The sequence below is a fragment of the Cibotium barometz genome, chromosome 65 (genome assembly GCF_041138505.1).
Source record: "Cibotium barometz isolate CiBa-2024 chromosome 65, ASM4113850v1, whole genome shotgun sequence".
Lineage (NCBI taxonomy): Eukaryota > Viridiplantae > Streptophyta > Polypodiopsida > Cyatheales > Cibotiaceae > Cibotium > Cibotium barometz.
In genome coordinates this window covers 15610356-15682444 of record NC_141110.1, presented here as the reverse complement: position 1 = coordinate 15682444, position 72089 = coordinate 15610356, and positions in this window count along the sequence as shown.

The following is a 72089-nucleotide window of genomic DNA, read 5'->3' as shown; positions in this document are numbered from 1 at the left end:
GCTACACGAAGGGCTGGTGGAGGCCGCCTACCCTGGTCCTGGAGACGGCCTCGGCCAGCACCACCACCCGGACGATGGCTGGTGTAATCGACCTCCTCCCCTAAGACAAACTCCGCATATAACTGCTTTGCGAAGTATATGGGAATCTGGCGGTTGTTCGGCATCCTCCCATATACGGCAACATATCGACTATAGATATGTGCCGCCATACGAGGATGCGAACACTGCGAAATAGTGAGGGGCTTGCCCGCCCCGGGCCTCATCCCACGACTATCGAGGAAAAGATCTAGGAAAGCCCCATCCCTAATAGGAGCAAGATCACAGACCTGACGATATGTCAGGCCATGTGACACAGGAGCAGCGCGATGGTGGGCTATCCACTCATCTACATAAACAATATCGTGAAGGCTACGAAGGGACGCAAGCATCGCCTCCAAGTCTGCCACGATATGTAATGTAGACGGAGTGTCTCTAGCACTCCTACGGATAGCCGCTAACTCGCGGCGGTCTATCTCCGCGATGAGGTCCGCAATAGATGAGTGGCCCTCCTCGTGGCCCTCCTCGTGGCCCTCCATGCTAAAACCTAAGCCAAATGTGAAGGGTCCAATGTGAAGGGTCTAATGTGAAGGCTCTAATGCTTAGTGCTAAGTAGCACTAATGAAGCTAAAAACAAAGCTAATGGGCTCACTAATACTAATCCAAATCAAGAGGGCAAGAGAGTGAAAACGACTTGTGAAAATGAGGCAAAAAAAAAAGTTTTCCGGTTTTATAACCTCGATCGAGGTTTGGTAACATCATGCAATTTAGGGTTTGCAAGATTAACGCTCTGGATATTAGGGTTAGTGCAACATACGGCCAAGATACACACCTAATTCTAGGGTTGGGAAAGGATCGACGGCTGAGATTTGATATTACTATCTCGTTCGAGGTAAATGGACGGCCACGATTTAAAGGCATTACCACGACAAGGTATCTCGACGGTCAAGATTCGTTATATACCTCGATCGAGATATTTAAACGACCGAGATCACATCTTCCAGCGTACGTGAATGGACGGTATAGATTGCGTTTCCGTATCTCGATCGAGATAATTGGACGGTGGATATTGCATCTACGTATCTCGATCGAGATATTCGGACGGTGAAGATTGAATCTCTGTATCTCGATCGAGATATTTGGACGGCTGAGATTTGAACTCAGTATCTCGATCGAGATATGGGGACGGTGGAGATTGTATCCGATTACCTCGAACAATGAATGGTCGCGATTGGATGTAAATTTCTCGTTCGAGATACGTGGACGATGGAGATGTGCTAGTCAAATATGCCTACGGGGATACAGCGTGGCCCTGATGTGGATCCGAGTGGCATAGATATCTCGATCGAGATATTGTGGTGGCGGTGACATGTATTGGTGACATGGATGACGCCTAGAAACCCGGACCTGCTAGCGTGGCATTAGTTGGCATCTCGATCGAGATATGTCGATTTAGGCTCGGGAGGCACGTGTCGTCTTTTGATTCGCGGCACTATCACGATCGAGGTACGCCACCCGAGATGCATGGATGTCCCAATTTTAGAGAGAGTGAACGAAAGTGAGTACCCTCATCTTGCAACCACCCAGATCAATATTCACTAATTACCTTACAAATTGCTTGATTCTTTGTTCACGGTAGAGGCCCCCAACCAATCAATTGGTTAAGTATGTTGATGGAGCCACCAATGGGGATTGAAGAAAGAGGGAAGCTCCAAAAACTAGTGAATTATTAAATGAATTCACAGTTCTTGGCTTAGGTGGAGTAGAGTAACGATGCATAAACACTATATATTTTTCAACAAGGGGGAGGCTTCTATTTATAGGAAAAATTGAGCTCCTAACCAAACAAACTGATTCTAGAATTTTCTAAATCAGTTTGGTCAATATTTGACCATTTTTAGGTCAGTTAAGCTAACTTTTTGGAACTAGACTTGAATGAGGAGAGAGGAGAGATGAAATATCTCAATTTTTATGAGTTTAAAACTCATTCAAGCATGTGAAATATGCACCTTCTTTAAAGAACTCCCCTTCCTTAAATAAGTATCATAATGGAATCATTTTAATATTGCTCATAGTTTTTTTACTAATAAACCTTGTACATTTTCAACTCGTCATCTTATGTGAAATATGCACCTCCTTTAAAGAACTCCCCTTCCTTACATATGTATCATAATGGAATCATTTTAATATTGCTCATAGTTTTTTACTAATAAACCTTGTACATTTTCAACTCTTCATCTTATGTGAAATATGCACCTCCTTTAAAGAACTCCCCTTCCTTACATATGTGTCATAATGGAATCATTTTAATATTGCTCATAGTTTTTTACTAATAAACCTTGTACATTTTCAACTCTTCATCTTATGTGAGCATTTACTCATTTTTGGGTATCTTCTTTTACAAATTGGATTTATCTCCTCTCTACACATGGATTGATGCTATTGGCCCATAGGAACCTTAATTGGACCATAATCCAAAAATTTCTGAAAATCTAGACCCTTAGGCTAAGGTCCTTTATACACATTTCCAATTAATTTCAATTGCACATTGGAAAATTCTTTTTGAATTTCTGTTTCAGGGGAATTCATCTTAATTATAAGAGATATTTTTCTATCCAAAAATATTCAAAATCTGAATATTCTCTCTGTAGGTTAAAATAGTTAGAAACAAGGTCTTTATATTTCTGAAGAGGGATTGATTACAGGGAAAGATACTAGACATCAAAAAGGGGGTGGGAGAGGAATCTTACACTTTGATTGTTCCAATTCTGGGAGGGAGTTTGGAGACTGCTTTGCATGGAGGCTGTAGGCTGAGTTGGCACTCTTTTGGGGTTACCCTGATTTTGATGCGGGGGACCCTGATTGGACTGATACAAAGAAGTCTGTCTTTGAATTCTGGGACCCTTGCTTCCTTGGCCCACAGAAGGAGATGGGTAATCCTTGAGCTGGTGACCGAACCCCTGATATTGGAAGCATCTGTTCTGGCTTCAAAGCTCTTCCCTTTGCATTCTTGTGAGAGAGCTGGAGTTCCTGAGAATGTACTTCGGGGGAAAGGTCTTCCTTCATTCTTGAAGCTTCCCGTCTCCACATTCTGGTTAGGACCTTGGTGTCTCTTTTGTTGAGATATCGAGCTCGTCTAGTGAGGCGATGGCCACTGATGACCTGCCTGGGGGATAGGCCCCACACTTACACCACTGGCATGGTTGGTGAGATCATGGGAGATATGCAGCCAGTGGGATGACAGGCTGTGTGACAGCCATTCTAGAGACTGGCATAGTTATAGCGCCAGCTCATTTAGTCGGGTTCACACTATAGAGAACCCGTGTATGTATTTGGTTGAGTACCTTTCATATTGTGTGTACTCTTATTCTTGTATATGGTGTGTTGAGTGTTGAGTAGAGAAGAAGAAGATTTTCAGCCTCTCACCTTGTGTGTTCTCTATTAGGGTTTTGTGAGTGTGTGTGTGTGCTTGCAAGAGCTCAAGCTCTCTTCCCCCCTGCATCTTTTCATGGTATCAGAGCCTGGTTCGTGCTAAGGGCTGAGCTGCAAGCAAGAGAACCACAGGAAGCGGTACGAGGGTAAGAGCTTCAACTACTCTTCCCTATTGTGTTGGTGACTACACCCTTGTCGGGAGCTCTACGGGAGGCACCGGCAAACGATCTCCGATTGAGGAGCTTTCTTCGCGGGAGTGAAGCTATAGGGCAACTATACAGTCCTTCGGACTAAAATTTCCGGGCCAAAAACGCGTTTCGGGCGCGTCTGGACCTCCGTTTTTCAGAAAGCAGGCGATTTCGAGCACTGCGGGGAAGTCATCGATTCACTGCAGAACTCTGTTTTAAGAACTGCAGGAAGACAGATTGACTGTGCAGACACTGTGGGTGCTGCAAAGAGGTCTACAGTTGCCATTGGGTGTATGTATGTGCATTGAAGTCACTGGTTGTGACATTTGAGAGTACTGCAGTACCGCTGTGCAGAAAATACAGCATTTGTGCAGAAAAACCAGAGTGCAGTTTCTGGTAAAGTTGTGTGTTTGGCAAGATGTCTAATGATGGCATAACACAGATTGTGGCTGAGAAGCTGGATAAGAATAACTTCCATGCTTGGAGGTTCAGGTTGACGAATTTCCTGATGGGAAAAGGCTATTGGGACTACATAGAAGGTGAGCATGAAGAGGCACCGGAGATACCGGATATAAATCCGACTGCTGCAGATGTGAAAGAGTTTAAAGACTGGAATCAAGGAGCCAGGAAAGTAATGTATTGGCTTTCCATTAGTATACAGGACACCATGATTGGGCACATTCAGGATTCCAAGTCCCCCAAGGAGGCGTGGGACACCTTGGTAAAGCTTTATGAAACAAACACCAAGGCACGTAAAATACAGTTGAAGAATGAACTTCATACTGTGGAGAAAAAGAGCATGTCTGTGAATGACTATGCGCTGAAGATAAAGGGTATTGTGGAATCCCTTGCATCTATTGGTATGTCAGTAGATGATGATGACAAGGTGGAAGTCTGTCTACGTGGTCTCGGGCCACAATACAAGGCGTTTAAGACGTCTATTCAGACTCGGGAAAACATTCCCAACTTTACAGATTTGGTGTCTATGCTGATTATCGAAGAGAAGAACTTGGGTGAAGACCAACAGTCTTCACAAAGCAAAAACAGTTCAGAGCAACAGGCTTTCTACACGAGTTCAGGAAGAGGACGAGGTAGAGGAGGCCGAGGACGCGGTCAAGGAGGTGGCCGAACAGGTAATCAGAATTATGGCCAGCAGCAGCAGCAACAACAACAGTCCCAGAATCAACAACAACAACAACACGCAGGTGGAAGAGGCAAATTCAGAGGCAGGGGGAGTCAAAGAGGCCGTGGAAATTGGCAAAGGCAATATAATGATCCACGTGAATGCTATTATTGTGGTAAGCCTGGACATGTGCAGTCAGAATGTTATAAGAAGCAGGCTGACATGCAAAATGGGAAAGTGCAGCAAAACAACTATGCATCCTCAAGCAGAAATAATGAGGATAATGAAAGGTTGTTTGTTATGCAGCATGTTGTGAATGCCATGTCTGAAAATGTTGATGCAGCACAAAAAGATAATGTATGGTATGTGGATTCAGGCGCTTCGAACCACATGACGAGTCATGGGGAGTGGTTCAAGGAGATGAAAAACCCGGAAAGGCCAGGTTTTGTGGAAACAGGGGATGACACTGCTCATCCAATTGCCCACGTTGGAGATGTGCCATTGTCTATGCAGGATGGCAAAGTGAAGTACCTTGCAGATGTACTTCATGTACCGAACATAACAAAGAATCTGGTTTCAGTTGGCCAGATGATTGAGCAGGGTTTGCAGGTTCGGTTTAACCCTGATGGGTGTTATGTTGAAGATTTTAAAGACAAGTGCAGGTTGGTTGCAAAAGGCAACAGAGTGGGCAGAATGTTTACACTGAATGTAGACATGCCTGAAATGAGTGCTGCAATGTTTGCAAATGGTTCAGGAGTTGTTGCAGACACAGACATATGGCATAAAAGAATTGGACATGTAAATGTTCAGAGATTGAAGTCTATGCAGACAAAAGGAATTATGACAGGGCTGCCAAAATTTAAAGTGGAAGGTATGCAGAAAATCTGTGAAGCATGCCAATTTGGGAAGCAAACAAAGCATGTGTTTCCACGTAACAGATATGTGAGCAGAAATGCACTAGATGTTGTGCATTCAGATGTATGGAGTCCTACGAAGACCGTGTCTATGGGAGGCTGCAGGTACTATGTCACTTTCATTGATGACCACACAAGGAAAGTGTGGGTATATTTCATGAAGGAGAAGAGTGAGGTTTTCACTCACTTTCAGAATTTCAGAGTTTTGGTTGAAAAGCAAACAGGAAAATATGTAAAGTGCCTAAGGTCAGATGGAGGGGGAGAGTACTTCTCCAATGAGTTCTCTGAATTCTTGAAGAAGAATGGTATTCGGAGACAGTTCACATGCAGATATACTCCGCAGCAAAATGGAGTTGCTGAGCGGAAAAACAGGCACATTGCTGAGATTGCGCGAGCATTGATGGAAGAGAAGAATATGCCGCATTGCTATTGGGCTGAGGCTGTTTCTACAGCAGTATACATCATGAACAGGACTCCAACTGTAGCCATACATGATGTAACTCTAGAGGAGAGGTTTACTGGCAGAAAACCAGATTTGTCTCATCTGAAAGTCTTTGGATGCATTGCATATGTGCATGTGCCAGATGAGCTGAGAACCAAGCTGGATCCGAAAGCTGAAAAATGTGTGTTTATTGGATATTCCCTTGAGCAAAAGGGATACAGGTGTTATAACCCTACTACACGTGAGTTGAGGGTAAGTAGGGATGTTGTCTTTGATGAGATGAGCAGTTGGTATGCTGCTGAAAAAGAAGTTGTTGGGGCTGATTTGAGTGGAAGTGTGGTTGCACAGAATGCAGGTCAGCAATCACAGTCTTTGAGTGGACCAGGAGAGTCCTCATCTAGTGGGTCTGTTGATAGACCATGGAGTGGCAGGCTACGTCATAATACCAGCCCTGCAAATGTGATTACTACATCACGTAAAGGAAAAGAGAAAGTGGTTGAGCCCCTTGGTATGCCTGACATTTCTGCAGGGCATTCTCATGTTGATGGAGAGTCTAGTGGCTCAGATATGAGCCTTGATGAGGAGCTTGGGATCCCAGCTATGAGAACACCTGGTGTAAAGAAGGCTATGGAAGCCATGAATGAAAAGCTGCGAAGATCTGGGAGAGTGAAAAATCCTGTGCAGAGATTTACCTATGATGGTTATGTGGCACATCACTATGCATATATGGCAAAGGTTGTGCAGGTTGTTGAGCCCACATGCATTGATGAGGCTGTTGGAAATGTGTGTTGGGAGAAAGCTATGGATGAGGAGATGGATGCACTATATGGAAATGAAACTTGGGATTTAGTGCAATTGCCAGAAGGCAAGAAAGCCATTGGATGCAAGTGGGTGTACAAAGTTAAACATAACAGTGATGGAAGCATAAACAGGTACAAGGCTAGATTGGTAGCCAAAGGATATGCGCAGACATATGGGATTGATTATGAGGAAACTTTCAGCCCAGTTGCCAAGATGGCAACGGTGAGAGTTGTGATAGCAGTGGCTGCGTCAAAGCAATGGTCTTTACATCAGATGGATGTAAAGAATGCATTCTTGCATGGGGATTTGCAAGAAGAGGTGTATATGTTGCAGCCACCTGGTTATGAGGATGTGGGTCACCCCGAGCATGTTTGCAAGTTGAAGAAAGCCTTGTATGGCTTAAAACAAGCACCAAGAGCATGGTCTGACAAGATTTTTGAATATCTTGTCACTATTGGCTTTCATGTAGCCAATGCAGATTTCTCGCTGTATGTGAGACATGGTGATAGAGGAGTTGTGCTTGTTGTCATCTATGTAGATGACTTGATCATTACGGGGGACCATGATGCAGAGATCTTTGATGTAAAGATCTTGCTTAGACAGAAGTTCGAGATGAAGGATCTGGGGGAGCTCAGATATTTCTTGGGCATTGAGGTGATTAGGTCACCACATGGTATTGGATTACTGCAGAGACACTATGGCTTGGACATGTTGTCCAAGTATGGTATGACAGGCTGTAAGCCTATTTCTGTGCCATTGGATCAGAATGGCAAGTTGAGTGCAGATTCAGGAGAGATCTTGGAGGATCCTACTATGTACAGGAGCATAGTAGGAAGTTTGATCTACATGACGATCACCAGACCAGATTTGAGCTATGCTGTTGGGTTGGTGAGTCAGTTTATGCAGGTTCCACGGAAACCGCATTTGGATGCAGTGAGACGCATACTGAGGTATGTGAGGTCTACTTTGCATTGTGGACTATATTATGAGACTGGGACAGAGATATGTGTACATAGGTACACAGATGCTGATTGGGCTGGTAGTATCTCAGATAGGAGATCTACTAGTGGCTTCATGTTTTCTTTGGGGAGTGCTGCTGTGACTTGGAGCAGCAAGAAGCAGCCTACGGTTGCTCTATCGAGTACAGAGGCCGAGTACAGAGGAGCTGCTATGGCAGCATGTGAGGTAGCTTGGTTGAGAAAGCTACTTGGAGATTTGGATCTATCAATGGATAGACAAGTTGTCATCTTCTGTGACAACATTAGCAGTATACAGTTGGCCAGGAACCCAGTCTTTCATGCTCGTACGAAGCACATAGAGGTCCACTACCACTTTGTCAGAGAGAAGGTCTTGGCAGGAGACCTTGACCTTGTTTATGTCAGCACAGAGGATCAGGTAGCTGACATCTTCACCAAAGCATTGGGTACAGAGAAGCTCCGCAGATTCAGGGCTTCGCTTGGTGTACATGAGATGGAGTTGAGCTCGAGGGGGAGTGTTGAGATATCGAGCTCGTCTAGTGAGGCGGTGGCCACTGATGACCCGCCTGGGGGATAGGCCCCACACTTACACCACTGGCATGGTTGGTGAGATCATGGGAGATATGCGGCCAGTGGGATGACAGGTTGTGTGACAGCCATTCTAGAGACTGGCATAGTTATAGCGCCAGCTCATTTAGTCGGGTTCACACTATAGAGAACCCGTGTATGTATTTGGTTGAGTACCTTTCATATTGTGTGTACTCTTATTCTTGTATATGGTGTGTTGAGTGTTGAGTAGAGAAGAAGAAGATTTTCAGCCTCTCACCTTGTGTGTTCTCTATTAGGGTTTTGTGAGTGTGTGTGTGTGCTTGCAAGAGCTCAAGCTCTCTTCCCCCCTGCATCTTTTCATCTTTGGAGGCGGAAGGTTGGAAAAACTTCCCAGTGTCTAAAATCTCGTGAGGATTAGGGAGCTGGCTTTGGTGGGACTTTCACGAGATGAAGGCTTTGGCAAAGTTCTTCACCATCCTGACAGATTCTTCCATGGATACTGGCTTGGCATTTTTGACCAGTGTATTTAAGGGTTTGTTCATTCCCCAAATGAACCTGGCCATAAGTTGCTCTTCATCTAGAGGTGGTGAATACTTAAGTAGAAGAGCGAATGCCTAGTGATATTCTTCGATGGTTTTGCTCCCCTGATTTAGTTCTAAAAATTCATTCATTTTGGTTTCTAAAAACCTGGGGGGACAAAATCTCTTCCTTAAATAGTTTTTAAGGTCGTTCTAGGACTGAGTATTTCTGTCTAGATGGTTGGTGTCACAATGGTTCCTCCATGCCACCGTGGCTGTTTCCACTATTTTCAGCCTAGCAAGAGCCATTTTGCTTTGCTCATTGGAGCCTGTGACGTCAAAATATTCTTCCATAGCTTATACCCGTTTCTCCACAGCCTCGCCCAGGTTCTCCCCTTCTCCTTTGAAGGGTCCTGGGGGCTAAGTTCTGTGAAGAGCCTTACGAACGTCGGGGTCAAGCTCTTCATCTTCAGAGAGAGGGTCTGGTTGTTGGCCACGGTTTCCTCGTCTCATGATTCTGCCAAAAAATGATATATTGTTAAATTTTTATTTTGATATCGTCCACAAGATCCTGATCCAACTTGGGGCCTTGCCTGCGGATGTCCGGATGAGAGGCTAGCCCGGCGGTTCCTCCGAAATCAAACCGAAAAAAATTCCCCTCGCCTGGAAGGCACGGGCGATTCCACCATGGAAAAATCTTCTAACGGGGGAGTTACTCTAACGAGTCAAAGTCTTAACTTTGACTCTAACGAGTCAAAGTCTTAATGAGTTAAACTGATCTGACCAAACCTGAAGTCACATGGTCAGATCAAGAAGAGACTTGCACTTGGTCCATGGAATCACCTCTTTTTTCCTCATTTACAAGGCACAAGGCACAACCACTGATCCCCTCCCACAGAACAAGGTCTTCTCAGGATTTAATTCAATTAACATAACTAATCGTATCTAGTTGTTTCACACAAATCCTCCGATCCAGACCCCATCCGGCCCATGGGTTTAGCTAACCATCCGACCACTGTATGGGTTGTTGAGATATCAAGCTCGTCTAGTGAGGAAGTGGACACTGATGGGGGATAGGCCCCACACTTACACCACTGGCATGGTTGGTGAGATCTTGGGTGATATGCGGCCAGTGGGATGACAGGCTGTGTGACAGCCATTCTAGAGACTGGCATAGTTATAGCGCCATCTCATTTAGTTGGGTTCACACTATAGAGAATCCTTGTATGTATTTGGTTGAGTACCTTTCATATTGTGTGTACTCTTATCTTTTTATATGGTGTGTTGAGTGTTGAGTGAAGAAGAATATTTTCAGCCTCTCACCTTGTGTGTTCTCTACTAGGGTTTTGTGTGTGTGTGTGTGTGTGTGTGCTTGCAAGAGCTCAAGCTCTCTTCCCCCTGCATCTTTTCATTGTATCAGAGCCTGGTTTATGCTAAGGGTTGTACTGCAAGCAAGAGAACCACAGGAAGTGGTACGAGGGTAAGAGCTTCAACTACTCTTTCCTATTTGTGTTGGTGACTACACCCTTGTCGGGAGCTCTACGGGAGGCACCAGCAAACGATCTCTGATTGAGGAGCTTTCTTTGCGGGAGTAAAGCTATAGGGCAACTATATAGTCTTATCGAACAGAATTTTCTGGGCTGAAAACGCGTTTCGAGCGCGTCTGGACCTCCGTTTTATCAGAAAGCACGCGATTTGGAGCACTGCGGGTAAGTCATCGATTCTCTGCATAAATCTGTTTTAAGAACTGTAGGAAGACAGATTGGCTGTGCAGACACTGTGGGTGCTGCAAAGAGGTCAACAGTTGCCATTGGTGGGTGTATGTATGCACATTGAGGTCACTGGTGGTTGTGACATTTCAGAGTACTACAGTACCGGTGCAGAAATATAGCAGTTTGTGCAGGACAAACCAGAGTGCTATTTTTGGTAAAATTGTGTGTCTGGCAAGATGTCAAATGATGGCATAGCATAGATTGTGGCTGAGAAGCTTGATAAGAATAACTTCCATGCTTGGAGGTTCAGGTTGATGAATTTCCTGATGGGAAAGGGCTATTGGGACTACATAGAAGGTGAGCATGAAGAGGCACCAGAGATACCGGACATACATCCGCCGACTGCTGCAGATGTGAAAGAGTTTAAAGACTGGAACCAAGGAGCCAGGAAAGTTATGTATTGGCTCTCCATTAGTATACAGGACACCATGATTGGGCACATTCAGGATGCCAAGTCCCCCAAGGAGGCATGGGGGAGGCATGGGACACCTTGGTAAAACTCTATGAAACAAATACCAAGGCACGTAAGATACAGTTGAAGAATGAACTTCATACTGTGGAGAAAAAGAGCATGTTTGTGAATGATTATGCATTGAAGATAAAGGGTATTGTGGAATCCCTTGCACCTATTGGTGTGTCAGTAGATGATGATGATAAGGTGGAAGTCTGTCTACGTGGTCTTGGGCCACAATACAAGGCATTCAAGATGTCTATTCAGACTCGGGAAAACATTCCCAACTTTACAGATTTGGTGTCTATGCTGATTATAGAAGAGAAGAGCTTGGGTGAAGACCAACAGTCTTCACAAAACAAAAACTGTTCCCTTCTACACAAGTTCAGGTAGAGGACGAGGTAGAGGAGGTCGTGGATGCGGTCAAGGAGGTGGCCGAATAGGTAATCAGAATTATGGCCAGCAACAACAACAACAAGAGTCCCAGAATACACAACAACAACATCAACAACACACAGGTGGAAGAGGCAAATTCAGAGGCAGGGGGAGTCAAAGAGGACGTGGAAATTGGCAAAGGCAATATAATGATGCACGTGAATGCTTTTATTGTGGTAAGCCTGGACATGTGTAGGCAAAATGTTATAAGAAGCAGGCTGACATGCAAAATGGGAAAGTGCAGCAGAACAACTATGCATCCTCAAGCAGAAACAATGAGGATAATAAAAGGTTGTTTGTTATGCAGCATGTCGTGAATGCCATGTCTGAAAATGTTGAAGCAGCACAAAAAGATGATGTATGGTATGTGGATTCAGGTGCTTCGAACCACATGACAAGTCATGGGGAGTGGTTCAAGGAGATGAAAAACCTTGAAAGACCAGGTTTTGTGGAAACAAGGGATGACACTGCTCATCCAATTGCCCATGTTGGAGATGTGCCATTGTTTATGTAGGATGGCAAAGTGGAGTACCTTGCAGATGTACTTCACGTTCCGAACATAACAAAGAATCTGGTCTCAGTTGGCCAGATGATTGCGCAAGGTTTGCAGGTTTGGTTTAACCCTGATGGTTGTTATGTTGAAGACTTTAAAGACAAGTGCAGGTTGGTTGCAAAAGGCAACAGAGTGGGTAGAATGTTTACGTTGAATGTAGACATGCCTGAAATGAGTGTTGCGATGTTTGCAAATGGTTCAGGAATTGTTGCAAACACAGACATTTGGCATAAAAGAATTGGACATGTGAATGTGCAGAGAATAAAGTCTATGCAGACTAAAGGAATTGTGACAGGGTTGCCAAAATTTAAAGTGGAAGGTATGTAGGGAATATGTGAAGCATGCCAATTTGGAAAGCAAACAAAGCATGTATTTCCACGTAACAGATATGTGAGTAGAAATGCACTAGATGTTGTGCATTCAGATGTATGGGGTCCTACGAAGACCATGTCTATGGGAGGCTGCAGGTATTATGTGACATTCATTGATGACCACACAAGGAAAGTGTGGGTATATTTCATGAAGGAGAAGAGTGAGGTGTTCACTCACTTTCAGAATTTCAGAGTTTTGGTTGAAAAGAAAACAGGGAAATATGTAAAGTGCCTAAGGTCAGATGGAGGGGGAGAGTACTTTCTCCAATGAGTTCTCTGAATTTTTGAAGAAGAATGGTATTCGGAGATAGTTTACATGCAGATACACTTCGCAGCAAAATGGAGTTGCTGAGCGGAAAAACAGGTACATTGCTGAGATTGCACGAGCATTGATGGAAAGAGAAGAATATGCCGCGTAGCTATTGGGCTGAGGCTGTTTCTACAGTAGTATTGTAAGATTCTTCCCCCAACCCCTTTTTGATGTCTAGCGTATTCCCCTGTAATCAATTCCTTTTCTGAAATATAAGAGATCTTGTTTGTGGCTGTTTTAACCTAGAGAGAGAAAATATTCTAGAGAGAGAATATTCAGATTTTGAATATTTTTGGATAGAAAATTATCTCACCTTATTAAAATAAGTTTCCCTAAAACAGAAATTCAAAAAGAATTTTCCAATGTGCGATTGGAATTAATTGGAAATAGGTATAAAGATCCTTAGTCTAAGGGTCTAGATTTTCAGAAATCTTTGGATTATGGTCCAATTAAGGTTCCTATGGGCCAATAGCATCAATCCATGTGTAGGGAGGAGATAAATCCAATTTGTAAAAGAAGATACCCAAAAATGAGTAAATGCTCACATAAGATGAAGAGTTGAAAATGTACAAGGTTTATTAGAAAAAAAACTATGAGCAATAAAATTTTGACACATATGTAAGGAAGGGGAGTTCTTTAAAGGCGGTACATATTTCACATGCTTGAATGAGTTTTAAACTAAAAAATAATGTGATATTTTTATCTCTCATCTCTCTTGAACCAAACTAAATCAAATGGGAACCAAATCGAATCAAAAAGTAACCAAACTAGGTCCAAATCTAGTCCAAATTCAACCAAACTGACTTGGAAAATTCTAGAATCAGTTTGTTTGGTTAGGAGCTCAATTTTTCCTATAAATAGAAGCCTCCCCTTGTTGAAAAAAATATAGTGTCTTATGCATTGTTACTCTACTCTACCTAAGCCAAGAACTGTGAATTCTTTAATAATTCACTAGTTTTTGATACTTCTCTCTTTCTTCAATCCCCATTGGTGGCTCCATCAACATACTAAACCAATTGATTGGTTGGGGACCTCTACCGTGAATAAATAATCAAGCAAATTATAAGATAAGTATAGTGAATTTTGATCTTTTCTATAATTTCTCAATGATTCTCTCTTCTCAACCCCTCTCAAGCTTGAGAAGCTTAATTGGTATGGTTTTTGAAATGCTATTGAAGTTAATTAATTAATGATAGTAAAGAATTACATAAATTTTCATTTATGTTTAATTCTAATGGTTTTTCTCTCTCTCACTTATGAAATTGTCATACTCATGACCATTCGCAATCCAAATGAAGCTTTTCATAAAGCTTTTTCTTAATCCAAGATTAATCTATGCTTGAGAATAAATTAATAGTTTTTTTATCTATGCTTTTAGTTTATGATTATTTTTTATTTAATCCAGGGTTAATGATCCAATTAGGGATCATTCTAATCATTCCCTTAAAGATAACCTATCTTTTAAAATAATTGAGATTTATTAGTTATAGTAGCGGAGCTATGACAAAATTTTATAAGAATATACACATAAAATAATTTCATTCAAAGCATGAAAAGAGGATTTCCTACCATATTCTAGAAACTATCATCCTAGATTAAATAAAAGAATTTTATTATGCATGGAGATGTAGATGTTTGCATGTAGATGTAGATGTATGGATGTGAGTGTGAATGTGGAGGTGGATGTATGCATGGAGATGTGGATGTATGCATGTAGAAGTAGATGTATAGATGAGGATGTAAATGGAGATGTGGATGGATGCATGTAGATAAAGATGTATAGATGTGGATGTGAATGGAGATGTGGATGTATGCATGTAGATGTAGATGTATAGATGTGGATGTGGATGTGGAGGTGGATGTATGCATGTAGATGTAGATGTATAGATGTAGATGTGAATGGAGATGTGGATGTATGCATGTAGATGTAGATGTATAGATGTGGGTGGATGTGGATATGGAGGTGGATGTATGCATGTAGATGTAGATGTGGGTGTGGATGTGGAGGTGGATGTATGCATGTAGATGTAGATGTATAGATGTGGATGTGAATGTGGAGGTGGATGTATGCATGTAGATGTAGATGTATGGAGGTGAATGTGAATGTGGATGTGGATGTATGCATAGAGATGTGGATGTATGCATGTAGATGTGAATGTACGCATATAGATGTGGATGTATGGATGTGAATGTGCATGTAGATGTGGATGTGAAAATAGATGTATGGATGTAGATGTGGATGTATGGATGTGGATGTGGATATATGTATGGATGTGAATATATGATATGTGATGTGAAGGAATCTGAAGTGATGAGATGAAAAATGATGTGATGGGATGAGTATACATATAAATGGAATATGGAATAGGTAATGTGGATTGATGAGGGATAATGTGGAAAAATGAAAGTTAAAATAGAAATTGTATTGTAAACTGTTTATAAATGCTGTTTGTAAATGATTATTTTATGTCAAGAATGCTGGGGGAGCATTTTGACCATCTTGTGATTAAGGTCGTGGAGACCTAACTGATAAAGTTGCAACTGCTGACGGAGAGTCAATGAAGGACGTCTCGCGTAGCAAGGTCGGCCGAGGTCTTGACCAGCCTCGGTGCGATTAAAATGGTGAGCTTCCGGTACGGTGGATGAGGGGCCAAGGAAGCGGCCTATGAGTGAAGCGCTAGGTCACCTGCGAAGGATCCTAGAGGGTGCTGACCATACGGTGCTCGGGCTTTGGGTCACCTAGGATACCCACGCGTGCGTCGAGGAAGATATTGGAACAAGAGTAGGAGTTGTTTTCTGAAATCGGGCATGGATCTGGTTGATTGACCTTGCTGGTCTTCAATGGATGAGTCCATGGCTCTTTATATGGATCTGTTGGTTGATCTTGCTGATCTTCAACGAGAGTCCAATCTTGATAAGTGATTATATTACCGAGTATTATGGGCTAGGAACTAGGAAACGGCCCCTGTGAGTGGACAGGTGGTGAGCGTCCTAGTTGCCAATGATGCCATAGACACTCTGATGAAGGAATGATAGAAAATTAAGAATCAACTGGATAAATTGGAAGATGGTGATCAGTGATACTATGGTTTTATTAAAGGATTGTTTTAAACTGGTTGAATCTGTGAAAAGGCAATTTCATATTGGGTGTGTGAGTGGTGTGACTAATTTTATTTTTGCATGAACATCCGGCTAGGGGGCCTTGGAACTCTTTTCCTTGGTACCTGGGACAAAACCTAACCAAATTCTTAACTGGATCCCATCACTACAGTGGTTGGGCGATTGGCTAACCCATGGGATCGGATGGGGTTAGGCTGGACTGATGGATCCGTAAATCGAGACTCAACTTTTGTTTTTACGATAGATAAAATAAATCTCGGACAGTAACTGTTCTATGGATAGGAATCAACGGCTGTGTCTCTTGAATGAGGAAAAAAGCGTTGATCCCAATGATCCAAGTGCAAGTTTCTTCCTTACTCTGACCAAGTATCTTATGGATGTAATTGGATTAGCTCGATCAGAAATGATTTTGACTACGTTAGAGTAAAAAGTTATCCTGGTGGAATCGCCCGTGCTTTTCGGTAAAGGAAGTTTTTCCGGGTTCGGTTTTGGAACAACCGACGGATTAGTCTCTTATCCAGATATCCGTGGGTGAGGCCCCGAATGTGGGACCCCTGTCCCACGCGAGAAGTGCTACTTTCGCTGTTAGTATCCTGAATCCGTTGCTCGGTGGGAACAGGGATCTTACAAGTATACATCATGAACAGGACTCTAACTGCAGCCATACATGATGTAACTCCAGAGGAGAGGTTTACTGGCAGAAAACCTGATTTGTCTCATCTAAAAGTCTTTGGATGCATTGCATATGTGCATGTGCTAGATGAGCTGAGAACGAAGCTGGATCCAAAAGCTGAAAAATGTGTGCTTATTGGATATTCTCTTGAGCAAAAGGGATACAGGTGTTATAACCTGCTACACGTGAGTTGAGGGCAAGCAGGGATGTTGTCTTTGATGAGATGAGCAGCTGGTATGCTACTGAAAAAGAAGCTGTTGGGGCTGATGTGAGTGGAAGTGTGGTTGCACAGAATGTAGGTCAGCAATCACAGTCTTTGAGTGGACCAGGAGAGTCCTCATCTAGTGGACTAGGAGAGTCCTCATCTAGTGGGTTTGTTGATAGACCATGGAGTGGCAGGCTGCGTCATAATACCAGTCCTGCAAATGTGATTAGTACATCACGTAAAGGAAAAGAGATAGTGGTTGAGCCCCTTGGTATGCCTGACATTTCTGTAGGGCATTCTCATGTTGATAGAGAATCTAGTGGCTCAGATATGAGCCTTGATGAGGAGCTTGGGATCCCAACTATGAGAACACCTGGTGTAAAGAAGGCTATGGAAGCCATGAATGGAAAGCTGCGAAGATCTGAGAGAGTGAAAAACCATGTACAGAGGTTTACCTATGATAGTTATGTGGCACATCATTATGCATATATGGCAAAGGTTGTGCAGGTTGTAGAGCCCACATGCATTAATGAGGCTGTTGGAAATGTGTGTTGGGAGAAAGCTATGGATGAGGAGATGGATGCACTATATGGAAATGAGACTTGGGATTTAGTGCAATTGCCTGAAGGAAAGAAAGCCATTGGATGCAAGTGGGTGTACAAAGTAAAACATAACAGTGATGGAAGCATAAAGAGGTATAAGGCTAGGTTGGTAGCCAAAGGGTATGCGCAGACATATGGCATTGATTATGAGGAAACTTTCAGCCCAGTTGCCAAGATGGCAACAGTGAGAGTTGTGATAGTAGTGGCTGCGTCAAAGCAATGGTCTTTACATCAGATGGATGTAAAGAATGCATTCTTGCATGGGGATTTGCAAGAAGAGGTGTATATGTTGCAGCCACCTGGTTATGAGGATGTGAGTCACCCCGAGCATGTTTGCAGGTTGAAGAAAGCCTTGTATGGCTTAAAACAAGCACCAAGAGCATGGTCTGACAAGATTTCTGAATATCTTGTCACTATTGGCTTTCATGTAGCCACCAATGCAGACTTCTTGCTATATGTGAGACATGGTGATAGAGGGGTTGTGCTTGTTGTCATCTATGTAGATGACTTGATCATTACGGGGGACCATGATGCACAGATCTTTGATGTAAAGATCTTGCTTAGATAGAAGTTCGAGATGAAGGATCTAGGGGAGCTCAGATATTTCTTGGGCATTGAGGTGATTAGATCACCACATGGTATTGGATTATTGCAGAGACAGTATGGCTTGGACATGTTGTCCAAGTATGGTATGACAGGTTGTAAGCCTATTTTCGTGCCATTGGATCAGAATGGCAAGTTGAGTGCAGATTTAGGAGAGATCTTGGAGGATCCTACTATGTATAGGCGCATAGTAGAGGAAGCTTGATCTACATGATGATCACCAGACCATATTTGAGCTATGTTGTTGGGTTGGTGAGTCAATTTATGCAGGTTCCACGGAAACTGCATTTGGATGCATTGAGACGCATACTGAGGTATGTGAGGTCTACTTTGCATTGTGGACTATTTTATGAGACTGGGACAGAGATATGTGTACGTGGGTACACATATGCTGATTGGGCTGGTAGTATCTCAGATAAAAGATCTACTAGTGGCTTCATGTTTACTTTGGGGAGTGCTGCTGTGACTTGGAGCAGCAAGAAGCAACCTACGGTTGCTCTATCCAGTACAGAGGTCGAGTACAAAGGAGCTGCTATGGGCAGCATGTGAGGTAGCTTGGTTGAGAAAGCTACTTGCAGATTTGGGTCTATCAGTGGATAGACAAGTTGTCATTTTTTGTGACAACATTAGTAGTATACAGTTGGCCAGGAACCCAGTTTTTCATGCTCGCACGAAGCATATAGAGATCCACTACCATTTTGTCAGAGAGAAGGTCTTGGCAGCAGGAGACCTTGACCTTGTTTATGTCAGCACACAGGATCAGGTAGCTGACATCTTCACCAAAGCATTGGGTACAGAGAAGCTTCGCAGATTCAGAGCTTCACTTGGTGTACATGAGATGGAGTTGAGCTCGAGGGGGAGTGTTGAGATATCGAGCACGTCTAGTGAGGCAGTGGACACTGATGACCCGCCTGGGGGATAGGCCCCACACTTACACCACTGGCATGGTTGGTGAGATCTTGGGTGATATGCAGCCAGTGGGATGACAGGCTGTGTGACAGCCATTCTAGAGATTGGCATAGTTATAGCGCCAGCTCATTTAGTTGGGTTCACACTATAGAAAACCCTTGTATGTATTTGGTTGAGTACCTTTTATATTGTGTGCTCTTATCTTTGTATATGGTGTGTTGAGTGTTGAGTGAAGAAGAAGAAGATTTTCAGCCTCTCACCTTGTGTGTTCTCTATTAGGGTTTTGTGAGTGTGTGTGTGCTTGCAAGAGCTCAAGCTCTCTTCCCCCCTGCATCTTTTCATGGGTGGGATTCCTTTAAAAAGATTTGATTGAGTTTTTGCTCGGGTACCGAGGAAAAGAGTTCCCAGCCCCCCTAGACCCGGCGATTCATGCAAAAATTAAGGTACGCATACCCATACACACCCAATATGTAAGATTCTCCCCCAGCCTTCGAGGTATACAGGAGTAAAAATCTCCCTTTCTGATCTTATAATTATTCTCTCTCTAAAATAAAAGAAAGATTCTGTTTAAAAAAGGAAGAACCTTTTCCTTGAATACTTCTCAAGAGTCCCACCTGTTTTAAGATTCAGAACAATGAGTTCAGAAGTGAGAATCGATGTTTTGGATATCAAGGTTTTGGTCTTCATTCGAGTACGGCCCAAAAGAAGTTCTTTATCTCTTGGGAAGTATAAGAAGTTATCTCCCAGATATTGTGGACCAAAGAAAGTAGGTGATTTAGCTTACAAACTTCTTTTATCTCCTCATCTCAAAGTTCTAAATGCCTTCTATAGAAAAATATGCCAAACCCAAATCATGGAAAGACGGTAAAACTTCAGTGGTAAGTTACCGTTGGCTTCTAAGTTACGCTAGCTCCTTCCTTATATAAGTCGTAACTTTTACTTGTCGTTCACAGTAATCTTACTCCCATCGATCTCCTTTCTTTCTTAATCTCCTTCATGGCTTGGCAACAAGAATTAGTTTTATCCATAATGATTCCTCACCTTCAAGACGCAAGTGAGTCTGTGAAGAAGGATTTTATAGAACAGTATCAGCGCTCACTTTTTCCTCACCTAGGAACTTCTGTAGCGCAGACCAAATGGCGGACCTATCAAGACATAACTAGGGTAACACCCTGGGGTCAGCAACACTTTCGTAACAATGTCCGCTTGGCCATGGTTATCGAAGCCTTGGGTTTGGGTCCTCGATACTACTGCGTCATGAGATCAAGACATCTTGGGTTTTCTGAGCGGGTCTTCTTACTGGCGTGTTTTCTTCCTCATGAGAAGATATGCCTTTACCCCGTTTTTGGCTTGCCTCTCAGAGGTCCTTTTGTTAGAACACTTCATACCACTGAGATAGGCGCAGCAATAACCAACAGAATCATTCCCATAGATGAGTTACCTTATACTTGTGCAGCTTGTGAGGATTGCTTTTGTGACCATATGATGGACGGGCTTATGGAAGTGTAAAGAGTTCCTCTATCTTTACTGTATAAGTTCCGAGAATGAATAAAGTTTAAATCTTGTTCTTATTTTGAATCTTGCTCTCTTTAAGACTTATCTTGGTGGTTAATCTTGATTAAAATTTTTCTCTAAGTCTCATATTCGTGCATCTTGCGAAATTATCACAAGTTGCGAGATGAGGACATCTCGCGTTTTTTAAGTGGGGTAGAATGTAAGATTCCTCCCCCAACCCCCTTTTTGATGTCTAGTATCTTCCCCTGTAATCAACCCTCTTCAGAAATATAAAGACCTTGTTGCTAACTATTTTAGCCTAGAGAGAGAAAAATTATTCTAGAGAGAGAATATTCAGATTTTGAATATTTTTGGATAGAAAAATATCTCTTATAATTCAGATGAGTTCCCCTGAAACAGAAATTCAAAAAGAATTTTCCAATGTGCAATTGGAATTAATTGGAAATAGGTATAAAGAACCTTAGTCTAAGGGTCTAGATTTTCAAAATTTTTTGGATTATGGTCCAATTAAGGTTCCTATGGGCCAATAGCATCAATCCATGTGTAGGGAGGAGATAAATCCAATTTGTAAAAGAAGATACCCAAAAATGAGTAAATGCTCACATAAGATGAAGAGTTGAAAATGTACAAGGTTTATTAGTAAAAAACTGAGCAATATTAAAAATATGAGATATTTTGGGTATCCAAAAATGAGTAAATGCTCACATAAGATGAAGAGTTGAAAATGTACAAGGTTTATTAGTAAAAAACTATGAGCAATATTAAAATGATTCCATTATGACACATATGTAAGGAAGGGGAGTTCTTTAAAGGAGGTGCATATTTCACATAAGATGAAGAGTTGAAAATGTACAAGGTTTATTAGTAAAAAAACTATGAGCAATATTAAAATGATTCCATTATGACACATATGTAAGGAAGGGGAGTTCTTTAAAGGAAGTGCATATTTCACATGCTTGAATGAGTTTTAAACTCATAAAAATTGAGATATTTCATCTCTCCTCTCTCCTCATTCAAGTCTAGTTCCAAAAAGTTAGCTTAACCGACCTAAACATGGTCAAATATTGACCAAACTGATTTAGAAAATTCTAGAATCAGTTTGTTTGGTTAGGAGCTCAATTTTTCCTATAAATAGAAGCCTCCCCCTTGTTGAAAAATAGATAGTGTTTATGCATCGTTACTCTACTCCACCTAAGCCAAGAACTGTGAATTCATTTAATAATTCACTAGTTTTTGGAGCTTCCCTCTTTCTTCAATCCCAATTAGTGGCTCCATCAACATACTTAACCAATTGATTGGTTGGGGGCCTCTACCGTGAACAAAGAATCAAGCAATTTGTAAGGTAATTAGTGAATATTGATCTTTTCTATAATTTCTCAATGTTTCTCTCTTCTCAACCCCTCTCAAGCTTGAGAAGCTTAATTGGTATGGTTTTTTAAATGCTATTGAAGTTAATTGGTGAATAGTAGTGAAGAGTTACATAATTTAATAAATGATATTGAAGTTAATTTCCATTTATGTTTAAATTCTAATGGTTTTTATGTAATTTCTCTCTCTCACTCAAGAAATGGTCATACTCATGACCCATTCTCAATCCAAATCAAGCTTTTCATAAAGCTTTTCCTTAACCCAAGATTAAGCTATGCTTGAGGTCAAATTAATGGCTTTTTTCTATGCTTTTAGTTTATGTATATTGATGATTCAATCCTTTATGGATTAATGATCCAATTAGAGATCATTTTAATTATTTCCTTAATGATAAGCTTTATCCCTTAGAAAAATTGAGATTTATTAGTCATAGCAGCGGAGCTATGGCAAAATTTTTATAAAAATTATGCATAAAATAATTTCATTCAAAGCATAAAAAGAGGACTTCCTACCATATTCTAGGAATTATCATCCTAGATTAATTGAAAGATATTCATTGTAATCATAGAGAAATTGATTTTTATATTATGCATCATTGATTTTCATGCATAGAGCTATGCATAAAAGATTATTATTTTAACATAAAAGTGTTACTTTTATCATAATTGGATTTCATGCATAGAGGTATGCATAAAAGATTATTTTTTTAACATAAAAGTGTTACTTTTATTAAATTTTAATTTTCATGCATAGAAGTATGCATAAAGGATAATTTTTTTATATTAAAAGTGTTACTTTTATCATTTTTAATTTTCATGCATAGAAGTATGCATAAAGGAAAATTTTTTATATCAAAAGTGTTACTTTTATCATTTTTAATTTTCATGCATAGAAGTATGCATAAAGAAAAATTTTTATATCAAAAGTGTTACTTTTATCATTTTTAATTTTCATGCATAGAAGTATGCATAAAGAAAAATTTTTTATATCAAAAGTGTTACTTTTATCATTTTTAATTTTCATGCATAGAAGTATGCATAAAGGAAAATTTTTTTATATCAAAAGTGTTACTTTTATCATTTTTAATTTTCATGCATAGAAGTATGCATAAAGGAAAAATTTTTTTATATCAAAAGTGTTACTTTTATCATTTTTAATTTTCATGCATAGAAGTATGCATAAAGGAAAATTTTTTATATCAAAAGTGTTACTTTTATCATATTGGATTTCATGCATAGAGGTATGCATAAAAGTTGATTATTTTATTATAAAAGTGTTACTTATATCACAATTGAAATTCATGCATAGAAGTATGCATAAGAGTTGATTATTTTATTATAAAAGTGTTACTTTTATCATATTTGGATTTCGTGCATAGAAGTATGCATAAAAGATATTCTTTTTATACTAAAAGTGTGATTTTCATCATAAAGGGATTTTATGCATAACTTAGTTACATAAGAGAAATTCTTTTATTCTAAAAGTGTAATTCCTACCAAATTGAATTTATGCATAGGAAGATGCATAAAAGATTGATTCAAAAGTGTCATTCTCATCTAAATTGAATTCATGCATAGGAAGATGCATGAAAGATTGAATTTTAATTCAAAAGTGACATTTTCATTTAAAATGAATTTATGCATAGGAAGATGCATAAAAGATTGATTTTTACTTCGAAAGTATTAATCTCCTTAAATGGAATTTATGCATAAATAAATGTGTAAAGAAATCTTATATCAAATATAAGAATTCTCTTGTATTCTATAAATAGAAATAAGAGGTGATAGGATGTGATAAGAAGTGTATAAGATGTGATAAGAGGTGATAAGATGCTTATGAAATAAGTTAGGAGGTGATAAGATGAATTAAGATATGTATGGGATGAGGTAAGAAGTGTATGTGATAGGATAAGGGTTGTGATAGGGCGAGAATGGATGTGATGTAAAAGATTAGATGTGAAGGCATATGGGGTTATATGAATGGGAATGTGGAAATGGATGTATGTATGTGGATGTGTGGATGTGGAGATGGGAGTGTGGATGTGTGAATGTGAATGTGGATGTATGCATGAGGATGTATATGCATAGATGTGAATGTGGATGTATAGATGTGAATGGGGATGTGGATGTGGATGTGGATGTATGTGAATGTGGATGTAGATGTGGATGCATAGATGTGAATGTGGAATGTGGATGTGGATGTATGTATGTATGTGGATGTAGATGTGGATGTTAGATGTGAATGGGAATGTGGATGTGGATGTGGATGTATGTATGTATGTGGATGTATAGATGTGAATGGGAATGTGGATGTGGATGTATAGATGTGAATGGGAATATGGATGTGGATGTATGTGAATGTGGATGTAGATGTATAGAAATGTGGATGTGGATGTATGTGAATGTGGATGTATAGATGTGAATATATGATATGTGAAGTAAAGGAATCTAAAGTGAAGAGATGGAAAATGATGTGATTAGATGAGTACATATATAAATGGATGTGGATATGGATATGGATGTGGATGTGGATATGGATATGGATGTGGATGTGGATATGGATGTGAATATATGATATGTGATGTGAAGGAATCTGAAGTGAAGAGATGGAAAATGATGTGATTGGATGAGTACATATATAAATGGAATGTGGAATAAGTAATGTGGATTAATGAGGGATAATGTGAAAAAATGAGAGTTAATATAGAAACTGTATTTGTAAACTGTTGTAAATGCTGTTTGTAAATGGCTGTTTTATGTCAAGAATGCTGGGAAAGTATTTTGACCGTCTTGTGATTAAGGTCGTGGAGCCTAACTGATAAAGTTGCAACTGCTGACGGAGAGTCAATGGAGGACGTCTCGCGTAGCAAGGTCGACCGAGGTCTTGACCAGCCTCGGTTCGATTAAAATGGTGAGCTTCCGGTACGGTGGATGAGGGACCAAGGAAGCGGCCTATGAGTGAAGCGCTAGTCACCTGCGAAGGATCCTAGAGGGTGCTGACCATACGGTGCTCGGGCTCTGGGTCGCCCAGGATACCCACGCGTGCGTCGAGGAAGATATTGGAACAAGGAGTAAGAGTTGTTTTCTGAAACCGGGCATGGATCTGGTTGATTGACCTTGCTGGTCTTCAATGGATGAGTCCATGGCTCTTTTTATGGATCTGTTGGTTGATCTTGCTGATCTTCAACGAGAGTCCATCTTGATTTTTATAAGTGATTATATTGCCGAGTATTATGGGCTAGGAACTATTGAAAAGGCCCCTGTGTGGACAGGTGGTGAGCGTTCTAGTTGCTAATGATGCCATAGATACTCTGATGAAGGAATGATGGGAAATTATGAATCAACCGAATAAATTGGAAGATTGTGATCAGTGGTACTATGGTTTCATTAAAGGATTGTTTTAAAGTTAGCCGATGCTAAGAAAAAGGCAATTTCATATTGGGTGTGTAAGTGGTGTGGCTAGTTTTATGTTTGCATGAACTTCCGGCTAGGGGGCCTTGGAACTCTTTTCCTTGGTACCCGGGACAAAACCTAACCAAATTCCAAATTGGATCCCATCACTACAATGGTTGGGCGGTTGGCTAACCCATGGGATCGGATGGGGTTAGGTTGGACTGATGGATCCGTAAATCGAGACTCAACTTTTGTTTTTACGATAGATAAAATAAATCCCGGACAGTAACTGCTCTATGGATAGGAATCAACGGCTGTGCCTCTTGAATGGGGAAAAAAGCGTTGATCCCAATGATCCAAGTGCAAGTTTCTTCCTTGATCTGACCAAGTATCTTATAGATGCAATTGGATCAGCTCGATCATAAATGACCTTGACTACGTTAGAGTAAAAAGTTATCCTGGTGGAATCACCCGTGCTTTCCGGTAAAGGAAGTTTTTCCGGGTTCGGTTTTGGAACAACCAACGGATTAGTCTCTTATCCGGATATCCGTGGGTGAGGCCCCGAATGTGGGACCCCTGTCCCGCGCGAGAAGTGCTACTTCCGCTGCTAGTATACCGAATCTGTTACTCGGTGGGAACAGGGACCTCACAGTTGGTATCAGAGCTTTTGGTTAATAAGGATCAACCGAGAAGCCAAATATATCAAAAATTTATCAAGAATCAAAAAGGTTGTAATTGTGTGATATAATTCATACAAATTGATATTCAATCTGAAAATTCATAAATTAGTAATTGGGTCTTCAAATGGAAGTACCGCAATTATATAGAATCCTGACTTGCTTGAGGCCTAGACATGATGGTATTTACCTTATAATTCCAAGGGCCTTGACTACCCGTATATACCGAGAGTATACTGCAGCTCTTTACTGACAGTATATACGAGTAAATCTAAGACTTGAAATTATAAGCGTTAATGCTATCCAGATGATGAATTCGAATGTGATTGATATGATTTTTAATTCTGTTTGGGAACTGATAAAATTGATTTGGATTCTGATTGAAAAATGATGATTTCTGAAATTTAGTTAAAATGTAATAAGCTAAGCGAAACCACAATGAGGATGAATGGGACGAGTCCCAGTGATAATATTCATAACTGGAATGATAATAATGATTTCAGCAAATCACTATGAGATTAGTGGATTGTGCTGTCAGATTGCTACCGTTAACACTTGACGGTAGATTAAGTTAAGGGATGACAAATTGAGAACTTAACTAAAATTCCTGTGGAGGAATGTTCAGAAGGAAAATTTTCAGTCTAATGGACCATTATCGTGTTAAAGATATGAATGATATGATCTGAATGAATTGTTATTTAATGATGAGTTCTATATAAGGGATAATTATCCCCGTATTCTGTTGGGTTGACCAGAATATAAGGAACCCCAGAATAAATTGGATCTTAAGAAAAAGAGTTGTCCTCTACCTTGCGAGATGAGGACATCCGCACTTTTCAAGTGGGGTAGAATGTAAGATTCTCCCCTAGCCTTCGAGGTATACAGGAGTAAGAATCTCCCTTTCTGATCTTATAATTATTCTCTCTCTAAAATAAAAGAAAGATTCTGTTTAAAAAAGGAAGAACCTTTTCCTTGAATACTTCTCAAGAGTCCCACCTGTTTTAAGATTCAGAACAATGAGTTCAGAAGTGAGAATCGATGTTTTGGATATCAAGGTTTTGGTCTTCATTCGAGTACGGCCCAAAAGAAGTTCTTTATCTCTTGGGAAGTATAAGAAGTTATCTCCCAGATATTGTGGACCAAAGAAAGTAGGTGATTTAGCTTACAAACTTCATTTATCTCCTCATCTCAAAGTTCTAAATGCCTTCTATAGAAAAATATGCCAAACCCAAATCATGGAAAGATGGTAAAACTTCAGTGGTAAGTTACCGTTGGCTTCTAAGTTACGCTAGCTCCTTCCTTTATATAAGTCGTAACTTTTACTTGTCGTTCACAGTAATCTTACTCCCATCGATCTCCTTTCTTTCTTAATCTCCTTCATGGCTTGGCAACAAGAATTAGTTTTATCCATAATGATTCCTCACCTTCAAGACGCAAGTGAGTCTGTGAAGAAGGATTTTATAGAACAGTATCAGCGCTCACTTTTTCCTCACCTAGGAACTTCTGTAGCGCAGACCAAATGGCGGACCTATCAAGACATAACTAGGGTAACACCCTGGGGTCAGCAACACTTTCGTAACAATGTTCGCTTGGCCATGGTTATCGAAGCCTTGGGTTTGGGTCCTCGATACTACTGCGTCATGAGATCAAGACATCTTGGGTTTTCTGAGCGGGTCTTCTTACTGGCGTGTTTTCTTCCTCATGAGAAGATATGCCTTTACCCCGTTTTTGGCTTGCCTCTCAGAGGTCCTTTTGTTAGAACACCTCATACCACTGAGATGTTACCATATTATAGTAGTGATGTGTGTGAACACACTTAGGACCGCCGGGGCACTTTTTCCCTCACTAGGAGGTTTTTTTCCCCGTGCATTGTATATACGCCCATTATCTTCCAGGGCTTGTTATCTTTCATTTTTGGCACTCATAATACACTACTGTGTTGTGCTCAAGCTTCCTCATCTTCTTGAAGTTGTGTGTGCATTCCTGCAACCCTAATTCCAACAATTGGTATCAGAGCAGGCTTCCTCCTCCCGGGCAGCATCACCGACACCTGCCGCTTCATCTCCTCCGATTGCGACGAGGTTTCACGAGCGTCTGCAGGTTAGTATATGCCGTGGGAAAGCCCGTAGGGCATGTTCGTTTCAGAATTTTGATCTGAAGTCATTTCGCCCTCCGTTTTTGCATTCCAAGTACTGCGCAGGCAAAATCGTCCTACTGTGCAGATTTTCTGTCAAGATTAAAATCTGCAGGACAGGTGCCCATTCGTCTGTTTTGGGCTGTGCTACATAGCACAGGTCGATTTTATACAGGTTTACCTCTTACAGACAGCATTTACATCTAGTAGTACAGTCATTGGCCATGGCTGACAACAATGATGTATTCCGCATGTTGGCTGCTGAGGATAAGTTGGATGGCACCAACTATCCATTGTGGGCATATATGATGCGACATGTATTGGTAGCAAAGGGGTTATGGAACATTGTGCAGGGTATTGATGCACGTCCTATTGTGGCTGGGAATGCTGCAAACACATCAGAAACAGGTACTGTTGATGATGGTGCAGGCACAAGTGCTGTAGCAGCTGTTCGAGAACCACCACTTTCAGCAGAGCAGATTCGTTGGGATGGTAGAGATGCGCAGGCTCATGCCTTGATTGCGCTGTCTGTCAAACGTACCATTATCCCACATATTCGCTCCTGCAGGACTTCTAAGGATGCTTGGGATGTACTTGCCACATTGTATCAGGCAAGAAATGAGGCTCGTGTTGCTTACCTCCGAAAACAGTTGGAGAGTGAGCATATGAACGAAGGTGATTCTATGGATAGCTTTTTGACAAAGATCAAGGATTTCAAAGAGCAGCTCATTTCTGCAGATGAAATCCTGTCAGACAGTTCACTTGTGCAGACTGTTTTGAATGGTCTACCAGATTCTTATCAGGGTTTTGCTTCCACTCTTCGCTTGATGATGAAAGGCAATCCCAATGCCTTATCATTTGAGGAGTTAGTTTCTGTTTTGCTGCAAGAAGACCAGTCAAGGCAAAACAGGAATATTATGCGTGTCGCAGATCAAGCTTTCGTTGCTAGTCAGAGAAGCGGGAAAGGTAAAGCTGGCTTTTCTTCTAGTAAGCAGAAATCTGCAAATGCTGCGCAACCAAAGAAGGAAGACAAAGATGAGAAGAAGGGTGACAAACAGAAGACATTTTGCAAGTACTGTAAGGGAAATGATCATGTCATCAAAGCGTGTCCTAAGCTGGCTGCGAAAGAGGCTAAGAAGAAAGAGGCTGGTATGGCTGTTGCAGATGCCTCTCCTTCTAACAATGAATCTGCTAATGTTGTTCAAGATACAGAATGGGCATTCAATGCGCAGTGCAGTTATGACCCATCTTTGCATGACACATGTATGTCTGCAGTAGATTCAGATGTATGGTACTTTGACAGTGGTGCCACTAAGCATATCACCTCGCAGCGCAATTTATTCACTTTCCTTGAGTCTGCTCCCACAGGGAATACTGTCACTTGTGCCAATAACTCCTCTTATCCCGTTAAAGGAGTTGGACAGATTGTGCTGAATGTTGCAAATTGCAACACCTTTACACTTTTTGATGCATTGTATGTGCCAGGGATCAAAAAGAATCTGTTGTCAGTCTCCGCATTTGCCAAAACAGGTTTGGTTGTAAAATTTGTGGATGACAGATGTACTGTTCATGATCTCTCTTGTGGTGACATCATTGTAGCATCTGGTTCACTATGTCGAGGGCTGTATAAGCTCAATATGGATGGCAAATGTGTAGAGGATTCAGCATGTGCTATTATGGATACGCAGGCTATTTCAAATGCAAAACTGTGGCATGCACGTTTTGGTCATCTGAATTTTGCAAGTTTGCTGCGCCTGCAGAAATCTGAAATGGTGTCTTCTTTGCCTAAGCTTGAGGCACCTGTCAAGCATGTTTGTGAGGGCTGCATATTGGGTAAAATGCAGCGTGCTTCCTTTCCCAAAGATGGATCAGTGAGAGCTGAACGCAGATTGCAGCTTGTTCACAGTGATGTTTGTGGTCCCATGCAAACTCCATCATTTGGAAACTACCTTTACTTCGTGACTTTCATTGATGATTTTACCAGGCATGCATGGGTATATCCTTTGAAGGCAAAGTCCGAAGTGTTTTTGTGCTTCAAAAAGTTTTTGGTTATGGCTGAAAATGTGTCAGAAAGTAAGATGGGCACCCTCCGTTCAGATCGAGGGGGGGAGTATATGTCTTCAGAATTTAATGCATTTCTGGCTGAGCGTGGGATAAAACACCAATGTACAGTGCCGTATACACCACAGCAAAATGGTGTGGCTGAGAGAAAAAACAGGTCTCTCATGGAAATGGCAAGATGTATGGTTAAGAGTCAAAGTCTACCACATGGTTTTTGGCTTGAGGCTGTCATGTGTGCCACTTATGTACTAAACAGGTGTCCCACCAAAGCATTACAGGTTGTCACTCCATATGAGGCTTGGCATAGCCGCAAGCCATCTGTTGGCCATTTACGTGTTTTTGGTTGCCTGGCATATGCATTAGTGCCTGTGCAACATCGCAAAAAATTGGATGACAAAGCTGTCAAATGTATTTTTGTTGGATATAGTGCTGAGAGCAAAGGCTATCGTTTGTATCATCCACAGACAAAGCGCATATTGGTTAGCCGTGATGTTGTATTTGTGGAAGATGCAGTTCAGCCCTTGGTTTCATGTACTAAGGAGACAGATATCAGCTCACGTGATGTCTATGATACATTGTTGCCTCTTTTCAGTGGTGCACAGTCAAGTGCAATACCTCATGAGGCAGTTTTTCAGCCTATGCAGGTTTTAAATGATGGCACAGATCAGCCTATATCTGATGCAGATGTGCATGATGCACTTGAGGATGAGAGACAAGAGATTGAGGGCTCTAGGAACATGCCTAGATGGCTGGTGCAGACTTTGCGTGACAGCAAGTTAGATGCCCCTTTGTCTAGTCGCACTCGTTCTGGCTCTCATGGTGCCTCTTATGCGTCAGATTGTTATGCATTGGCTGTTTCTAGTATGTGCGATGAAAGTGAGCCTGTTTCATTTGATGAGGCACAAAGTTCAGAAAATTGGATGGCTGCTATGCAAGCAGAATACGATGCTATTATGAAGAATAGTACATGGTCTTTATGTGACTTGCCCCCTGGCAAGAAGGCCATTGGCACTAAGTGGGTATACAAATTGAAGCGTAAGCTTGATGGCACAGTGGATCGCCATAAGGCTAGGCTTGTTGCAAAAGGTTATGCTCAAGAGAAGGGCATTGATTTTGATGAGACTTTTGCTCCCACATGTCGTATGACCACTGTTCGTAGCATCTGTGCATTAGCAGCTCATAATGGTTGGAATGTACATCAGCTGGACATAAAGACTGCGTTCTTAAATGGAGATTTGCATGAGGAGGTGTATGTATCGCAGCCTCGTGGTTTTGTTCAAAGAGGGCAGGAAAACAAAGTGTGCAGGTTAAAAAAGGCTTTATATGGTTTAAAGCAAGCTCCACGAGCTTGGTATGAAAAAATACATGCATATTTGACTGCACATGGGTTTCAGAATAGTCCAACAGAAAGCACTTTGTATGTTAAACGTGTGGATGGTGTACATCTAATCATTGCTCTCTATGTCGATGACATGCTGCTCACAGGACCAAATGAGAGTCATATTGCTGATTTTAAGGCTGATTTGAATGCCTCTTTTGAGATGTCAGATTTGGGGCATTTGCATCATTATTTGGGGATACAATTTAAGCAGTGTGATGGAGGTATTGCTTTGTGTCAGACAAAGTATATTGAAACATTGTTGCGGAGATTTGGCCTTGAAGACTGCAAGCCTATTGCTACTCCAATGGAGACAGGTTTGAAGTTGAGTCTTCATGATGCTGGAGATCACTTTGATGTCACACTCTATCAGACAGCTATTGGTTGCCTCATTTATGTATGCATTACGAGGCCAGACATTCAGTTTGCAGTCTCACAGGTGAGCAGATTTATGCATAGCCCAGGCATTAAGCATTGGCAGGCAGTGAAACGTATCTTTCGCTATTTGAGTGGTACTCGGCATCTTGGGTTGTTTTATCCCAAGGGGGGATCATTGCCGCCAGATTTACATGTTTTTTCAGATTCTGACTGGGCTGGTTGTTATGACACACGCGTGTCCACGAGTGGTTTTTGCTTCATGCTTGGAAGCTCATGCATATCATGGTTGAGCAAGAAGCAGCCTACTGTGGCCACTTCTAGTTGTGAAGCTGAGTACAGGGCAGCTTTCACAGCTACGGTTGAGTGTGTGTGGCTCAGACGCCTTATGGCTGATTTGGGTGTTGGGCAGCCATCTGCCACCACCATCTTCACTGACAGTCAGAGCGCATTGGCAGTTGCGCGGAACCCAGTGTTCCATGCTCGTACGAAGCACATTGAGGTGCACTACCATTATGTCAGGGAGAGACTCTCTGCAGGAGAGATCAGTTTGGCTTATGTGCCAACACAGGATAACCTTGCAGACCTTTTCACAAAGGCTCTGCCTCGTGAGAAGTTCGAAGCTTTTCGCAAAGCTTTGGGCTTACTCCCTTTTGTGGATTCGTCCACATAGCTAGACACTTCCCTATACATGAGTGCTAGCTCTTGTTCACCGCATCACTCCAGGGGGGATTTGTTACCATATTATAGTAGTGATGTGTGTGAACACACTTAGGACCGCCGGGGCACTTTTTCCCTCACTAGGAGGTTTTTTTTCCCGTGCATTGTATATACGCCCATTATCTTCCAGGGCTTGTTATCTTTCATTTTTGGCACTCATAATACACTACTGTGTTGTGCTCAAGCTTCCTCATCTTCTTGAAGTTGTGTGTGCATTCCTGCAACCCTAATTCCAACATGAGATAGGCACAGCAATAACCAACAGAATCATTCCCATAGATGAGTTACCTTATACTTGTGCAGCTTGTGAGGATTGCTTTTGTGACCATATGATGGACGGGCTTATGGAAGTGTAAAGAGTTCCTCTATCTTTACTGTATAAGTTCCGAGAATGAATAAAGTTTAAATCTTGTTCTTATTTTGAATCTTGCTCTCTTTAAGACTTATCTTGGTGGTTAATCTTGATTAAAATTTTTCTCTAAGTCTCATATTCGTGCATCTTGCGAAATTATCACAAGTTGCGAGATGAGGACATCTCGCGTTTTTTAAGTGGGGTAGAATGTAAGATTCCTCCCCCAACCCCCTTTTTGATGTCTAGTATCTTCCCCTGTAATCAACCCTCTTCAGAAATATAAAGACCTTGTTGCTAACTATTTTAGCCTAGAGAGAGAAAAATTATTCTAGAGAGAGAATATTCAGATTTTGAATATTTTTGGATAGAAAAATATCTCTTATAATTCAGATGAGTTCCCCTGAAACAGAAATTCAAAAAGAATTTTTCAATGTGCAATTGGAATTAATTGAAAATAGGTATAAAGAACCTTAGTCTAAGGGTCTAGATTTTCAAAAATTTTTGGATTATGGTCCAATTAAGGTTCCTATGGGCCAATAGCATCAATCCATGTGTAGGGAGGAGATAAATCCAATTTGTAAAAGAAGATACCCAAAAATGAGTAAATGCTCACATAAGATGAAGAGTTGAAAATGTACAAGGTTTATTAGTAAAAAACTATGAGCAATATTAAAAATATGAGATATTTTGGGTATCCAAAAATGAGTAAATGCTCACATAAGATGAAGAGTTGAAAATGTACAAGGTTTATTAGTAAAAAACTATGAGCAATATTAAAATGATTCCATTATGACACATATGTAAGGAAGGGGAGTTCTTTAAAGGAGGTGCATATTTCACATAAGATGAAGAGTTGAAAATGTACAAGGTTTATTAGTAAAAAAACTATGAGCAATATTAAAATGATTCCATTATGACACATATGTAAGGAAGGGGAGTTCTTTAAAGGAAGTGCATATTTCACATGCTTGAATGAGTTTTAAACTCATAAAAATTGAGATATTTCATCTCTCCTCTCTCCTCATTCAAGTCTAGTTCCAAAAAGTTAGCTTAACCGACCTAAACATGGTCAAATATTGACCAAACTGATTTAGAAAATTCTAGAATCAGTTTGTTTGGTTAGGAGCTCAATTTTTCCTATAAATAGAAGCCTCCCCCTTGTTGAAAAATAGATAGTGTTTATGCATCGTTACTCTACTCCACCTAAGCCAAGAACTGTGAATTCATTTAATAATTCACTAGTTTTTGGAGCTTCCCTCTTTCTTCAATCCCAATTAGTGGCTCCATCAACATACTTAACCAATTGATTGGTTGGGGGCCTCTACCGTGAACAAAGAATCAAGCAATTTGTAAGGTAATTAGTGAATATTGATCTTTTCTATAATTTCTCAATGTTTCTCTCTTCTCAACCCCTCTCAAGCTTGAGAAGCTTAATTGGTATGGTTTTTTAAATGCTATTGAAGTTAATTGGTGAATAGTAGTGAAGAGTTACATAATTTAATAAATGATATTGAAGTTAATTTCCATTTATGTTTAAATTCTAATGGTTTTTATGTAATTTCTCTCTCTCACTCAAGAAATGGTCATACTCATGACCCATTCTCAATCCAAATCAAGCTTTTCATAAAGCTTTTCCTTAACCCAAGATTAAGCTATGCTTGAGGTCAAATTAATGGCTTTTTTCTATGCTTTTAGTTTATGTATATTGATGATTCAATCCTTTATGGATTAATGATCCAATTAGAGATCATTTTAATTATTTCCTTAATGATAAGCTTTATCCCTTAGAAAAATTGAGATTTATTAGTCATAGCAGCGGAGCTATGGCAAAATTTTTATAAAAATTATGCATAAAATAATTTCATTCAAAGCATAAAAAGAGGACTTCCTACCATATTCTAGGAATTATCATCCTAGATTAATTGAAAGATATTCATTGTAATCATAGAGAAATTGATTTTTATATTATGCATCATTGATTTTCATGCATAGAGCTATGCATAAAAGATTATTATTTTAACATAAAAGTGTTACTTTTATCATAATTGGATTTCATGCATAGAGGTATGCATAAAAGATTATTTTTTTAACATAAAAGTGTTACTTTTATTAAATTTTAATTTTCATGCATAGAAGTATGCATAAAGGATAATTTTTTTATATTAAAAGTGTTACTTTTATCATTTTTAATTTTCATGCATAGAAGTATGCATAAAGGATAATTTTTTATATCAAAAGTGTTACTTTTATCATTTTTAATTTTCATGCATAGAAGTATGCATAAAGAAAAATTTTTATATCAAAAGTGTTACTTTTATCATTTTTAATTTTCATGCATAGAAGTATGCATAAAGAAAAATTTTTTATATCAAAAGTGTTACTTTTATCATTTTTAATTTTCATGCATAGAAGTATGCATAAAGGAAAATTTTTTTATATCAAAAGTGTTACTTTTATCATTTTTAATTTTCATGCATAGAAGTATGCATATAGGAAAAAAAATTTTATATCAAAAGTGTTACTTTTATCATTTTTAATTTTCATGCATAGAAGTATGCATAAAGGAAAATTTTTTATATCAAAAGTGTTACTTTTATCATATTGGATTTCATGCATAGAGGTATGCATAAAAGTTGATTATTTTATCATAAAAGTGTTACTTATATCACAATTGAAATTCATGCATAGAAGTATGCATAAGAGTTAATTATTTTATTATAAAAGTGTTACTTTTATCATATTTGGATTTCGTGCATAGAAGTATGCATAAAAGATATTCTTTTTATACTAAAAGTGTGATTTTCATCATAAAGGGATTTTATGCATAACTTAGTTACATAAGAGAAATTCTTTTATTCTAAAAGTGTAATTCCTACCAAATTGAATTTATGCATAGGAAGATGCATAAAAGATTGATTCAAAAGTGTCATTCTCATCTAAATTGAATTCATGCATAGGAAGATGCATGAAAGATTGAATTTTAATTCAAAAGTGACATTTTCATTTAAAATGAATTTATGCATAGGAAGATGCATAAAAGATTGATTTTTACTTCGAAAGTATTAATCTCCTTAAATGGAATTTATGCATAAATAAATGTGTAAAGAAATCTTATATCAAATATAAGAATTCTCTTGTATTCTATAAATAGAAATAAGAGGTGATAGGATGTGATAAGAAGTGTATAAGATGTGATAAGAGGTGATAAGATGCTTATGAAATAAGTTAGGAGGTGATAAGATGAATTAAGATGTGTATGGGATGAGGTAAGAAGTGTATGTGATAGGATAAGGGTTGTGATAGGGCGAGAATGGATGTGATGTAAAAGATTAGATGTGAAGGCATATGGGGTTATATGAATGGGAATGTGGAAATGGATGTATGTATGTGGATGTGTGGATGTGGAGATGGGAGTGTGGATGTGTGAATGTGAATGTGGATGTATGCATGAGGATGTATATGCATAGATGTGAATGTGCATGTATAGATGTGAATGGGGATGTGGATGTGGATGTGGATGTATGTGAATGTGGATGTAGATGTGGATGCATAGATGTGAATGTGGAATGTGGATGTGGATGTATGTATGTATGTGGATGTAGATGTGGATGTATAGATGTGAATGGGAATGTGGATGTGGATGTGAATGTATGTATGTATGTGGATGTAGATGTGGATGTATAGATGTGAATGGGAATGTGGATGTGGATGTATAGATGTGAATGGGAATATGGATGTGGATGTATGTGAATGTGGATGTAGATGTATAGAAATGTGGATGTGGATGTATGTGAATGTGGATGTATAGATGTGAATATATGATATGTGAAGTAAAGGAATCTGAAGTGAAGAGATGGAAAATGATGTGATTAGATGAGTACATATATAAATGGATGTGGATATGGATATGGATGTGGATGTGGATATGGATGTGAATATATGATATGTGATGTGAAGGAATCTGAAGTGAAGAGATGGAAAATGATGTGATTGGATGAGTACATATATAAATGGAATGTGGAATAAGTAATGTGGATTAATGAGGGATAATGTGAAAAAATGAGAGTTAATATAGAAACTGTATTTGTAAACTGTTGTAAATGCTGTTTGTAAATGGCTGTTTTATGTCAAGAATGCTGGGAAAGTATTTTGACCGTCTTGTGATTAAGGTCGTGGAGCCTAACTGATAAAGTTGCAATTGCTGACGGAGAGTCAATGGAGGACGTCTCGCGTAGCAAGGTCGACCGAGGTCTTGACCAGCCTCGGTTCGATTAAAATGGTGAGCTTCCGGTACGGTGGATGAGGGACCAAGGAAGCGGCCTATGAGTGAAGCGCTAGGTCACCTGCGAAGGATCCTAGAGGGTGCTGACCATACGGTGCTCGGGCTCTGGGTCGCCCAGGATACCCACGCGTGCGTCGAGGAAGATATTGGAACAAGGAGTAAGAGTTGTTTTCTGAAACCGGGCATGGATCTGGTTGATTGACCTTGCTGGTCTTCAATGGATGAGTCCATGGCTCTTTTTATGGATCTGTTGGTTGATCTTGCTGATCTTCAACGAGAGTCCATCTTGATTTTTATAAGTGATTATATTGCCGAGTATTATGGGCTAGGAACTATTGAAAAGGCCCCTGTGTGGACAGGTGGTGAGCGTTCTAGTTGCTAATGATGCCATAGATACTCTGATGAAGGAATGATGGAAAATTATGAATCAACCGAATAAATTGGAAGATTGTGATCAGTGGTACTATGGTTTCATTAAAGGATTGTTTTAAAGTTAGCCGATGCTAAGAAAAAGGCAATTTCATATTGGGTGTGTAAGTGGTGTGGCTAGTTTTATGTTTGCATGAACTTCCGGCTAGGGGGCCTTGGAACTCTTTTCCTTGGTACCCGGGACAAAACCTAACCAAATTCCAAATTGGATCCCATCACTACAGTGGTTGGGCGGTTGGCTAACCCATGGGATCGGATGGGGTTAGGCTGGACTGATGGATCCGTAAATCGAGACTCAACTTTTGTTTTTACGATAGATAAAATAAATCCCAGACAGTAACTGCTCTATGGATAGGAATCAACGGCTGTGCCTCTTGAATGGGGAAAAAAGCGTTGATCCCAATGATCCAAGTGCAAGTTTTTTCCTTGATCTGACCAAGTATCTTATAGATGCAATTGGATCAGCTCGATCATAAATGACCTTGACTACGTTAGAGTAAAAAGTTATCCTGGTGGAATCACCCGTGCTTTCCGGTAAAGGAAGTTTTTTCGGGTTCGGTTTTGGAACAACCAACGGATTAGTCTCTTATCCGGATATCCGTGGGTGAGGCCCCGAATGTGGGACCCCTGTCCCGCGCGAGAAGTGCTACTTCCGCTGCTAGTATACCGAATCTGTTACTCGGTGGGAACAGGGACCTCACACAATATGAAATTGCCATTTATAACAGATTCGACTGGCTTCTTTAAGCAATCATTCAATAGAAATCATAACATATTCGACTGGCTTTAAGCAATCATTTAATAGAAATCATAATATTTTTTATCATCATTTTCAAAAATTCGGAGTCCATTATATTACAGAATGTGTCCTCTCGACTCTCTGTTGAAGACCGACTGGCCAACCAATGAGATCCAGTATCAAAATTTGGTTCCCAAAAATCTTTCCTTTTAGTCCATCCAAAATCTTCCTCGACGTACGCATGGGTGCCCTAGCAACCGTGAGCCCATGCATCGCCTCGTCAAAACCCTCTAGGATCCTCCTTAGGTGTCCTAGCACTTCACTCAGGGATCGCTTCATCGGTCCTCGCCCAGCGTATTATTTTAACCGTACCGAGGTTGGTCAAGACTTCGACAGGCTTTGCTGCGCAAGCGACGTCCCTTGACGACTCCTCGCCAGCTGTTCCAACAAACCTCCTCTTAGTAAAACACATATGCCAAATGCTTCCTCCAACATTCTGGCGTAAAATAGTCCTTTGAATGAAAACAGAGGTTCCAATGCAAGTAAATTCCACTTTGAGATTGGTTCCAAAAAATATCTTTTTCCCAGTTTCATAATGAGTATCCTTGATCTCTCATGAGGGTAATCTTCCCATCATTTTGTCTATCTCTCCAACTAGATTCTTGGTGAATTCTCAAAGGAAAAACTAACTTGGTTCCGGTAGTCTATTCTTTGTATTTAGGAACTGGAATTGGTCACGAATTTTTCGCTTGATTTAGATTGAGAGATGGACAAGTAAATTTATTGTCTGTCCTTCTCGTAGTCTAACCAAATTCATTCGGTTTAGTTCTAACAAGGATTCCCTTCAGAGATAAACATCTAGTTTTGGGTAAATATCAATTTAGTGAGTTTACCAATTAAAATATCCAAGATATTCTTTCTGCCATATAATTTCTCGACCTTAAATCATTAGGTAGAATTATGGTGAAAATTCATCTTTTTGACCTTAAAAATTAATTCAAATCCATCTTTTCTTAAATAGCATAAAAATTCTTCTTTTAACTAAATACCAATTACCTATTTTTTTGAATAAACTAAAAATCCCTCTTTTTCTCATTTAATGAGTGCAATCCAATTATCATGGGAATTTCTCTTTTACCATAAAAATATCCATTAATTCCATTAAGCTAGAAATTCCAATTTTCTCATTCAAATGATTGAATTCCAAATATGGTGGGAATTCCTCTTTCATCATTTAAATTTATCTATGCAAAAAGATAAATTTAACTAAATTTTCTCTTAAAAATTAAATAAAAATCTCCATTAGTTTCTTTAAACTAGAAATTCCACTTCCATTTAAGTGGTTGAATTCCAATTATGGTGGGAATTCCTCTTTCATCATTTTAATTTATCTATGCAAAAAGATAAATTTAACTAAATTTTCTCTTAAAATTAAATAAAAATCTCCATTAATTCCTTTTCACTAGAAACTATATTTTTCTTATTTAAATGGTTGATTTCCATATATGGTGGGAATTCCTCTTTCATCATTTAAATTTATCTATGCAAAAAGATAAATTTAACTAAATTTCTTCTTTAAATTTTAAATAAAATATCCATTATTTGGTATTCCAAAATTTTCTCTTTCCTCATTGGAATACATGGATTTCTATTGTTATGGGAATTTTTCTTTTATCAATGAATTACTAGAAATTTCTCTTTTTCTTAATTAACTAATTATGCATAAACATAAAAATCAAAATTTCCATGGTTATGATGAGAATTATTCAATTAATCTAGGATGATTAATCCTAGAATATGGTAGGAAGTCCTCTTTTCATATTATGTACGAAAATGATTTCTGTGTTAATTTTTCAAAAAATTTACCGTAGCTCCGTTGCTATTATTGATAATTCTTAATAATTTTGAAAGCATAAAGTTATAATAATATAATATGATAGAATAACTATTATTAGGACCAATATCCAATTATGGACTTGATTCTTAAGTTTTTCATAAAATAAGTAGCATAAAAGCATTAAAAAGCCACTTCTTGGCCTCTAATTTGACAAGCATGGAAATTACTTTTAGATTTGAGAATTGCTTCATGAGAAGCATCATTTGAATATAGGATAGGTCATAGGAATGACCATTCTTTGGGGGAGAGAGAGATATGCTTAAAAAATATTTTAATTTAAGCATAAATGTAAAATTTATAAGATTTATCACTAAAATTCATTAGAGAGTTTCAATTGCATTAAAGAGCCATTCAATTAAATGCTTCTCAAGCTTGAGAGGGGTTGAGAAGTGAGAAACATTTAGAGATTAAGAAAAAAGACCATAAACCACTGCTTGATTCTTTAGTCAATGTGGAGAGGCCCCCAACCAATCAATTGGTTTGGTATGTTGATGGAGACTCCAAGGAAGGTTGAAGAGAGAGAGAAGCTCCAATCTCTTCAATTTGTAGAGGATTTTTAGAGGATAATAGAAAATAAGCTTATCTTAGAGTAATACTAGTATAGTTTAGTTCATAGATGAGAATACAAAAGAATGAGGGTCTATTTATAGGTGAGGGAGGCCACTAACTGAGTCCAACTAAGTTCTAGAATTTTTGAGCTGAATTTGGACAAGATTTGGACTAGTTTGGCTCCCTTTTTGATTTGGTTTGATCCAAGAGAGAGGAGAGATAAAAATATCCTATTATTTTTTAGTTTAAAACTCCATCACACATGTGAAATAGGTGCCTCCTTGAAGATCCCTCTTTTCCTTACCAAGGTGCCAAAAATAAATGATTACTCCAAAATATCTCATTTTTAACTAATATTTCATAATTTTTAACTAATAAATCTTGTACTGAGTCAACTCTTCATCTTATGTAGGCATTTACTCATTTTTGGGTATTTTCTTTTATTCATTGGATTTATCTTATCCCAACACTTGGATTAATCTTATTGGTCCATAGGGACCTTAATTGGACCATAATCCAATTTTTTTAGAAAATCCTAACCCTTAGGCTAAGGTCTTCTAAATCATTTTTAATTAATTCCAATTGCACCTTAGAATTTTTTTTGATTTTCTGTTTCAGGGAAACATATTTTTGATATTTGTAGAATTTATATATCCAAAAATGTCCCAATATTGAATTACCACTCTCTAGAAATTTTTATCACTAAGCAAAACAAGGAAAAATATTATTTTCTTGTATTTAGAAATAGGGAATGATTAGAGGGTAATGAAGCAAAGGCTTATTCAATATACAGGCTAAGGAGGAAACTTACAAAGATCAACCAACAGATCCATATAAAAGAGCCATGGACTCATTCGTTTTAAGGACCAGCAACGTCAATCAACTAGATCCATGCTTGAGTTTAGAAAAAAACTCGAACACCTTGTTCCATTTTCTTCCTCAATGCACGTGCGGGTATCTTCACCGACCCCCAGAGGCGGAGCACCATATGGTCAGCACCCTCTAGGATCCTTCGCAGGTCACCTAGCGTTTCACTCATAGGCCGCTTCCTTGGTCCGTCATCCATCATACTGGCTCACCATTTAAATCGAACTGAGAGTGATCAAGAGCTCAAGGGACCTTGCTACGCGAGACGTCCTCCGTTGACTCTCCGTCATCTATTGCAACTTTATCACTTAGGTCTCCATGACCCCATTCACAAGATGATCAAAATGCTTCTCCATCATTCTTGACATAAAACAATCATTTAAAAATAGGTCGTCATAAATACAGTTTCTATAATAACTTCTCATCTTTCCAAATTGTTCCACATCATTTCTCATTATTCCACATTCTTCTACATCAATTCACATTGCTTAATCCACATCCAATCATATATATTCCCATCGTCCTTCATCCATTCTCTTCCAATCACATTATATTACATCTCATCACATCTATCCACAGCACATCTCATCCATTCTCATTTACCCATATCCAAATCACATCCATTCATATCACATCTCATCTATTCTTATTTATCCCGATTCACATCACATCACATTACATCTCATCCATTCATATCTATCCCGATTCACATCACATCATATCCATTCTCATCACATCTCATCCATTCACATCTATTTACATCACGTCACATTCACATCCATTCACATCTATCCCGATTCACATCACATCACATTTACTATCACATTCACATCCATTCACATCTATTTACATCACGTCACATTCACATCTCATCGTATCCATTCACATCCATCACATTCATTGCATCCCCATCCCATCACATACATTCTATCCACATTACATCACGTCCACATCTATCCACATTACATCTCATTCATTCTATCCACATTACATCACGTCCACATCTATCCACATCATATCTCATTCATTCCATCCACATTACATCACATCCACATCTATCCACATCATATCTCATTCATTCCATCCACATTACATCACATCCACATCTATCCATATCTCATCACATCCATACACATCCATCTCATTCATCCACATCCATCCAGTCATTCACATGCACGTCTATCCACATCCATCCATTCATTCACATTCACATCTATCACTTCACATATTATTCTCATCCATTTACATCACATCACACCCATACATATCATCACATCTCATTCACATCCATATATATATTCACATCACATCACATTTCATCCACATCTCATCACATTCACATCCACATCCCTTTACATCACATCACATCTCATCCACATCCACATCCACATCCATTTACATCACATCACATCTTATCACATCCGCATCCACATCCATTTACATCACATCACATCACATCCTTTCACATATCCTCACATCTTATTCTCATCTCTTCATTCACACCCTCATCCACATCCATTTACATCACCTTACATCCCATCCACATTCATTTACATCACAGCACATCTTATCACATTCACTTACATCTTATCACATCTATTCACATTTAGTAACATTTTCTATTTTCGATACCGATGGGACTTTTCTAAATTTCTGCCAATTGCTTGGCCTAGTTAAAGGTACTTTTTCTCAACGAATATTTTCATATTCTTTCTCAAATTTCTCAAGTGAAATATATTCAATATTCTTCTTTTGAGTAAAAGATTCATGGGATTTACAAAAATCAATTCTACCTATATTTCCCAATAAAATTAATATTGCTCAAAATTCCACTGTTGATAAATACTCATAATTTGAATTATGCTAAAAATTCATCTTTTATCATTTAATTTCTTGGATCTCAAATATCATGGGATTTACAAAAATCAATTCTATCCATATTTCCTAGTAAAATTAATAATGCTCAAAATTCTACTGTTCTCATAATTTGAATTATGCTAAAGATTCCTCTTTTACCATTTAATTTCTTGGATCTCAAATATCATGGGAGTTCCTCTTTTTGCATTTAAATTATTGAATTCCAAATGTCATGGAAATTTCTCTTTTATCATAAAATAAATTTATATAAAATTCCTCTTTTCTTTAATAAAAATATCCATTATTTCAATCGTACCAAGAATTCCACTTTTACCATTTAAATGATTGAATTAAAAATATCATGGGAATTCCTCTTTTATCATTTAAAAATTTCTCATGCATAAAATAAATTTATCTAAATTTCTCTTTAAATTAAATAAAAATATCCATTATTTTAATATACCAAAAATTTCTCTTTTTCCTTTTAATTACATGGATCTCCATCATCATGGAAATTTCTCTTTTTGCATAAAAATAAAATTACAAAATTTTCTCTTTTCTTAATTACTTATTTCATAATTTTCTCTTTTCTTAATTACTTATTTCATAAACACTAAAAATTAGTTTCCCATGAATATGATGAAAATCATTCTTTTAGCATAGGATATTCAATCCTAGAATATGGTAGGAAGTCCTCTTTTAGCATTATGCATAAAAATAAGATATGTATTATTTTCTAAAATTTTTGCCATGGCTTCACTGCTATTACTGATGATTTTTGCTTTTTCTAAAGAGATTAAGACTTTATAATACAATTAGGATAGAAGAACTATCCTTAATCTTCAATCCAAATTATGGAATTAAATCATAAATTTACCATAATTTTATTAACATAAAAGCATAAAAAGCCATTTTCTTAACCTCTAGCTTAACAAGCTTCGAGATTGATTTTGAATTAAGAATTTATCAATGAGAAGCATTCATTTGCTAAAGAATTAGTCATAGGAATGACTATTCTTTTGGGAGAGAGAGAGATATACATAAAAAGAATTCTAATTAAGCATAAAGATTAACTTTTTTGTGATCAATTCATTAGAATTCTTATAGAAAGCTTGATTTTCATTGAAAACAATTAATTTAAAACTTCTCAAGCTTGAGAGGGGTTGAGTCACATCCATTCACATCCATCACATTCATTGCATCCCCATCCCATCACATACATTCTATCCACATTACATCACGTCCACATCTATCCACATCAAATCACGTCCACATCTATCCACATCAAATCTCATTCATTCAATCCACATTACATCACGTCCACTTCTATCCACATCATATCTCATTCATTCCATCCACATTACATCGCATCCACATCTATCCACATCATATCTCATTCATTCCATCCACATTACATCACATCCACATTTATCCATATCTCATCACATCCATACACATCCCATCTCATTCATCCACATCCATCCAGTCATTCACATGCACGTCTATCCACATCCATCCATTCATTCACATTCACATCTATCACTTCACATATTATTCTCATCTATTTACATCACACCACACCCATACATATCATCACATCTCATTCACATCCACATATATTCACATCACATCACATTTCATCCACATCTCATCACATTCACATCCACATCTCTTTACATCACATCACATCTCATCCACATCCACATCTACATCCATTTACATCACATCACATCTTATCACATCCACATCCACATCCATATCCATTTACATCACATCACGTCCTTTCACATATCCTCACATCTCATTCTCATCTCTTCATTCACATCCACATCCACATCCACATCCACATCCACATCCACATCCATTTACATCACCTCACATCCCATCCACATCCATTTACATCACCTCACATCCCATCCACATTCATTTACATCACACCACATCTTATCACATTCACTTACATCTTAAACATTTTCTATTTTTGATACCGATATGACTTTCCTAAATTTCTGCCAATCGCTTGTCCTAGTTAAAGGTACTTTTTCTCAACGGATAATTTCATATTCTTTCTCAAATTTCTCAAGTGAAATATATTCAATATTCTTCTTTTGAGTAAAAGATTCATGGGATTTACAAAAATCAATTCTACCCATGTTTCCCAGTAAAATTAATAATGCTCAAAATTCTACTGTTCTCATAATTTGAATTTTGCTAAAGATTCCTCTTTTACAATTTAATTTCTTGGATCTAAAATATCATGGGAATTCCTCTTTTTGCATTTAAATTATTGAATTCCAAATGTCATGGAAATTTCTCTTTTATCATAAAATAAATTTATCTAATATTTCTCTTTTCTTTAATAAAAATACCCATTATTTCAATTGTGCCAAGAATTCCACTTTTACCATTTAAACGATTGAACTCCAAATGTCATGGGAAATCCTCTTTTATCATTTAAAAATTTCTCATGCTTAAAATAAGTTTATCTAAACTTTCTCTTTAAATTAAATAAGAATATCCATTATTTAAATATACCAAAAATTTTTCTTTTTCCATTTAATTACATGGATCTCCATCATCATGGGAATTCCTCTTTTCTGCATAAAAATAAAATTACCAAAATTTTCTCTTTTCTTAATTATTTATTTATACATAAACACTAAAAATTAGTTTTCCATGAATATGATGAAAATCATTCTTTTAGCATAGGATATTCAATCCTAGAATATGGTAGGACGTCCTCTTTTAGCATTATGCATAAAAATAAGATATGTATTATTTTCTAAAAAATTTACCATAGCTTCACTGCTATTACTGATAATTTTGCTTTTTCTAAAGAGATTAAGACTTTGTAATACAATTAGGATAGAAGAACTATCCTTAATCTTAAATCTAAATTATGGAATTAAATCATAAATTTACCATAATTTTATTAACATAAAAGCATAAAAAGTCATGTTCTTAACCTCTAGCTTAATAAGCTTTGAGATTGATTTTAAATTAAGAATTTATCAATGAGAAGCATTCATTTGCTAAAGAATTAGTCATAGGAATGACTATTCTTTTGGGAGAGAGAGAGATATACATAAAAAGAATTCTAATTAAGCATAAAGATTAACTTTTTTGTGATCAATTCATTAGAATTCTTATAGAAAGCTTGATTTTCATTGAAAACAATTAATTTAAAACTTCTCAAGCTTGAGAGGGGTTGAGTCACATCCATTCACATCCATCACATTCATTGCATCCCCATCCCATCACATACATTCTATCCACATTACATCACGTCCACATCTATCCACATCAAATCTCATTCATTCAGTCCACATTACATCACGTCCACTTCTATCCACATCATATCTCATTCATTCCATCCACATTACATTGCATCCACATCTATCCACATCATATCTCATTCATTCCATCCACATTACATCACATTCACATTTATCCATATCTCATCACATCCATACACATCCCATCTCATTCATCCACATCCATCCAGTCATTCACATGCACGTCTATTCACATCCATCCATTCATTCACATTCACATCTATCACTTCACATATTATTCTCATCTATTTACATCACATCACACCCATACATATCATCACATCTCATTCACATCCACATATATTCACATCACATCACATTTCATCCACATCTCATCACATTCACATCCACATCCCTTTACATCACATCACATCTCATCCACATCCACATCTACATTCATTTATATCACATCACATCTTATCACATCCACATCCACATCCACATCCATTTACATCACATCACGTCCTTTCACATATCCTCACATCTCATTCTCATCTCTTCATTCACATCCACATCCACATCCACATCCATTTACATCACCTCACATCCCATCCACATTCATTTACATCACACCACATCTTATCACATTCACTTACATCTTATTACATCTATTCACATTTAGTAACATTTTCTATTTTCGATACCGATATGACTTTCCTAAATTTCTGCCAATCGCTTGTCCTAGTTAAAGGTACTTTTTCTCAACGGATAATTTCATATTCTTTCTCAAATTTCTCAAGTGAAATATATTAAATATTCTTCTTTTGAGTAAAAGATTCATGGGATTTACAAAAAACAATTCTACCCATATTTTCTAGTAAAATTAATAATGCTCAAAATTCTACTGTTCTCATAATTTGAATTATGCTAAAGATTCCTCTTTTACCATTTAATTTCTTGGATCTGAAATATCATGGGAATTTCTCTTTTTGCATTTAAATTATTGAATTCCAAATGTCATGGAAATTTCTCTTTTATCATAAAATAAATTTATCTAATATTTCTCTTTTCTTTAATAAAAATACCCATTATTTCAATTGTGCCAAGAATTCCACTTTTACCATTTAAACGATTGAACTCCAAATGTCATGGAAAATCCTCTTTTATCATTTAAAAATTTCTCATGCTTAAAATAAGTTTATCTAAACTTTCTCTTTAAATTAAATAAGAATATCCATTATTTAAATATACCAAAAATTTTTCTTTTTCCATTTAATTACATGGATCTCCATCATCATGGGAATTCCTCTTTTTTGCATAAAAATAGAATTACCAAAATTTTCTCTTTTCTTAATTATTTATTTATACATAAACACTAAAAATTAGTTTTCCATGAATATGATGAAAATCATTCTTTTAGCGTAGGATATTCAATCCTAGAATATGGTAGGACGCCCTCTTTTAGCATTATGCATAAAAATAAGATATGTATTATTTTTTAAAAAATTTACCATAGCTTCACTGCTATTACTGATAATTTTGCTTTTTCTAAAGAGATTAAGACTTTGTAATACAATTAGGATAGAAGAACTATCCTTAATCTTAAATCTAAATTATGGAATTAAATCATAAATTTACCATAATTTTATTAACATAAAAGCATAAAAAGTCATGTTCTTAACCTCTAGCTTAACAAGCTTTGAGATTGATTTTAAATTAAGAATTTATCAATGAGAAGCATTCATTTGCTAAAGAATTAGTCATAGGAATGACTATTCTTTTGGGAGAGAGAGAGATATACATAAAAAGAATTCTAATTAAGCATAAAGATTAACTTTTTTGTGATCAATCACTAGAATTCTTATAGAAAGCTTGATTTGCATTGAAAATAATTAATTTAAAACTTCTCAAGCTTGAGAGGGGTTGAGAGGTGAAATTATTGAGAATATAATCAAAAACCATGAAATTAGTTCTTACCTCAAGGTTTGGCTTGCTTCTTTATCTTAGAAGGAAGCCCCCAACCAATCAATTGGTTTAGTATGTTGAGAAAAAAGCTCCAAGGACTGTTGAAGAGAGAGAGAAGCTCCAATCGCTCCAAAAGTAGAGGATTTTTAAGGGATAATAGAAAATATCATTATTTTAATGTAATACTGGCATGGTATAGCTCATAGATTTTTTTGCAAAAGACTAAGGATCTATTTATAGGTGAGGGAGGCCACTAACCAAGTCCAACTGGGTTCTTGAATTTTCTAGTTTCAGTTTGACTCAATTTGGCTCCCTTTTTGATTTGGTTTAATCCAAGAGGGAGGAGAGATAAAAATATTATAATTTTTATCTCTCCTGGATCCAGGAGAGATTTGGATCAATTTGGTTCCCTTTTTGATTTGGTTTAATCCAGGAGAGAGGAGAGATAAAAATATCATAATTTTTTTGAATTAAAAACTCATCCACATGTGTGAATCAGGCACCTACATCAAGAGTCCCCCTCTCCTTACTAAGGTGTCAAAAATGTATCATTATTCTAAAATATCTCATTTTTTTAGTAATATCTCATAGCTTTTATTTAATAAACCTTGTACTCAATCAACTCTTCATCTTATGCGAGCATTTACTCATTTTTGGGTATTTTCTTTTATTCTTTAGATTTATCTCATCCCAACACTTGGATTAATCTGATTGGTCCATTGGAACCTTAATTGGACCATAATCCAAAAATTTATAAAAATTTAGACCCTTAGGTTAAGGTTCTTTATACACATTTTTAGTTAATTCCAAATGCACATTGGAAAGTTCTTTTTGAATTTTTGTTTCAGGGGAATCCGTTAGACTTTTTCAGGGGAATCCGTTAGACACTAGGAGGAATTTTATATCCAAAGATATCTCAATTTAAGACTATCTCTCTCTAGACTTTTTCTCTCTCTAAGCCAAAACAAGGTAAAACAAGATCTTTCTTTTGTTTCAGAGAGGGGAATAATTTCAAGAACATAAGGGGAGGTTCTTATACCTTTACACCTCAAAAGCTAAAGGGAGGAATCTTACAATCTCTATCTTGTGTCTTACACTCTCTTATGTGTGTGTGTGTGTGTTTGCTTGCAAGGAACTCAAGCTCTCTCTATCTCTCTCTCTCCCACATTCTCTTTAATTCATTGAAGGGTGCCTTCACAAAGACCAAAAAGAAAGGAGAGGTATAATTATATGGCCTCAAGACACACGATTGGCACAAGACATTACAGGTATTCAAATATCCCTTTTTTCATTTCTCTTTATGGTACATAATTTGTAGGCTCATATACTAGCTTTCATTTTTTTCTATGGATAGTTTATTCATCTAATATCTATAGTTATTTGTGGAGACAAGAAGGTGAGAGAGGCCATTTACAAAATGGAAAGCTTGGTGAGGTATGAATCTTCTCTTCAATTCACTATCTAAGTTATATTTAATATTTGGTATTTTCATGCAATCACAAGTTATGTATAATAAATAGTACACATGATTGCTATGTATGTAGGTACATATCCTTAAAGGAGATAGATCTTACATCCATTGAGATGGCTCGTGCAATACTATTGAGGTAGTGTATATAATTGAGGGAAACTTTCCTAGAACAATTATCACTAGCCAATTGCATCTTGTGGTGCATTTGGTTGATGAAGTGGCACTTTGTGGTGTTGTTCATGTTTGATGGATGTTTTTTCTTGAAAGGTTCATGAAAACCTTAAAGGATTTTTTAAGACAAAGAGAAAGTCCATAAACAAGCATTGCAAAGGGATGGTTGGTGCAAGAGTCTCTTGTGTATATCTTAAAATATCCCTGTCTCTTGCACATAGATCCTTCCATGCCACGATTATGGAGCAATGGGGAGGATGGCTGACTAATCATCATTAATGTGCTGCAAGGAAAAGGAAGGCAATGAATATTGGATGAAGCGTTATGCCAAAAGGTGAATACATTCTACAATAGTCCTATTATGGAGAAGTGGATTGGGAGATACAAGGATGAAATCAATAGACAAAAGGATGAGAAAAGAGCTTTCAGAAGAGCAAATAGATGCTTGCCATTCTTGCCTGTGGCTTAGAAACTCTCCCAAATGTGATAAATATAGAATGGCTTTGTAAGGCAATATCAATGACATCAAAAAATGGAGAGATGATCACAAGAGAAGAGCACGAGTATATTATTCATCTTTGTCTCATGCTTCTATTGTTATATACCTTGTTTAATGCACTGTACTAAATATCATGCTTTTGTTTATTGTTAGTATAAACTATATAATGCAATATGGTAAGATGGAAGACACTTTTTTACGGAGCATGTGGATTCTAAAAGAAACACATTTGATTGTGGTGTGATTGCAACTTTTTTTGAGAAACAAAGTTGAGCTAGTAGACATGATACCAATGTCATAGAGGACAATCTTGAGTATTGTGAAACTATTCAAGATATTCTTAAGGTTGGATTTCAAGAATTTAGTCTATTCATCTTTGATATCAAATAGTTCAAGGTGATATATAGAGGTGCTCAAGGAACGTGAAGAAACATCCAAACGGTTTTTTTCAAATTGATTCCACCAATTTTTGGAATGATGGGAAAGATAATTTTGTACTACCTCAACACTATCAACAGGTTAGTAACCCAATCAATCACACTGATAAATCTTGATGTAGTATAATGAAAGTGTAACCCCTTTGATTGTGGCGTGATGGCAACTTTTGAGAAACAAAGTTGAGCTTGTAGACATGATACCAATGTCATAGAGGACAATCTTGAGTATTGTCAAGATATTCTTGAGGTTGGGTTTCGAGCATTTAGTCTATTCATCTTTGATATCAAATGGTTCAAGGTGATTATAGAGGTGCTCAAGGAACTGTGAAGAAACATCCAAATGGTTTTTTTCGAATTGATTCCACCAAGTTTTGGAACGATGAGAAAGATACTTTCATACTACCTCAACACTATCAACAGGTTAGTAACCCAATCAATCACACCAATAAATCTTGATGTAGTATAATGAAAGTGTAACCCCTTTGCTTTGTGATTTTAGATCGTGTTTCACGCTGATCAAAGTGATCCAAAGTGGTGGTATGTTATACAAGTTTCACCTCATTCAAAATATATCTTTCAAGAGGATCAAGATGTTCAGGCCGAATCTCTAGATGAGGAGTAAGTACTACCTCAAATCAGCTCATTGGAAGAAGACAATGATGAGAATAAAGAAAACAATTTAGAGGAGGCCGATCAAGAGAATGAGGAACATCAATCTGAAGAAGATGATGAATCACCAATTGATATGACAATGTTTTATTGGATAATGATAGTGATATTGATATAGAACCTCATCTTTTCATTGAGCTTCCATTAGATATAGACATTGATGGAAGAAACAGAAATGGATCTATTTACAAGATGGGATAGATTCATGATCTTGACATTGTTTTTGTAATTATTTCCCTCCAAAAGTTTTCAACTATTTTTATTTTTTTCCAAACATGGCTTTAAGAGTTTTGATGGATATTTTTTTAAAACTATCACCATTTTCTAGATGTATGTGGCATGTATAACCTAAATTCCATATTCAACAACTCTTTGGAATTTTGAATCTCAGTATAGCAGTGAAATTTTGTTGCTATGCTCTGCTCAAAGAGAAATTATAGTATAGCAATGAAATTTCACTGCTATAGTCGGTTGCTTTTTTGTGAAATTTTGCTGCTAAGCAACGAAATAGTAGAAAAATTTTACTACTATTATCATTGTTGGGCAATGAAATTTCACCTGCTGAGCATTGCTATTTTGTTGCTACTATTATCGTTATTGGGCAACAAAATTTTACCTTTAAGCAATGTTATTTTGCTGTTGCTGAGCAGTGTGACAAAATGTCCCAACATCCCGAAGACCTTAACGTTGCTAAAAAACGTTGTTATTCTCCCGGCGTGTTGTAGTGTGAGCATGGACTTTTACATAAATCCTTTATGCATGGGATTAAAGCTATACATAAGCTTTATGCACAAGCCTTTATTAAAGCCTATGTATAAGCTTAAAGCTTAAAGCCTTTGCATAAGCTCATGCATAAAGCTTAATAAAGCCTATGCATAAAGATTAAAACCTTTGCATAAGCTCATGCATAAAACTTATGCATAAGCTTTCTTAAGCTTTTGCATGATCTTATGCAAAGGCTTTAAGCTTTAAGCTCATGCATAAAGCTCTATTAAGCTTTATGCATGAGCTTATGCAAAGGTTTTAAGCTTTAAGCTTATGCATGAGCTTATGCAAAAGGCTTTAAGCTTTAAGATTTAAGCTTATGTATAGGCTTTAAAATTTATGCATATGCTTTAAGATTTAAGCTTATGAACATTCCCTTACTGCCAAGGGAGCTTCTATCTTCTCCTTCTGTATCTTCTCCTTAGGAATAAAGCGACTAAGGAGTTAGTAGATTTGGCATGAAAGTCTGAAATTCCAAGGCATTGAATGATATTAAATAACGCCATGTATCACCTTCAGCTTCATCAAAATCATTGTCAATGAGAGATTCTACCTCAGCATCGCACGCTGGTCGCAAGAGGCGTAGACATACTGCCCTATAGACCACTTGTGATGCCGTCTCTCTGCTGGGTCAGGAAAATATGGATCCTCAAAATGGCATGCAAGTCTTGCTCGGCTCGTTCGAGTTGTAGCGGAAGAGAGGAGATGCTCGAAGGCGAACGCAATCATGTCTTATGACTGGGTGAGATCGGGAATACCAGATAAGTTTCATCTATAAAAACAATTTCTTTGATTAAAAATTCTTCATTAATGAAGCTTACATAACAAAAATATAATATGAAAATGCTTTTTCTGACGGGGCTCTTGTCGGCGGCGGAAGCGGCGTCGGCCTCCCGCACGGGGCGGGGATCCACACTTGGGGCCTCGCCTGCGGATGTCCGGATGAGAGGCTAGCCCGGCGGTTCCTTCGAAATCAAACCGGAAAAAATTCCCCTCGCCTGGAAGGCACCGGCGATTCCACCATGGGAAAATCTTCTAACGAGGGAATTACTCTAACGAGTCAAAGTCTTAACTTTGACTCTAACGAGTCAAAGTCTTAATTAGTTAAACTGATCTGACCAAACCTGAAGTCACATGGTCAAATCAAGAAGAGACTTGCACTTTGTCCATGGAATCACCTCTTTTTTCCTCATTTACAAGGCACAAGGCACAACCACTGATCCCCTCCCACAGAACAAGGTCTTCTCAGGATTTAATTCAATTAACATAACTAATCGTATCTAGTTGTTTCACACGAATCCTCCGATCCCATCCGGCCCATGGGTTTAGCTAACCATCCGACCACTGTAAGGGTTGTTGAGATATCGAGCTCGTCTAGTGAGGCAGTGGACACTGATGACCTGCCTGGGGGATAGGCCCCACACTTACACCACTGGCATGGTTGGTGAGATCTTGGGTGATATGCGGCCCCAGTGGGATGACAGGCTGTGTGACAGCCATTCTAGAGACTGGCATAGCTATAGCGCCAGCTCATTTAGTTGGGTTCACACTATAGAGAATCCTTGTATGTATTTGGTTGAGTACCTTTCATATTGTGTGTACTCTTATCTTTGTATATGGTGTGTTGAGTGTTGAGTGAAGAAGAATATTTTCAGCCTCTCACCTTGTGTGTTCTCTATTAGGGTTTTGTGAGTGTGTGTGTGCTTGCAAGAGCTCAAGCTCTCTTCCCCCTGCATCTTTTCATGGTATCAGAGCCTCGTTTATGCTAAGGGCTGTGCTGCAAGCAAGAGAACCACAGGAAGCAGTACGAGGGTAAGAGCTTCAACTACTCTTTCCTATTTGTGTTGGTGACTACACCCTTGTCAGGAGCTCTACGGGAGGCACCAGCAAACAATCTCTGATTGAGGAGCTTTCTTTGGGGGAGTAAAGCTATAGGGCAACTATATAGTCCTATCGGACAAAATTTTCTGGGCTGAAAACGCGTTTCGAGCGCTTCTGGACCTCCGTTTATCAGAAAGCACACGATTTGGAGCACTGCGGGTAAGTCATCGATTCTCTGCAAAAATCTGTTTTAAGAACTGTAGGAAGACAGATTGGCTGTGCAGACACTGTGGGTGCTGCAAAGAGGTCAACAGTTGCCATTGGGTGTATGTATGCACATTGAGGTCACTGGTTGTGACATTTCAGAGTACTACAGTACCGCTGTAGAAATATAACAGTTTGTGCAGGACAAACCAGAGTGCTATTTTTGGTAAAATTGTGTGTCTGGCAAGATGTCAAATGATGGCATAGCATAGATTGTGGCTGAGAAGCTTGATAAGAATAACTTCCATGCTTGGAGGTTCAGGTTGATGAATTTCCTGATGGGAAAGGGCTATTGGGACTACATAGAAGGTGAGCATGAAGAGGCACCAGAGATACCGGACATACATCCGACTGCTGCAGATGTGAAAGAGTTTAAAGACTGGAACCAAGGAGCCAGGAAAGTTATGTATTGGCTCTCCATTAGTATACAGGACACCATGATTGGGCACATTCAGGATGCCAAGTCCCCCAAGGAGGCATGGGACACCTTGGTAAAACTCTATGAAACAAATACCAAGGCACGTAAGATACAGTTGAAGAATGAACTTCATACTGTGGAGAAAAAGAGCATGTTTGTAAATGATTATGCATTGAAGATAAAGGGTATTGTGGAATCCCTTGCATCTATTGGTGTGTCAGTAGATGATGATGATAAGGTGGAAGTCTGTCTACGTGGTCTCGGGCCACAATACAAGGCATTCAAGACGTCTATTCAGACTCGGGAAAACATTCCTAACTTTACAGATTTGGTGTCTATGCTGATTATAGAAGAGAAGAGCTTGGGTGAAGACCAACAGTCTTCACAAAACAAAAATTGTTCAGAGCAACAGGCCTTCTACACAAGTTTAGGTAGAGGACGAGGTAGAGGAGGTCGTGGATACGGTCAAGGAGGTGGCCGAACAGGTAATCAGAATTATGGCCAGCAACAGCAACAACAACAGTCCCAGAATACACAACAACAACATCAACAACACACAGGTGGAAGAGGCAAATTCAGAGGCAAGGGGAGTCAGGGAGGACGTGGAAATTGGCAAAGGCAATATAATGATGCACGTGAATGCTTTTATTGTGGTAAGCCTGGACATGTGCAGGCAAAATGTTATAAGAAGCAGGCTGACATGCAAAATGGGAAAGTGCAGCAGAACAACTATGCATCCTCAAGCAGAAACAATGAGGATAATAAAAGGTTGTTTGTTATGCAGCATGTCGTGAATGCCATGTCTGAAAATGTTGAAGCAGCACAAAAAGATGATGTATGGTATGTGGATTCAGGTGCTTCGAACCACATGACAAGTCATGGGAAGTGGTTCAAGGAGATGAAAAACCTTGAAAGACCAGGTTTTGTGGAAACAGGGGATGACACTGCTCATCCAATTGCCCATGTTGGAGATGTGCCATTGTCTATGCAGGATGGCAAAGTGAAGTACCTTGCAGATGTACTTCACGTTCCGAACATAACAAAGAATCTGGTTTTAGTTGGCCAGATGATTGTGCAAGGTTTGCAGGTTTGGTTTAACCCTGATGGTTGTTATGTTGAAGACTTTAAAGACAAGTGCAGGTTGGTTGCAAAAGGCAACAGAGTGGGCAGAATGTTTACGTTGAATGTAGACATGCCTGAAATGAGTGTTGCGATGTTTGCAAATGGTTCAGGAATTGTTGCAAACACAGACATTTGGCATAAAAGAATTGGACATGTGAATGTGCAGAGAATGAAGTCTATGCAGACTAAAGGAATTGTGACAGGGTTGCCAAAATTTAAAGTGGAAGGTATGCAGGGAATATGTGAAGCATGACAATTTGGAAAGCAAACAAAGCATGTATTTCCACGTAACAGATATGTGAGTAGAAATGCACTAGATGTTGTGCATTCAGATGTATGGGGTCCTACGAAGACCATGTCTATGGGAGGCTGCAGGTATTATGTGACATTCATTGATGACCACACAAGGAAAGTGTGGGTATATTTCATGAAGGAGAAGAGTGAGGTGTTCACTCACTTTCAGAATTTCGGAGTTTTGGTTGAAAAGCAAACAGGGAAATATGTAAAGTGCCTAAGGTCAGATGGAGGGGGAGAGTACTTTCTCCAATGAGTTCTCTGAATTTTTGAAGAAGAATGGTACTCGGAGACAGTTTGCATGCAGATACACTTCGCAGCAAAATGGAGTTGCTGAGTGGAAAAACAGGTACATTGCTGAGATTGCACGAGCATTGATGGAAGAGAAGAATATGCCGCATAGCTATTGGGATGAGGCTGTTTCTACAGTAGTATACATCATGAAAAGGACTCCAACTGCAGCCATACATGATGTAACTCTAGAGGAGAGGTTTACTGGCAGAAAACCTGATTTGTCTCATCTAAAAGTCTTTGGATGCATTGCATATGTGCATGTGCTAGATGAGCTGAGAACGAAGCTGGATCCAAAAGCTGAAAAATGTGTGCTTATTGGATATTCTCTTGAGCAAAAGGGATACAGGTGTTATAACCTGCTACACGTGAGTTGAGGGCAAGCAGGGATGTTGTCTTTGATGAGATGAGTAGCTGGTATGCTGCTGAAAAAGAAGCTGTTAGGGCTGATGTGAGTGGAAGTGTGGTTGCACAGAATGTAGGTCAGTAATCACAGTCTTTGAGTGGACGAGGAGAGTCCTCATCTAGTGGGTCTATTGATAGACCATGGAGTGGCAGGCTGCGTCATAATACCAGTCCTGCAAATGTGATTAGTACATCACGTAAAGGAAAAGAGAAAGTGGTTGAGCCCCTTGGTATGCTTGACATTTTTGTAGGGCATTCTCATGTTGATGGAGAGTCTAGTGGCTCAGATATGAGCCTTGATGAGGAGCTTGGGATCCCAGCTATGAGAACACCTGGTGTAAAGAAGGCTATGGAAGCCATGAATGAAAAGCTGCGAAGATCTGGGAGAGTGAAAAACCCTGTGTAGAGGTTTACCTATGATAGTTATGTGGCACATCATTATGCATATATGGCAAAGGTTGTGCAGGTTGTAGAGCCCACATGCATTGATGAGGCTATTGGAAATGTGTGTTGGGAGAAAGCTATGGATGAGGAGATGGATGCACTATATGGAAATGAGACTTGGGATTTAGTGCAATTGCCTGAAGGAAAGAAAGCCATTGGATGCAAGTGGGTGTACAAAGTAAAACATAACAGTGATGGAAGCATAAAGAGGTATAAGGCTAGGTTGGTAGCCAAAGGGTATGCGCAGACATGTGGCATTGATTATGAGGAAACTTTCAGCCAAGTTGCCAAGATGGCAACAGTGAGAGTTGTGATAGCAGTGGCTGCGTCAAAGCAATGGTCTTTACATCAAATGGATGTAAAGAATGCATTCTTGCATGGGGATTTGCAAGAAGAGGTGTATATGTTGCAGCCACCTGGTTATGAGGATGTGAGTCACCCCGAGCATGTTTGCAGGTTGAAGAAAGCCTTGTATGGCTTAAAACAAGCACCAAGAGCATGGTCTGACAAGATTTCTGAATATCTTGTCACTATTGGCTTTCATGTAGCCACCAATGCAGACTTCTCGCTGTATGTGAGACATGGTGATAGAGGGGTTGTGCTTGTTGTCATCTATGTAGATGACTTGATCATTACGGGGGACCATGATGCACAGATCCTTGATGTAAAGATCTTGCTTAGACAGAAGTTCGAGATGAAGGATCTAGGGGAGCTTAGATATTTCTTGGGCATTGAGGTGATTAGATCACCACATGGTATTGGATTATTGCAGAGACAGTATGGCTTGGACATGTTGTCCAAGTATGGTATGACAGGCTGTAAGCCTATTTTCGTGCCATTGGATCAGAATGGCAAGTTGAGTGCAGATTTAGGAGAGATCTTGGAGGATCCTACTATGTATAGGCGCATAGTAGAGGAAGCTTGATCTACAGACCATATTTGAGCTATGTTGTTGGGTTGGTGAGTCAGTTTATGCAGGTTCCACGGAAATTGCATTTGGATGCATTGAGACGCATACTGAGGTATGTGAGGTCTACTTTGCATTGTGGACTATTTTATGAGACTGGGACAGAGACATGTGTACGTGGGTACACATATGCTGATTGGGCTGGTAGTATCTCAGATAAAAGATCTACTAGTGGCTTCATGTTTACTTTGGGGAGTGCTGCTGTGACTTGGAGCAGCAAGAAGCAACCTACGGTTGCTCTATCTAGTACAGAGGTCGAGTATTGAGGAGCTGCTATGGCAGCATGTGAGGTAGCTTGGTTGAGAAAGCTACTTGCAGATTTGGGTCTATCAGTGGGATAGACAAGTTGTCATTTTTTGTGACAACATTAGTAGTATACAGTTGGCCAGGAACCCAGTTTTTCATGCTCACACAAAGCATATAGAGGTCCACTACCATTTTGTCAGAGAGAAGGTCTTGGCAGCAGGAGACCTTGACCTTGTTTATGTCAGCACACAGGATCAGGTAGCTGACATCTTCACCAAAGCATTGGGCACAGAGAAGCTCCGCAGATTCAGAGCTTCACTTGGTGTACATGAGATGGAGTTGAGCTCGAGGGGGAGTGTTGAGATATCGAGCTCGTTTAGTGAGGCGGTGGACACTGATGACCCGCCTGGGGGATAGGCCCCACACTTACACCACTGGCATGGTTGGTGAGATCTTGGGTGATATGCAGCCAGTGGGATGACAGGCTGTGTGACAGCCATTCTAGAGATTGGCATAGTTATAGCGCCAGCTCATTTAGTTGGGTTCACACTATAGAGAATCCTTGTATGTATTTGGTTGAGTACCTTTTGTGTACTCTTATCTTTGTATATGGTGTGTTGAGTGTTGAGTGAAGAAGAAGAAGATTTTCAGCCTCTCACCTTGTGTGTTCTCTATTAGGGTTTTGTGTGTGTGTGTGTGCTTGCAAGAGCTCAAGCTCTCTTCCCCCTGCATCTTTTCATGGGTGGGATTCCTTTAAAAAGATTTGATTGAGTTTTTGCTCGGGTACCGAGGAAAAGAGTTCCCAGCCCCCCTAGACCCGGCGATTCATGCAAAAATTAAGGTACGCATACCCGTACACACCCAATATGAAATTGCCATTTATAACAGATTCGACTGGCTTCTTTAAGCAATCATTCAATAGAAATCATAACATATTCGACTGGCTTTAAGTAATCATTTAATAGAAATCATAATATTTTTTATCATCATTTTCAAAAATTTCGAGTCCATTATATTACAGAATGTGTCCTCTCGACTCTCCGTTGAAGACCGACTGGCCAACCAATGAGATCCAGTATCAAAATTTGGTTCTCAAAAATCTTTTCTTTTAGTCCATCCAAAATCTTCCTCGACGTACGCATGGGTGTCCTAACAACCCTGAGCCCATGCATCGCCTCGTCAGAACCCTCTAGGATTCTCCTTAGGTGTCCTAGCACTTCACTCAGGGACCGCTTCGTCGGTCCTCGCCCACCGTGTTATTTTAACTGTACCGAGGTTGGTCAAGACTTTGACAAGCTTTGCTGCACGAGCGACGTCCCTTGACGACTCCTCGCCAGCTGTTCCAACGAACCTCCTCTTAGTAAAACACATATGCCAAATGCTTCCTCCAACATTCTGGCGTAAAATAGTCCTTTGAATGAAAACAGAGGTTCCAATGCAAGTAAATTCCACTTTGAGATTGGTTCCAAAAAATATCTTTTTCCCAGTTTCATAATGAGTATCCTTGATCTCTCATGAGGGTAATCTTCCCATCATTTTGTCTATCTCTCCAACTAGATTCTTGGTGAATTCTCAAAGGAAAAACTAACTTAGTTCCGGTAGTCTATTCTTTGTATTTAGGAACTGGAACTGGTCATGAATTTTTCGCTTGATTCAGATTGAGAGATGGACAAGTAAATTTATTGTCTGTCCTTCTCGTAGTCTAACCAAATTCATTCGGTTTAGTTCTAACAAGGATTCCCTTCAGAGATAAACATCTAGTTTTGGGTAAATATCAATTTAGTGAGTTTACCAATTAAAATATCCAAGATATTCTTTCTGCCATATAATTTCTCGACCTTAAATCATTAGGTAGAATTATGGTGAAAATTCATCTTTTTGACCCTAAAAATTAATTCAAATCCATCTTTTCTTAAATAGCATAAAAATTCTTCTTTTAACTAAATACCAATTACCTATTTTTTTGAATAAACTAAAAATCCCTCTTTTTCTCATTTAATGAGTGCAATCCAATTATCATGGGAATTTCTCTTTTACCATAAAAATATCCATTAATTCCATTAAGCTAGAAATTCCAATTTTCTCATTCACATGATTGAATTCCAAATATGGTGGGAATTCCTCTTTCATCATTTAAATTTATCTATGCAAAAAGATAAATTTAACTAAATTTTCTCTTAAAAATTAAATAAAAATCTCCATTAATTTCTTTAAACTAGAAATTCCACTTCCATTTAAGTGGTTGAATTCCAATTATGGTGGGAATTCCTCTTTCATCATTTTAATTTATCTATGCAAAAAGATAAATTTAACTAAATTTTCTCTTAAAATTAAATAAAAATCTCCATTAATTCCTTTTCACTAGAAACTTTATTTTTCTTATTTAAATGGTTGATTTCCATATATGGTGGGAATTCCTCTTTCATCATTTAAATTTATCTATGCAAAAAGATAAATTTAACTAAATTTCTTCTTTAAATTTTAAATAAAATATCCATTATTTGGTATTCCAAAATTTTCTCTTTCCTCATTGGAATACATGGATTTCTATTGTTATGGGAATTTTTCTTTTATCAATGAATTACTAGAAATTTCTCTTTTTCCTAATTAACTAATTATGCATAAACATAAAAATCAAAATTTCCATGGTTATGATGAGAATTATTCAATTAATCTAGGATGATTAATCCTAGAATATGGTAGGAAGTCCTCTTTTCATATTATGTACGAAAATGATTTCTGTGTTAATTTTTCAAAAAATTTACCGTAGCTCCGTTGCTATTATTGATAATTCTTAATAATTTTGAAAGCATAAAGTTATAATAATATAATATGATAGAATAACTATTATTAGGACCAATATCCAATTATGGACTTGATTCCTAAGTTTTTCATAAAATAAGTAGCATAAAAGCATTAAAAAGCCACTTCTTGGCCTCTAATTTGACAAGCATAGAAATTACTTTTAGATTTGAGAATTGCTTCATGAGAAGCATCATTTGAATATAGGATAGGTCATAGGAATGACCATTCTTTGGGGGAGAGAGAGATATGCTTAAAAATATTTTAATTTAAGCATAAATGTAAAATTTATAAGATTTATCACTAAAATTCATTAGAGAGTTTCAATTGCATTAAAGAGCCATTCAATTAAATGCTTCTCAAGCTTGAGAGGAGTTGAGAAGTGAGAAACATTTAGAGATTATGTAAGAAAGCATTATGGGCCCAAGGCCATGGACAACTAGTAAGTAGGTGTGAACTCTTGGGTGGAGTATAAATACCAATGTAAATGGGATTATGGCTCATTCATGATAATGTTATATGTTCCAAGAATCAATGGTGAGATTCTCCCGTGAGATTCTAAGTGGTGACTCCTTCATGAGCCACTCCCTTGGTGAGGGACTAACCCACCCCTGTTACTTTCTTTCATGAAGCATTGATAGAGCAATATGGGTTGGTGTAAATTCAGCCACATGGAACATTCTTAAGAAAGCATTATGGGCCCAAGGCCATGGACAACTAGTAAGTAGGTGTAAAGTCTTGGGTGGAGTATAAATACCAATGTAAATGGGATTATGGCTCATTCATGATAATGTTATCTGTTCCAAGAATCAACGGTGAGCTTCTCCCGTGAGATGCTAAGTGGTGACTCCTTCATGAGCCACTCCCTTGGTGAGGGACTAACCCACCCCTGTTACTTTCTTTCATTGGTATCAGAGCATGGCTTTTGATCCATGATTTTTAATTTTTCTTTTCTTCTTCACATTTCGTGAAATTTCTGCTTCATTTGATTCATGGGGGAAGGGAATATGGCTAAGGTAGAGTTTGTGGTTCAAATCTGAGCACATGGACCTAATTTTTTTGAATGAGTGGACCAAATTGGGGAAAATTCACTAATCTTGATTAGCAGCTATTAATCAAAAACATTTTTCTGTTTGGGAGCTTTCTTGCAAACCCTAGCCATGGAATCTCAACATGAGCAAAGGGCATTGAGTCTCCAAGTCAATTGGGAGTGAAAGCAACTTTTCAAGCACACCAAAGAGCACCAGAAGAGGGGCGGCTAACTGCAACAGCCCGCCTCAGAAAATGCCATTTTTCAAGCTCACAAAGAGCTTGGCTTACTAAGCCAAGCTCCCCATTGAAGCTTGGGTATGTTCTCTCATGTATGTAGCAATGTTTTATGAAGTATTTCACCTATTTTCCATGAGCAATGGGGATCCCAATGTGGCTGAAAATCACTACCAAAGCTACCCACGTTTTTCACCAAAGTGACCCTAATCTTCATATCCTTCAACAAATTCAAGCATTAAGGCTTCCCAGGTGACATTGGTGAGTTGCTCCATCACTTCCTTACAATTTTGAAGCATTCTTTCAAGCTATGGAGTGAATTAGGGTTTTATTACACATAAAATCCTAATTTTCAAAAATTGGACTTTAATCATGGCCATTCATGCTCTTCTTTATGCATTATGAATGCTTGAATGCTACACATAGCCATTCAATGCTATGTCTTACATATTGGCATAAGAGAGCATAGCTTTTGGCACATTTGGGGGATTGAATACATACTTCACATGATTTGGATGTTGTTGATGTATGTGGAAATGTATTGACATTGCCATGAGTGGATGTGATGAAGGAAGCACTATGAACCATGTATTATGATATGAATGAGCATGAGTCATGCTATAAATCAATTGTAAGTCAACTCTACTCATTCATTTGAGCTTGTAACCACATTCCACTCACGATTGTACCCCACTTTATTCCTAGAATCTAGAATGAAGTAAGGGTACCTTGGCAATTGGAGGAGAGGCCAAGGGGAGAATGTCTTGAATCTTCCTTGCCGTTAGTGCCGGGTAACGCGGTAAGGAAGAGGATTAGGTACTTGGTGGTAAAGAAATGGCCTCAACCTTCACCTTTGGTGAAGGGGTGAGAAGTGCTTGGCCGGGAGATCAGCAAGCATCGACGCGCTTCATTGACCACTTCATTCGACTTGAGCAAACAAGCAAATCCTCTACATCGACTTCTTATGCAAAAGGACAAAATTGATGCCATAAGGTCACATGCTCAGATGGAAAAATGATTGAGGATTGATTTGATTACAGTGGTCAAATGCATAAGGATTTTAATACTTGATTGAGATGCTTTGATTTGATTAAGATTTGGTGCAAAAAGAGGGGAGACTATGGCAAAATTTTTGTAAAATTTGCCTACTTGCAGCCAGGACAAATCCTTGAATTTCTAGCATTTTTCAAAAGCTTTTGAAATCTGTCCTGAAAGCCTTCAATCTACCCGAAAACCTCTTTCAAACAAGCTAAAGATCACTCAAATCGGAGTAGTATTGAGCGGTCAAAGTCAAGAGTTGACTTTCAGCTAGAACAGTTGACTGGTTAAAGGCTATTGACTTTTTCAAATCTGTTTTTGGGGATCCTTACTCGTCTCGTCAAGAGCTTCGCATCGATATAAAGATCACCCAAATCGGATAAGAATTGAGCGGTTAACATCAAGAGTTGACTTTCATACAGTTGACTGGTCAAAGGCTGTTGACTTTTTCAGATCTGTTTTTGGGGATTCTTATTCGTCTCGTCGAGAGCTTCGCGTCGATATAAAGATCACCCAAATCGGATATCGTTTGAATAGAGAAAAAAAAATCAAGTAAGTGGTCTTTGCAAGGAGGGATCAATTACGCGCATGGAAATGACTAGAGGAGGCCAAAACAAGGGAGCCCGGAATGAAAATGATCAAAGACAACCGGAAGCAATGATGGCAACGAGTTCATCAACGAGGAATGAAGAAAGTTCAACCATAAAAGCACCATCTCCAACTGAATCTCAGCCAGTGGAAATGCCTCAATCTTTGGGAACTACTCCGCTAACAGTGGACATGATGTTAATGGCTATGGAGAGTATGTTTCAAAGGATTGAAAATAACCAAACAAATCGGCAACAACAATTTGGTGAACACCTCATGGAACGGTTCGACAAGCGACACCACTACTACCTAGATGACGTGATGCAAAGAGGGTTAAAAGACTTGGAGAAAGCCATTAGTGAATTGGCTCCTCTCAAGCTCAACCAAGAAGCCGATATGAATGCAATGGATGGTGTACATTATGATGCCAAACATGATGGAAAGCCTTCTATGCCAGAAGAGAACAAAGTAAGACAAATGATGCCACCTCAAACGATGCCACATTCTTCTTACATGGACAAGGGCAAGAGACCTATGGGTGATGCTTCTTATGAGAGATCAAATGCCAGTATTCCAAGAACTTCATCCTTTATGCAAGATGCAAGAAGAGGGTATGAACAGAAGGGATTTAAAGATGCAGGTGATTGGCAATTGGAAGATGAGCAAATGCATAGACACTTAGGTGAAGGAAAAGGATTTGATGATCCAAGAGCACGGCAGAGGGGTTCAAGAATGCATGGTGATTTTGACAATGCTGTGAAGGACAAAATCATATTTAATAAGTTCAAAGGAGAATCAAATTCTATCGAAGACTTTGAAGAGTGGGCAAACAAGATGGATCTCTACTTCGAAATCAGCCCAAGGAGCGAGATTGCCAAAGTCTACTTCGCCTCACTTCATCTTGAAGGTTTTGCTCACACTTGGGGGAGGAGGAAGCAATCTCATGGTTATGTCATCACTACTTGGGAAGAATTCAAGAATGACATGGCAGAAGAGTTTACTTCTCGCATGCAAAGGGACAATCACATTGTGGAATGGGACAAGCTAGAGCAAATCACTACCATGAAGGAATATTCTCACAAGTTTCTAAAGCTTCTATTATACTTGGACGACTTTGATGAGCATTATCTTGTTGTCAAGTATATAAGGGGCTTGAAAGCTCCTATTGGTGGTGATGTCAAGTCTCATGAACCCGCCACTTTGAAGAAGGCAATGATGCTTGCAGAAATCCATGAAGAGAAGTACTTGATAAAGTGGGCTAGCAAAGGGAATATCAAAGGGGAAGTGATCACAAGGACTGAAATGGGTTCTCATGCAAACACAAGACCTAATCTTCCAAGATTTCCTACCGTGTATGGTAGAGGGTCTAATAGATTTCCATTTAAACCACCATTTATGTCCAACAAAGCTACATACAATGAGTCCAAGCCAGCAAATGGGGGTTCAAAAAGCAAGGTTATCAAGGAGGACCGTTTGCATGAAATGAGGCTCAAAGGTCTATGTTTCAAATGTGGAGAAAAATGGAACAAGGATCACTTCAAAGTATGCAAATCCAAGGATATTTCCATAAGCTACATTATCACTGAGGACAATGCTAATCATGAGGAGGAGGAATTCCTTGAATGCAATGATGCCTTAGGATGGGGAGATCCTCATGAGGGTGGAGGTTCTCATGATGATGGTTTTGATGAAGAAAATCCCGAGTTTCCTTTTGATCCGGGTGGGAAACTAAAGTTTGCTCATGACAAAATGGATGATGGGATGCCTCTATGCGTGTGGAATGAAAACAATAGTGCACATACTACCTTGTGTACAATCTCTCATGATGCTTATGCGGGAAGTAAGGGTGCCAACACATTGAGATTGAAGATCAAGGTGAATGGAAGAACAGCATATGCACTCATTGATACTGGAAGCACGCATAGTTTTGTCAATAAAAGGTCTTTAAACACTCTCAAAATGCAACCAACTTCTTTACCACAAACAAGCACATGGTGCAAGTGGCCAATGGTGATTCAATGGGTTGCAATATGAAGTGTCAAAGTACAGAATTGGAGTTGTCCAAGAACTACTCTTGCAAAGTTGATCTTTTGGTGATTGAGTTGGGACCAATTGACATAGTACTTGGATGTGATTGGCTGTCCACTTTGAACTCTTTTACCATGAACTTACAGAAAAGTTTCATGAGTTTTGTGCATCATGGAGGGGTTATTACATTGAATGGAATGCAAGGGTCCAAGCTCTTCATGATCAATGCTACTCAAATGAAGAAAGAGTTCAAGAAAGAGGGCTATGTTTATGTACTACAGCTTTGCAAAGAGGAAGATAATAGCAAAAAGGATTGCATCGAAAATGTGGACATGGTTAAGCTACTCAAGGATTATGAAGATGTGTTTACCATGCCAAAATCAATGCCGCCAAAGAGGAGTGTTGATCACGCTATTGATTTGGAACCAAATGCCAAACTAACCAACAAGCCTCCCTATCGTTTGTCAAAGGTTGAAAAGGAAGAGGTGGCAAAGCAAGTCAAAGAACTCATTGACATGGGATGGGTTGAACCAAGTCAATCTCCTTTTGCTTCTCCGGTGCTACTTGTGAAGAAAAAGGATGGTACTTTCCGCATGTGCATTGATTACCGTGATTTGAATAAGATCACCATCAAAAATCGATTTCCAATACCAAGGGTGGATGATCTTTTGGATGAGTTGAAGGGTGCCACATGCTTTTCAAAGATTGATTTGCGTTCCGGATACCATCAAATAAGGATGAAAAGTGGTGATGAGTTCAAAACAGCATTTCGTACGGAAAGGGGTCTTTACCAATTCATGGTTATGCCGTTTGGATTATGCAATGCACCGGCAACTTTTCAAGCATTGATGAACAAAGTGCTTCAACCTTTCCTCTAAAAGTTTGTATTGGTCTTTTTCGACGACATACTTATCTATAGCAAAGATGAGGAAGTGCATTTGAAGCACGTGAAAGAGGTTTTGGAGGTCTTGAGGCAAAACAAGTTGTATGTTAAGGAGACAAAATGTACCTTCATGGCACATGAGGTGGAATATTTGGGTCACATTGTGAGCAAGGATGGCATTTGTGCGGATCCAAAGAAAGTGGAATGTATTAGGAATTGGCCGGTTCCTTCAAACACTACTCAATTGAGGGGATTTTTGGGGTTATCTTCATTCTATAGGCGCTTTATTGCCCACTATGCAGAAATTGCAGCCCCAAGGACAAATTGAAGAACGAAACCTTCTTTTGGGATGCCATTTCCAACAAAAGCTTTGAAGATATGAAGAAGATGCTCACATCAGCACCTATTTTGGTATGTCCAGACTTCACCAAACCTTTCACAATAAGGGCGGATGCAAGTGGAAGAGGGATTGGTGCGGTACTTTACCAAGACCATGGAGTCATTGCTTATGAAAGTAGAAAGCTGAATGACAAAGAAAGAGAACTCCATGTGTATGAGCAAGAGATGATTGCTATACTCCATGCTATCAAGAAATGGCACCATTACTTATATGGGAGTCATTTTTATGTGAGAAGTGATCATAGGGTGCTGAAGTATTTTCTCACACAACCCAATTTGTCTCCTAAGCAAAGAAGGTGGGTAGCAACACTACAAAACTATGATTTTGAAATCACATACACAAAGGGCAAAGAAAATATGGTTGCCGATTCCTTGTCTCGTATGTGGGCCTGCTCATTGTATGCTATTTCTGAGGTGCATAAAGATTGGATCATGGAGATACAAGAAGAGTACTTGTTTGATGAAGAAACCTCACAAATAGTGCAGAAATTATAGCAAGGTGTATGTGAAGAGTTACCCCATTATGAGCTGAAAAATGGTCTCCTCTACTACAAAGGAAAAGTCTACTTGGTTCCTACTTCATCATTTATCAAGAAGATCATGGAAGAGATGCATTGTACTCCTATGGCTGGTCATTTGGGTGTCTACAAAACCTTTGATGCAATAAGGAAAAGTTTCTTTTGGAAGGGGATGTGGAAGAGCATTCATGCTTATGTAAGTGGGTGTCGGTCATGTCAATTGAACAAGGATCCTACATATAAACCGGGAGGTTTGCTTCAGCCATTGCCCATTCCCGAAGGCAAATGAAGTCATATATCAATGGATCTCATTACTAACCTTCCGCGCACAAAGAAAGGGTGGGACAGCTTGTATGTTGTGGTGGATAGATTGACCAAAGTGGCCCATTTCATTCCTTCCAAGGTCACATATTCAGCCCAAAATGTTGCCAAGCAATTTGTTGATGGGGTTTTCAAGTTGCATGGTATGCCGTCACAAATTGTGAGTGATCGTGATGTCAAATTCATGAGCACTTTTTGCAGAACATTGTTTGAATATATGGGAACCAAGCTTACTCCAACAAGCACCGCCTATCATCCCAAAACCGATGGTCAAACAGAAAGAGTAAACAAATGGGTGGAAACATATCTACGCCACTATTGTCATGATACTCAAAGCACCTGGGATGATTGGTTACCTTTGGCTGAGTTTGCTTACAACTCAACATATCATGTGAGCATTGGCATGTCACCCTTTGAGGCTTTATATGGTTACAAGGTCAATTTGCCTATGTTGGTGGGTACATATGAGACTTCTAACCATAATGCCAAGGAGGAAGCTGAAAGGATGCAAGCTTTGTTGCAACAATGCAAAAGTAATTTGAAGGTTGCACAAGAGAAAATGAGACAATATGCCAATGTTCATCGAAGACCATTGGAATTCAAAGTGGGAGATTGGGTTCTTTTGAGAATACCAAAGTCAAGATATGCGTCTTTGAAGGGAAGCACCAACACCAAGCTAGCTCATCACTATTATGGTCCTTATCAAGTGATACGAAGAGTTGGGGAGGTTGCATATCAACTCTTACTTCCATCTACAACAAAGATTCATGATGTGTTTCATGTCTCTCACTTGAAAGGATATGTGGGTATGATCGATCAAATGGTTGATGAGTTAACTCCAATGAATGAAGAGGGAATGATTGAATACATTCCAGAAGCTATCTTGGGTACAAGGAAAAAGGTAATTCGCACTCGTACCTTGGTGGAGTATCTTGTTCAATGGAAAGGTTTACCTAAGGAAGAAGCTTCATGGCAACCTATTTCAGCATTGGTGGAGGGATATGAAGCATTGATAGAGCAATATGGGTTGGTGTAAATTCAGCCACATGGAACATTCTTCTCCAAATTTGGGGTATTCATTTGAGGTTTCGAGGACGAAACCATTGGGGAAGGGATGGTTTGTAAGAAAGCATTATGGGCCCAAGGCCATGGACAACTAGTAAGTAGGTGTGAACTCTTGGGTGGAGTATAAATACCAATGTAAATGGGATTATGGCTCATTCATGATAATGTTATCTGTTCCAAGAATCACGGTGAGCTTCTCCCGTGAGATGCTAAGTGGTGACTCCTTCATGAGCCACTTCCTTGGTGAGGGACTAACCCACCCCTGTTACTTTCTTTCAGATTAAGAAAAAAGACCATAAACCACACTTTACCTCTTAATTTGCTTGATTCTTTAGTCAATGTGGAGAGACCCCCAACCAATCAATTGGTTTGGTATGTTGATGGAGACTCCAAGGAAGGTTGAAGAGAGAGAGAAGCTCCAATCTCTTCAATTTGTAGAGGATTTTTAGAGGATAATAGAAAATAAGCTTATCTTAGAGTAATACTAGCATAGTTTAGTTCATAGATGAGAATACAAAAGAATGAGGGTCTATTTATAGGTGAGGGAGGCCACTAGCTGAGTCCAACTAAGTTCTAGATTTTTTGAGCTGAATTTGGACAAGATTTGGACTAGTTTGGCTCCCTTTTTGATTTGGTTTGATCCAAGAGAGAGGAGAGATAAAAATACCCTATTATTTTTTAGTTTAAAACTCCATCACACATATGAAATAGGTGCCTCCTTGAAGGTCCCCCTTTTCCTTACCAAGGTGCCAAAAATAAATGATTACTCCAAAATATCTCATTTTTTTAACTAATATTTCATAATTTTTAACTAATAAATCTTGTACTGAGTCAACTCTTCATCTTATGTAGGCATTTACTCATTTTTGGGTATTTTCTTTTATTCATTGGATTTATCTTATCCCAACACTTGGATTAATCTTATTGGTCCATAGGGACCTTAATTGGACCATAATCTAATTTTTTAAGAAAATCTTGACCCTTAGGCTAAGGTCTTCTAAATCATTTTTAATTAATTCCAATTGCACCTTGGAATTTTTTTTTATTTTCTGTTTCAGGGAAACATATTTTTGATATTTGTAGAATTTATATGTCCAAAAATGAAACAATATTGAATTACCACTCTCTAGAAATTTTTATCACTAGGCAAAACAAGGGAAAATATTATTTTCTTGTATTTAGAAATAGGGAATGATTAGAGGGTAATGAAGTAAAGGCTTATTCAATATATAGGCTAAGGAGGAAACTTATAAAGATCAACCAACAGATCCATATAAAAGAGCCATGGACTCATTCGTTTTAAGGACCAGCAACGTCAATCAATTAGATCCATGCTTGAGTTTAGAAAACAACTCGAACACCTTGTTCCATTTTCTTCCTCAATGCACGCGTGGGTATCTTCACCGACCTAGAGGCGGAGCACCATATGGTCAGCACCCTCTAGGATCCTTCGCAGGTCACCTAGCGTTTCACTCATAGGCCGCTTCTTTGGTCCCTCATCCATCATACCGGAAGCTCACCATTTAAATCGAACTGAGAGTGGTCAAGAGCTCGAGGGACCTTGCTACGCGAGACGTCCTCCGTTGACTCTCCGTCAGCTATTGCAACTTTATCACTTAGGTCTCCATGACCCCATTCACAAGATGATCAAAATGCTTCTCCATCATTCTTGACATAAAACAATCATTTAAAAATAGGTCGTCATAAATATAGTTTCTATAACAACTTCTCATCTTTCCAAATTGTTCCACATCATTTCTCATTATTCCACATTCTTCTACATCAATTCACATTGCTTAATCCACATCCAATCATATGTATTCCCATCGTCCTTCATCCATTCTCTTCCAATCACATTATATTACATCTCATCACATCTATCCACATCACATCTCATCCATTCTCATTTACCCATATCCAAATCACATCCATTCATATCACATCTCATCTATTCTTATCTATCCCGATTCACATCACATCACATTACATCTCATCCATTCATATCTATCCCGATTCACATCACATCACATCCATTCTCATCACATCTCATCCATTCACATCTATTTACATCACGTCACATT